The following is a 72,089-nucleotide window of genomic DNA, read 5'->3' as shown; positions in this document are numbered from 1 at the left end:
GAGATTCATTGGGAGAAAATGTAGTCCATCAACAAAGGAGGTGGCTTACAAAACACTCGTTCGACCTATACTTGAGTATTGCTCATCAGTGTGGGATCCGTACCAGATCGGGTTAACGGAGGAGATAGAGAAGATCCAAAGAAGATCGGTGCGTTTCGTCACAGGGTTATTTGGTAACCGTGATAGCGTTACGGAGATATTTAGCAAACTCAAGTGGCAGACTCTGCAAGAGAGGCGCTCTGCATCGCGGTGTAGCTTGCTCGCCAGGTTTCGAGAGGGTGCGTTTCTGGATGAGGTATCGAATATATTGCTTCCCCCTACTTATACCTCCCGAGGAGGTCACGAATGTAAAATTAGAGAGATTCGAGCGCGCACGGAGGCTTTCAGACAGTCGTTCTTCCCGCGAATCATACGCGACTGGAACAAAAAAGGGACGTAATGAGAGTGGCACGTAAAGTGCCCTCCGCCACACACCGTTGGGTGGCTTGCGGAGTATAAATGTAGATGTAGAAGTCCGTATCAGGCGCAAAAGAGCACATTTCTGTGAAGAACGGCTGGATGCTGCACCACGATAAAGCGCGACCGCATATCATGCAAAAATGACCGTGAAGTGCATCCCTCACCCTCACTATAGCCCCACGTGACTTTTTTCTATACCCTAACATGAAGAAACGCCTTCGTGAGAGGCGTTATCAGTCATCAGAAGCAGTGGTGAAGGCTGCAGAGGCGATTTTCAAGGACCTCTCAAAAAATGGTTTCCGGCATGTATTTGAAGACTGGCAGAAACGCTGGGACAAGTGCATCGCATTCATGGGAGACTACTTTGAAAAGGACCATCAAAATTATGAGGATGAGTAAAGGTATGTCGTCACAAAAAAAAGATCATCTTTTGTTGAAGAGCCCTCGTAGTACTGAAGGTCCCTTCTATCATCAGCTGTTGTATTGAGACCATCTCTCTAAAATGTAATGTCAGCTATTTTTTTAAACTTGTGCCGAAATCGCTCCATATGATCCTGTTTTGAGCTGAAAGTTTCAGTTACCTCACTGAGATACGACTCTTATGTCTCTTTGTTTAGTTTGCTGAACATATAAAACATTCTATTTGTTTTGGTTCCCCCGTGTACTTAGGTACATATTATTGCATATTTTAACGTATGTAACTAAATGTCTATAATACTTTCTAGCGCAATTATTGCAGTGACGGTCATCGGGGCTCAGTTCGAAGCAGGACCCATCACTGAAGAGAATTCTACTTCAGTAAATGAGATTACAGGCCGAAGAAGTACCTGAAGACGCTTCAGACCGGTGTGATACCAACATGACTGTCGTCCGCCGTACGGCTCGACAACCAGGAGTGATGGTCTGCGATGCCATTTCGTTTCATAGCAGGAGCCCTTTGGTGTCATCCGCAGCACCCTTAGAGCACAGTGGTACAATGATGATATATTGCCCTTCATGGCAAGCCATCTTGGGCTCATGTTTCAGCAAGATAATGTCACCCTGCTGCTGTTTGTCTTCATGCTTCCCGAACACCATCCTAGCCAGCAAGATCGCTAGATCTCTGCCCAACTGAGAACGTTTGGAGTATTACGGTCAGGGTCCTCCGACTAGCTGAGAATTTTGACGATCTAACACGACAGTTGCACAGAATTTGGCAAGGTATCCTTCAGGACGGCGTCCAACAACTCTGTCAGTCAATTCCAAACCGAATAACTGCTTGCATAAGGGACAGAGGTGGACCAACAGATTATTGACTTGCTCAATTTGTGAAGCTCATTCTCATAAATAAATCGTCCAGATTTCATGGAACTGCAATAATTTCTTTTTCTGTTCACACAAATGACATCCACTGATTTCCGTCCCCTACGGTAGGTCCTTCGTGGTGCGCCGCTTTTTTATGTACAGGGTCGTCCATTGATGGTGACCGGGCCAAATATCTACGAAATAATCGTCAAACGAAAAAACTACAAAAAACGAAACTTGTCTAGCTTGAAGGGGGAAACCAGATGGCGCTATGGTTGGCCCACTAGATGGCGCTGCCATAGGTCAAACGGATATCAACTGCCTTTTTGGATTACATGTTTGGTGCACTTTTTTCGCTTTGTGATAGATGGCGCTGTAATTTTCACAAACATAAGGCTCACAATCTTAGACGAACAGTTGGTAACAGGTAGGTTTTTTAAATTAAAATACAGAACGTAGGTTCGTTTGAACATTTTATTTCGGTTGTTCCAATGTGATACAAGTACCTTTGTGAACTTATCATTTCTGAGAACGTATTACCTGTAAATACGGCATTAATGCAATAAATGCTCAAAATGATATTCGTGAACCTCAATGCATTTAGCAATACGTCTCAACAGCGAGTAGTTCGCCTTCCGTAATCTTCGCACATGCGGTGACAACATGTCAGGCGTTGTCCGTGGATCACGATAGCAAATATTCTTCAACTTTCCCCACAGAAAGAAATCCGTGGATGTCAGATCCCGTGAGCGTGCGGGACATGGTATGGTGCTTCGACGATCAATCCACCCGTCATGAAATATGCTATTCAATACCGCTTCAACCGCACGCGTGCTATGTACCGGACATCCATCATGTTGGAAGTACATCGCTATTCTGTTATGCAGTGAAACATCTTGTAGTAACACCGGTAGAACATTACGTAGGAAATCAGCATACATTGCACAACTTAGATTGCCATCGATAAAATGGGGGCCAATTATCCTTACTCCCATAATGCCGCACCATACATTAACCTGCCAAGGTCGCTGATGTTCCTCTTTTCGCAGCCATCGTGGATTTTCCGTTGCCCAATAGTGCATATTATGCTGGTTTACGTTACCGCTGTTGGTGAATAACGCTTCGTCGCTAAATAAACGCATGGAAAAAATCTGTCATCGTCCCGTAATTTCTCTTGTACCCAGTTGCAAAACTGTACACCACGTTCAAAGTCGTCTCCATTCAATCCCTGGTGCATAGAAATATTGTACCGTTTCAGTCGATGTTGATGTAGCATTCTCAACACCGACGTTTTTGAGATTCCCGATTCTCGCGCAATTTGTCTGCTACTGATGTGCGGATTAGCCGAGACAGCAGCTAAAACACCTACTTGGGCATCATCATTTGTTGCAGGTCGTGGTTGACGCTTCACATGTGACTGAACACTTCCTGTTTCCTTAAGTGACGTAACTATCTGGCGAACGGTCCAGAAACTTGGATGATGTCGTCTAGGATACTGAGCAGCACATATATCACACGCCCGTTGGGCATTTTGATCACAATAGCGATACATCAACACCATATCGACCTATTCCGCAGTTGGTAAACGGTCCAGTTTAACACGGGTAATGTATCACGAAGCGAATATCGTCCGCACTGGGGGAATGTTACGTGATACCACGTACTTACACGTTTGTGACTTTTACAGCACCATCTATCAGAAAGCGAAAAAAGTGGTCTAACTGAAACATTCATACTTCTTTACGCACTATACGAATATGTAATAAAAATAGGAGTTCCTACGCAGTTGATATTCGTTTGACATATGGCAGCGCCATCCAGCGGGCCAACCATAGCGCCATCTGGTTTCCCCCTTCAAGCTAGACGAGTTTCGTTTTTTTGTAATTTTTTCGTATGATACTTATTTCATGAGATATTTGGCCCGGTCACTATCAATGGACCACCCTGTATATAGGAACTGTACATATATCTTAAACTGTAGCTCTTCCGCCCGTTCTCTCTGCCGCCGTCCATCTCCTCCTCCCATACTCTTTGTCAAGTTCCCCCTCCCTCCTCCTCCCTCACCCTATTCACCAACACCCCTTTCCCATCTCACAGTCTGTCCCTCTTTCCTCCTCTCCACGCCCATTCCCTCTCTGGCTTCTGTGTCCTCTTACCTCTCTCTCTGACCTGACCTTGAGCGTTGTTTGTTATAGTAAACGAAACCTTGACTGGAAACTGAGGTCTAAATGACTGACGAAATCGGGTGGGATCATTTGTTTACAGGGTATGAGAGACACCTTCCAGCTGCTGGATCTGTGGAGATAGTAGCTTCAATGAAAGTATTTCACACACTTTTAGCCAGTTACCATGTTTCAGATAATTCAGATTCTGTATTAATATTCTAATTGTAAGCCGATAAGCTGTAAATACAACTTTCCTGTTTTGTGTAAAACCGATGGTGACGAAGAAAACAAAGCAGCACATTGTAGTGCGTAAAATTTTTGTTTCAGAATATATATATATATATATATATATATATATATATATATATATATAACGAGAAAGAATATATATGAGACGATTTCTGTAATGGTTGGAATGTCCTCCTATCGTATTTGAAGCTGATAACGAGGGATAAAAACGACATCGCACTTTTTCACAGCAATGCTAAGCTTCTTTTTGCAATGGATTTTAACAAAAATACTTTACATTGTCTTTTATAAATATATGTATATACCTCCATCTGAATTATTATTAGAGCTTATCAAGATTTTGGGAAACAAAGCTCCCCCTATTATATATTACATACATATTAGTCTATTATATGTCGTAAAAAATATACAGAGTATGCTCGTGCGAATATTCATTGAGTATAGTGTAAAAATTTGAAGTATATCCGAATGTTCATTAGAGTATCATACACAAATCTGACGTAAATCGGTCAAGATCTTTTTGTGTTTTTTTGGAACAATATTTCATATTTCACTCAACATGCTACCTCTAGAACTCGGCTTTAGTTGTGACCAGTTAACTTAACGCTGTCTATTTAAACGCCACCAGTTAAGTTTTGGTATTTTAGCAGGGAGTGAGAGTTTCACGTTCCTACCACTGTGCATACTATTACAGCCCATATTTGTTTCCCAGCGAACGTTGGAATACCCCAGGGAGCCGCAACCTGTTTTCGCTCGCAGTGTGCCATTTACTTCTCAGTCAGAGCGGCGCTCCTGTGGGCTGTTATTTTCGCTGCTCGAGTATCATTATTACTCTCGCCCTAACTCTGGCGCTCGTTGAGGAAATAGTCTTGATACCCAGAACTGAAATCTAGACAACTTATTGCAAACGTTAAAAAATAAGAGGCGATCAAAAAGTTTCCATTCGAAGGCTGCACAGTTCAGAATCCGTGAGCCAACAAGGCAAAATAATCGTGCGATTTGAGGTAATCATTCAACCTACCCACAAGGTTGAAGTTACCCGTTCGGTAAAACACAGTGTCCTGCTGCGTGAAGAACTGCGTAACTGCCTGCTGCACCTCTTCGTTCGACAGGAATCGTTGACCTTTCAAGGACTTTCTTAAGGGACTGAAAGCGTGATATTCGCACGGGTAGACATCAGCACTTCAGGGCGCTGTGGTCGAGTCTCCCACTTGAGTTGTCGTAACTTTTGCGTTACGGCGCTTGCGATAGGGGAATGTGTGTTATTAAGAAGCAGCAGCCCATCGTCGCTCTTTTCCCGGACGTTTCGCCTTAAGACTGCTCTTATATACCCGCATCACGCTCTAGCTTGCATACACGATGCAGCAACGCCCTCAAACGGAAACCTTTCAGTTGCCCTTTATGCACCATCCAGTCACACTGAAACTACCTCTTTAATTATTTTTTATTAACAACTGGCCTACAGAGTTTTCCCTGACAAAGACATCTCAAACTTAACCTATTCATTTATTACCCACAATATACAAGCCAAACGCAATCTGACTGTTATACATTGACAACATGACTTCCAATAATAACACAAAAGAATGGCCCTGAATTGCAAGAAATCCTAACAATAATACAAATCCAAAAAATAAGAAATTAAAGAAATATAAAACTACCTCCAACTCTGTTAATTTCAATCACGAATCCTGATAGTGCAAAACCCCATTATTTTTCATAAGCCACTAACCTCACAGAAAATCTTGATAACACGAACTATAAAAATTACAGCAAGTAACAACAGCGGCCAGCTAAATAAAAAGATTCTAAGTACTATAGACTCCAACTACTAGACGGCGTTTGGTTAGCAAAAAGAAAGATTTTGTTGAATAGCAAAAACTGTATTTAGAAAATTTTATCTCATTCATTTGACATGCAGCTCCAAAACTTATATAGTTGTCAATAATTCCACTGCCCAAACATTATCAACCATACATCCATCCGCACACATTTCCTTGCGTATTTCCTTATAAACACGTCATTTCATCTCACTTTACAATGCATGTCCTACCAACACAGAGTCTCCACTAAAAAAATCATGTCCATACACTTCCCTATCCACTGGCTGACTTCTAGTCCGTCCAACCACAGAATCTCTTGCCGAGGGCACAGAGCTCTGTCAGCGATATTAACACAGTCTATAGCGCTGCCATCATACAAACAAGTTACTTACATATCCCTCCCGCTCCCCACAAAAAATTTTACAAAGTCTTTTGGGCAGTGACAAAGAATAAGCTGTTAAAATTTTTATATTAACCATATCAAATAGAGCAGGTGCACACAAAGGCTAAGTAATTAACTGTTGGTCAATAATGTAAAAATTCTCCTCGCAGTCCCTAAAGACAGTCCTAATAATTCATCAGAAGAGAAGTCTATGCCGGTTTTAAGCACGAAGGCTGAGCAGTATATGAAAATGCACAAGTAAGAAATGCACAACCATGCAGTCTTGAAGAAGTAGTGTTGTCTTCACCCAGTTTTGAAATGGTAACGTAAGATTGGTAATGAGCCACAACAGAGCAGACCCACAGCAGTATCAGTCAAAGTCTTGAAGAATGTTGGTAGAATTGGTAGGTCACCATAGAGCAGACCTGCTGTAGTATCAAGCGAAGTCCTGAAGAATACTGGTGGTATAGGTGGATCACCACAGAGCAGAACCATTGCAGTCCTTGTAGAGATGCCCAGCAGCCATCCTTTGCGACTGTGTGGGTGCACATTCACAACTGAAGAGTCTTGAGGATAATATAGCAAGTCCTTCGGCCACCGCTGTGTAGTCAGTGTTGATGCTTACTTAGTACAAGTCCCTGAGCCACCACTTGTGCCCTCACTATTTTTTTGGAAATGCCCTTACAATCAGCGATGCTTTTAACCAGTTCCTTGCTGAATTATCGACACAGATGCAAACACTAACACAGTCATATAATCTCTGGGATTTGATACATATAGAATCACCAATAGACAAATGTGTGCAGTAAAAATAATCCCTACTATTTACCTAACTTGGAGAACTGGTGTCTATACAATTAAAATTTTATAGCATAAGAATACAATTACAAATTTATATAAAACATCATTATAGTAAAGAATAAGATAATAAAAATAACATTTGTAGTACTACATGCTTTCCAAAAAGAATAGAAATAAACATGAATAAGAGTGTTACAGGAATTACTACATGAGTAAATAAATGAAAAATAAGAATATCATTATAAACATTAACTTGACACATGAACATTAAGAGAAAACACAACTGAGTAAATAATATCTGAACATCTTCTTAAAGTAAGGAACAGGGTAGAAAAACAGAAATTAGATTTAAGGATAACAGTATTCCTAATTATAGCGAATGTAGCCTAGTAGTAGAAGGAAAAAAATTCTACCAACTTTATCTTACAAGGTAAACACAAAGAGATGGGAAGAACACAGAATCAGAAGGGTACACATAAACATTTTGGAATAACGGAAAAGGAAAGGATAAGATCTGTTTTCAAGTGTAAATGCGTCATAGTGTAAGTGTAACATTTGATAGTGCAGTACTTGTGGAGTGCGTTTTATACCTCTGTTTCATTTTTCTCTTTTCAGTAATATCCTTCATGCTTATACTTCCTTTACTTTGAACCAAAACTACTTGATTTCCAACCAGAACTTCATTTAATTCTCGCAGACCTCTCTTACTTCAACATTTGTTTCCTCAAATATCCTACCTAAGCATGCTATCTATATTTATTCTTTCAACCAGTGCTTATACTTCCATTTTTTTCTTACCTCAACATTTGTTTCCAAGAAAATCCTACCTAAGCATCTTGTCATTATACCCTTCTTATACCTGTTCATTTCTTCTTTCGAAATAATTGTTCCTTATTATACAATACTCTTTGGCCAGACTTTTTCCTTATAGCTTATCAATGCATTTCTTCCCAACTCATCAAAACTCATTTTCTTATATACATACCCCCTCTTAAGCTAACTTTAACCTACTGAGCTCAGATACATAAACTAGAGAAGGAGCAATGCAGCAGCGCAAAAAAATTAACAGAAACAATGATAAAAACGCAAATTTCTCAACATTAGCTTCTGTGTTACTTTTCTCAAGGCCAGCCGGTGCACGTGAAAGTGCGTCCTCAGCGATGTTTTCCGTGCTAGGAATGTTGACTATTGTGAAGCGGAATTCTTGCAGAAATAACGCCCAGCGTTTCAACCTGTCACGATTTAACTTTGAAGACATAAGAAATTGCAATACTCAATAATCACTATAAACTTCTACAAGTTTGCCAGAAAGAAAGAAACAATTTGTCAGATGTCCAAGTGATAGCTAAAGCTTCCAATTCAGTGACGGAATCACTTTTCTCAGATTTAGTAGGAATACGGGAGCAACAGCGATGGTTTTCTGAACATAACCCTTTCCATAACTACTTGACATAAATGGGCACCTAGACCTACTTTGGAAGAGTCCACGCTAAGTCAGAAATCCTGAGACAGATCTGGGTGAGCTAAGATTGGCGCGTTAAGTAGCGCTTCTTTCAAAGAATCAAATTCCAATTGTACCTGTTCGTCCCAGTTCCAAATAGCGTTTCTGCCAGTGAGAGAACGAAGTTTTGGAGTTACTAGAATTTGCATACTCAGGAAACGACGGTAGAAATTCACGAGTCCTAGAAACCTGTGAACTTGTCATTTTGTGGATGGAACGGGAATAGCTTTGACTGCTTCCAACTTTTCAGGATGCGGCTGAATGCCCTCAGAAGAAATAATGTGATCCAAAAACCTCACCTTTGTCCTACCGAATTCAGTTTTTTCCAAGTTAACTGTAATTCTAGATTTAGCAAAAACACGTAACAAACTATGTTGTTCCCAAGAGACTTCTGCTATTAAAATATCGTTCACATACGAAGTGATGTATCGTTCTCAAAACTAGGTAATATGGAATGTATCCCACAAATGATTTCTGTCGAAGAAATGTTCAAACCAAAAGCAAGTTTCCGAAATTGATGAGAAACGCCGAAACAAATAAAAGCCGTATATTTTCTACATTCTGGATGAAGGCCGAGTTGCCGAAAGCTCAATCTGAGATCAATAGAAGACAACATGTGTACGCCACTGAAATTTTGAAGAATTTCTTCCAACGTTTGCAGCCTATCTGTTTCAGGAATTATTATGGTATTTATTTGTCTGGAATCTAAGTCAAGCCTGATCGATAAGTTTTTCTTCTGAACAACATGTAATGGATTGTTGTATTAGCTTACCGCTGGTTCAATAATGCCCACGTCAACAATAGACTGTATTTCCGTTGTAACACGCTCCGTATAATGTGCCGGAACTACGTATGGTCTGATGCAAAATTTTCTATGCTCTCTAACACGAAATTAGTACTGTAATCTTTTAATTGTTCCTGTTTTGAGGCTAAAATCTGTGGAATGTGATTGTAAGATATCAAAAATGTCCTGTCCACCTGTCTATCGGTATCATTACAGTTCTCAGTGGTGGGATTTTTTTCTTAATTAAAACGTTAGTATCTAATACGTCGTCAATATCATCCCTGTCAGTACTTGCAAAGTGATCATTAGTGTCAAATTCCAGCGAAAGTTTCAAACCGTGATCTGACGAAAGGTAAAGCCGATTGATTTCCACGTCATGGTTTGAAATACAATCTTCAAATTTCAAAGCTATTGACCTACCTTCTTTCTCTAAACATATTTCACGTCTTGAAAGTTTAAAATTGCCTTATACTCATTCAAAATATCTAAACCTAATATAATCTTCGTCGACAGTAATGGGACAATAAGAAAGTTCATGATAAATCTGTGGCTTTGACAAAAGAATTTAAAATTAGTTTGTTGGCGGACATCTACACGTTTTCCAAAAATAACTCCTTGGAATTTAATTTTACGTAAAGGAAGTGTGGGACAATCATTCTATTTGTTGCACTTATTGAAAGCTGTTTCACTAATTACCGAAATAGGACTGCCATAAATTTTATGTCACTTGGTGTGATGTGAATTGCTGGATATGGTGTATTGTTCTGTCTCATGTCATGTTAGTGGAGTAAAATGTCCCTAATGTCTTCCATTTTCACATAATTGATAGTCATGGTAGTTACGTCGTCAGCCCCATAAGTACGTTTTGTAGCTGCCTGCGGTGCCATTCATTGTCTATTATCTCTTTGCTGTCGGGCGTCGTTGCTGGGATCTGGAGATCTACTTTCTACAATTTCTTCAACTTGTTGAGAAGGCCCTGCCCTATTCTAATCAGGCCAATTCCGATTAAATTCAGGTCTGTTGTCATGACTATAGCGTCTGTCGTCTTGTCGGTAGTTTCAGTAGTTTCTTTCTAGTCGATTAAGTGGTGGAGGATTTCTCCCGGAATCGTAATTATGGGGTGGACTGTTGCGTCTGAAGTCATTTTCTCTTCTTTGATAATAACTCTTCGGATTCCCATATTGTCTATTTCTACAGTTGTCTCTGTCATAGTCATTACCACGGAAATTTGATTTGTCTCTGTAATTATTGTTATTCTGCCGATATTTGTCATACAGGTAGTGTCTGATTTCGTCACGATTTGCGTTATAACGGTAGACTTGTCGTGTACAGTTATTGTTCCTGTCGTCACGAAATTGTGATGGCTGTGACCTGTAGTTGTCGTTGTTTTCCTGTTTACGCATAATGCGATTGTGTGTGTCGATTTCCAGTCCCTGAAAAGCTTCGATGTCATCTTTACAGCGTCCAGCCAAAGTAATATGTCTTAAGTGTTTAGGCAATTTAATTATGCAAATATGAATAAGTTCCGAGGGGCTGTACGGGTTTGACAAATACTGATTCTGGTGTAACTTATCTTAAAAATATTTTACAGTGCTGGAAAATTCATCATCATCATCATCATCATTTAAGACTGATTATGCCTTTCAGCGTTCAGTCTGGAGCGTAGCCCCCCTTATACAGTTCCTCCATGATCCCCTAATCAGTGCTAACATTGGTGCCTCTTCTGATGTTAAACCTATTACTTCAAAAGCATTCTTAACCGAATCCAGGTACCTTCTCCTCGGTCTGCCCCGACTCCTCCTACCCTCTACTGCTGAATCCATGAGTCTCTTGGGTAACCTTGCTTCTCCCATGCGTGTAACATGACCCCACCATCTAAGCCTGTTCGCCCTGACTGCTACATCTATAGAGTTCATTCCCAGTTTTTCTTTGATTTCCTCATTGTGGGCACCCTCCTGCCATTGTACCCATCTACTAGTACCTGCAATCATCCTAGCTACTTTCATATCCATAACCTCAATCTTGTTGATAAGGTAACCTGAATCCACCCAGCTTTCGCTCCCATACAACAAAGTTGGTCGAAAAATTGAACGGTGCACAGATAACTTAGTCTTGGTACTGACTTCCTTCTTGCAGAAGAGAGTAGATCGTAGCTGAGCGCTCACTGCATTAGCTCGCTTCCAGTTCTTTCACTATGTTGCCATCTTGTGAGAATAGGCATCCTAAGTGCTTGAAACCGTCCATCTGTTCTAACTTTGTTCCTCCTATTTGGCACTCAATCCGTTTATATTTCTTTCCCACTGACATTACTTTCGTTTTGGAGATGCTAATCTTCATACCAGAGTCCTTACATTTCTGATCTAGCTCTGAAATATTATTTTGCAAACTTTCAATCGAATCTGCCATCACAACTAAGTCATCCGCATATGCAAGACTGCTTATTTTGTGTTCACATACCTTAATTTCACCCAGCCAGCCTATTGTTTTCAACATATGATCCATAAATATTATGAACAACAGTGGAGACAGGTTGCAGCCTTGTCTTACCACTGAAACTACTCTGACCCATGAACTCAATTTACCGTCAACTCTAACTGCTGCCTGACTATCCATGTAAAGACCTTTAATTGCTTGCAAAAGTTTGCCTCCTATTCCATAATCTTGTAGAACAGACAATAACTTCCTCCTAGGAACCCGGTCATATGCCTTTTCTAGATCTATAAAGCATTGATACAATTCCCTGTTCCACTCATAACACTCAATTCAGACTGTTCGAAATGCTTCATCACCATAATATTGTGTTTTACTCGAGCTTGTGTAGTCCGAGACCAACATGCAGAAAGGAAGGCATGATAAATATCTCTTTCACCGTAACAGTCGTGAATAACCGATCGCATTCTTAGAACTCGTTCACTTTCTTCAGTAGCCACACATAGATCCTAATGTATGCTCTAATGACCAATTAGGAGGAAAACAATGAGAAAACTGATGAAGCCAAGCTTGTGGATGTATGTCATTACGACGATTCTTTAATGTTTTAAATTTACGTGTTGTGATGAAGAGCTTATAGCCGAAGTCATCGTATCGGCGATGCGCATATCGCTCATTGTTAGGCCGTGTCAGCGGATCCATCTCAAGTGTCGGTGCAGAATACCGACTCCTTCCAAGAGCTCCGAAATACCATGTATTATTACCATGTGACTTTTCCGTATTTCTAAATCCATCTTCCCGTATCGGAGCGCGAGTATCCTCTGAAATATGTAACTCTTGTATCACCTTTGCCAACTGATCTGGTGCTTCCCGTATTTCTTTTTTGTGTTGCGTATTAATTTGCTTCTTACTGTTTTTAAATTTCCTAATTTCCTCGTACTCCTCTGTGTCAAATCATCAAATACCTTCGTACATAAATTTGCTAATTGATCGGTAAGTTCAGCTGCTTTTTCCGATAATGTGCTGACTTCCACCGTGTCTTTTTCTGAGGCAAGTTTACTTTCCATTTGTGTCGTAATCGTATCTACTGTGTCCTTTCAGTTTTCCTGACTTTTCACAAGTCGCGCAAGTGTATCTGTGGATGCAACGGAGTCCATTTTAGCCTTCAAGGCGTCGTGATTTTCGTGTACAATGGTCTGCAATTATTGCCGCTTCATGGTTCTGTGATGTGCCTTCATGTCGCAAATCTTCACGTGTTTGTTGAATTTTGTCAGTTGTGTCTAACTTTTGAAGTAGTTGCTGTATTTGTTTCTGATTTTGTTCCATCTTTCGATGCTTTTGATCTGTTTGATAAAATTTTTAATTTATTGCAGTAAGAGTGCATTAGTGACAGAAACGTTCCTTTGTGCTTTTCGTCAGTGGGTCTGCACCAGCAATATTCGTATTTTGAAAAGCATAGAGTGTCTCTTGACGTAACTGAGAAAAGTGTATTGATGCAAAACCTGAATCTACGTTATTTGCAAGATATTATTCTGTTATTTCGCATTCGTGAGGTGAACTGTTACCGACCGATTGATCGTCAACAGTTCGCTGTTCACTGATTGTTTCAATTTCTACCCCTTTATCCACCGTCTGGTCCACGTCCCTATGCACAACTACCAAATTATTGTCTTGAACATTTGTCAGTTCGTTACTAGGTGCCGGCCGTTGTGGCCGAGTGGTTCTAGGCGCTTCAGTCCGGAACCGCGCTGCTGCTACGGTCGCAGGTTCGAATGCTGCCTCGGGCATGGATGTGTGTGATGTCCTTAGGTTAGTTAGGTGTAAGTAGGTCTAGACCTCAGATGTTAAGTCCCATAGTGCTTAGAGCCATTTGAATAATTTTTGTAACTAGGTGGTGCTAACAAACTACGCTCGTCGTCACTGTCATTTCTCAATTCGCTTTGCAGCCTAGCGTTACGCTTTTCACTCGGCATAATTATCACACTCTTTTACACAGTAACACAGAAAAAAACATTTGAAGGGCAAAAAGAAGAAGACACACTAAAATAACACTGAAAATAATAAATATCTAATTAATTGCAACAACGACTGCGACATACGTAGTGCAAACCCTCATGTATGCCACAATTACATTGCTGATGACAATACAGTACAAAAATAAGAAACTACAGCTACAAAGGAAATTCCATACATGCAATTAAGCGCTAGCAGTAAAAAGTAACTAATTTCTAATCATGCGCAAATTATTGAAACTACAAGAAAGTCAGAAAATTACAGTGAAGTGTCCTCAGCTAAGGGTCGACAGGTGAAACTAATTCTTCAATTACTTTTTTATTAAACACTGACCTACAGAACTTCCCCTGACAAAGACAACTCAAACTTAACCTATTCATTTATTATCCACAATATACAACATGACATCCAATAATTAACACAAAATAATGGACCTGAATTGCAAGAAATCCTAACAATAACACAGATACAAAAAATATGAAGTTAAAGAAATATGAAACTACTTCCAACTCTGTTAATTTCCTAAACTCATTTCAAATACGAATCCTGATAGTGCAAACCCCATTCTTTCTCATAAGCCACTAACCTAACAGAAAATCTTCATAACACAAACTATAACAATTACAGCAAGTAGAAACAGCGACCAGCTAAATAAAAAGATTCTAGCTATTATTGACTCTAACTACTAGGCGGCATCTAGTTAGCAAATAGAAAGATTTTATAGAAGAGCAAGCAAAGTATTTAGAAAATTTTACCTTATTCATGTAACATCCAGTTCCAAAAATTATATAGTTGTCCATAATTACACTGTCCAAATAATATCAACCATACGTCCATCCATATACATTTCCTTGCGTATTTTCTTATAAACATATCATTTGATCTTACTTTACAATGCATGTCCTACCAACACAGATTCTCCACCAAGAAAATCATGTCCATACACTTCCCTGTCCACTCGCTGACTAAAAGTCCGTCCAACCGCAGAATCTTTTTCTGAGGGCGCAGAGCTCTGTCAGCGATATTAAAACAGTCTATAGCGCTGCCAACATGCAAACAGGTTTCTTACAACATTAATGTGACCACCGCCTATGAGGACGTCAACGTGCTATACCCACTCACAGAGAGCCGGTGGCAGTACTAGGTGTGGAGGGTATACAAAGCGTGTCTGGGGGGGGGGGGGCTGCGGGGAATAGTGCAGTCGTTGTTGTACTGTGGAAACGGTGCGATTGACATGACGTTCAGAATGGCATGGTTACTGGCATTTCCGAAACACCTCAGTCTGTGAGGAGTGCGCTTTTCGCCCTGGTTCAAGCACACAATGCTTTTCGGTATTGTACTACCCAAAACTGGCGCCATGGCATCTGTGGTGCATCATGGGCCATAGACGACAGGGATACAGAACGGCTGTGGAGATGCATGTAGGCGAATTGACGTGCAACTGTTGAAGAACTGACACCCGAGATATATCAATGCACTACCAACAGTGTCTGCTCAACGGCCGTTCAGTGAACGTTGTTGCGCATTGACTTTTGCTGCAGGCGCCTGGTTCACGCGCCCATAATTACTGCTGTTCATCGGCGATGAAGGCTGGAATTTGCAGACCAATAGCGCCACTGGACGTCCATTGAGCGGAGACAGTTGGCTGTTTCATATGAATCACGTTTTACCCTTATTCGCCGTGATATGTCTGAAAGAAAACATCCTGCAACAATCATCGAAGGATCAAGGTTGGATGGTTGGTTGATCTGGGGGAGGAAACAAAAGAGCGAGGTCGTCAGGCCATCGGATTAGGGAAGGATGGGGAAGGAAGCTGGCCGTATCCTTGAAAAGGAACTATCCTGGCATTAGCCTGATGCCATTTAAGGAAATCATGGAAAATATCAGTCAGGATGGCCAGACGCTTATTTGAACCATTGACCACTTCAGTGCGAGTTCAGTATGCTGCCACTGCTCCATCTCGCTCGGTGGGATCAAAGTCACCGGAGGGAGCATTATGGTCGGGAGAATGTTTTCATGGCATTCCCTGCGTTCTCTCTTCTTTCTGGAAGGCACATCGCGTCAACATAAGCATGCGTCTATCCTTGGGGACCATGTTTACCCTTTCATGCAGTTCGTTTTTCCTCGGCTCTACCAGCAGCACAATGCAACGTGTCGCATAGCTCGCAGTATGCGTCCGTGGTTCGAGGAGCACCAGGAGGAGTTTACCGTAGTCAACTGGCCATCAGACTCTCCGGATTTTAAATAAATCGTGACTCTTTGGGACCACCTCGATCGGGCTGTTCGCATTACGGTTCCTGGACCGAGAAAGCTAACACATTTGGCTACGACACTGCAGTCGACATGACTCCGCCGACCGAAGTGGCCGCGCGGTTCTGGCGCTGCAGTCTGGAACCGCGAGACCGCTACGGTCGCAGGTTCGAATCCTGCCTTGGGCATGGATGTGTGTGATGTCCTTAGGTTAGTTAGGTTTAACTAGTTCTAAGTTCTAGGGGACTAATGACTTCAGCAGTTGAGTCCCATAGTGCTCAGAGCCATTTGAACCATTTTCGAACATGACTCCCGTCGGTACCTCATAGAAACTCATTCTCTCTCTTCCTGCAAATATCACAGTGGACTGAGCTACAAAAGGTGGTATTCATTGTTTTGGAAAATAGTAACTGTAACGTGACAAGGTAGTGTAAATCGATAGTAAGGCTGAATCCCTGTTGCCACATACCGCCATCAACGATTTATCGTGGTAAACCCATATAGCCTCAATTACCCGCACTTACACTACATCGTTAAGACAGTAAATTACGCATCTCTGAAGAAATATTCTTCATGCATTTTCACTACAAATTATTCGGTTACAGCGCCTCATACTTCTGAGCACTGTCCTCATATACCTACGCTGTTTCCCAGACACTTAACATTTTTCTCCACCCTCTCCGTGACGCCGTGATTGCCGCGTCCGTCTCCGCCATGGTCCCACAGCGTTCTTCTTCTCTGTTGGGAGTTTACAGCTAGCTCGTGGTCCTTCTTTGGGTAAGCCTACCCATTAACTGTCTAAGCCCATTCATCTTTTAGTTTAATAATAAATTAACTGACAAACCTTGTTTTGCTCATTATCTTTTCTAAATACAGACGAAAATAAAAAATATTACTCAATGAAGCATCAGACCGATATCTGTCAAACTCAGTGGAGACTTTCATCGAATAACGGGTATTAAATGATTAAACTTTATTCCTGTGCCCTGATCCATATGGGCACAAATACACTCTTATAATCATTGTGGCAAGCACGCAAGCAGCTTCAGATTGTTTTCTTTAGGAATTTCTCGGCATGCCTTTTAAGTTCAAGAAGTTATCTGCCTGGAGGCCGATATGAAAATATGCATCCTCCCATCACATCCCTTGGATGAATAATGAGGAGAATGGACAGGCTACTCAGGTATCCGAACATTCTTCGACGCCATTCCGGAGTGCAGTGCAGTGTGGGGTCTTGCATTGTTCTACTGGAATAATCCGTTTGTACCCTGGTCATTAAGACTATGACAATACGGTTTACCATTATTGACAGACACTGGTGAGCATTCAGATTGTCTTTAACAACTGTCGGGTCAGTCCTGTTGTCATACTGTGATACATTGGCCACAAATGTCTCGTGACACTCAGTGAATTGCCCCAGACGCTAAAAGGTGAAGGGGATCCATGTAGCTGGATATAAGAGGAATGTTTAGAAGATTATGAAGCCATCTCCCCCATTCCTTTCGGAATATATATCTGGAAACAATAGTTTAGTTCTTTCCTTAGCTTTCCCACTTTCAGTCGAAACTGTCCAGGATATGTTTCTGTCCGTGGGTGCATGCGCATGTCTTTGACCAGAGAAGTTCTGTGAAGCTATAGAACGCTCTATTCCATCACTGTAAAAGTAAAGTCTAGCGACGCTCGAACCACTAAACGGGAAAAACGGCTTCGCCATCGGTCAAAGAACACACATTCTTTTGTGACACTTGAGAGGGGACATAGATGCAGCTGGTCCGCACAAATAAACCTTGGTGAAACACAAGGAGCTGGTACGTCTCCCCTCCATAGAATTCTGAGTGTTATTTAACTGTTTAAAGTTTTGCCGATGTATTTCAATCATCGTTTTCATATAGATTGCGATTTAATTACGTAACCTGGGGCGTTTCTTTCGTATATTGAACCACATGACATCAGGTCAGCCTATTCTCCTGTAATACCAGCAGATGTATCGAAATTATTTTCATTAGTTATTTAAAACATCGCGGGAGTGTTTACCTTAGTGATTTCAAGTACATTATGATTTAACGAGGTGAATGTATGTCACTTTTCTTGATGTGTTGAAACATGTGGCAGCAGTTCCACTGGGATATCTTAGGATACGAGTATAGGTTTCATAAGGCTTGTGTGTGCCAGTACGATGTGCTCTCCACCTATACTTTTGTTACTGATGATGTATTTTCTTTCGTCTGAATGAACACACTGGGGTGACAAAAGTCATGGGGTTCGTCCTAATATCGTGTCAGACGCCCTTTTTTCCGGCGTAGGGCAGCACTTCGACATATAATGGTCTCAGCAAGTATTTGGAAGAAATATTGAACCATGCTGCCTCTAAGTTGCCCATAACTGTGGAAGAGTAGCCGGTGTAGGATGTTGTCGCCCTGTGACATGACAGAATTATTTGGGAACATGAAGACCATGTATGGCACCAAATGGTCACCAGGTAGCCAAACATAACTATTTCCAGTCAATGGTCTGTTCAGTTGTACCAGAGGATAGAGTTCATTCCATGGAAACATTGCCCGCCATTACGGAACCACCACCAGCTCGCACAGTGCCATGTTGACAACTTGGGACCAAGGCTTCGCTCTGGCTCATCTGTCCTGCCGATGGTTTTCCGATAGTCTACGATCCAATCGATATGGTAAGGAGCACAGGAGAGACGCTGCAGCAATGGCGTGCTGTTAGCAAAGGCACTCGGGTCGGTCGTCTGCTGCCATAACCCATTAACGCCAGATTTCGCCGCATTTTACTAACAGATACGTTCGTCGTACGTCCGCCATTGGTTTCTGCTGTTATTTCAAGATGTTTTGCTTGTCTGTTAGCACTGACAACTCTATGCAAACGCCTTTCGTGTCCAGGGTCGTTAAGTGAAGCCCGTTAGCCACTGTGTTGTTCGTTTTGAGAGGCAGTGCTCGAACTTTGGTATTCTCGGCACACACTTCACACTATGGATCTCATAATATTGAATTCCCTAATGATTCTGAAGTGGAATTTCCAACGTGTTTACCATGAACTGTCATTCGCGAAGCGGCCGGAGTGGCCGTGCGGTGCCAGGCGCTACAGTCTGGAACCGCGAGACCGCTACGGTCGCAGGTTCGAATCCTACCTCGGGCATGGATGTGTGTGATGTCCTTAGGTTAGTCAGGTTTAAGTAGTTCTAAGTTCTAGGGGACTGAGGACCTCAGTACTTAAGTACTTAGTGCTCAAAGCCATTTTGTCATTCGCGTTCAGTGTGTTCATACACGTCGTGCGGCCATAATCACCTTCTCACTCGAATCATCCGAGTACAACTAACAGCTCCGCCAGTACACTGCCCTTTTATACATGTGTACGCCATGCTACCGCCCTCTCTACATGTACATATCGCTGTCCCATGATTTCTGTCACCTCAGAGTACAATGTCAATGAATTTATGTTTCTCGTACAATCGCAAATACAAATTGTGAGACTTCAGCTCGTCGTACAATAAATGTCATAAAATGTCAATCTTTGAATAAACAACCAGTTCGTCAGGCATGCTTACTACAAGAATTAATTAAAACTGAATTGCTAATTGGCTCGCTTATAAATCTTGCTTCTCACAAAGACAATGTATAAATATTTTAAGTGGCCTCTTGCAATATTCAGTGGCTCTCCACAGGAGATGTGTCACCTCAAAAAATAAGTGATAAGTAAATGATAAAAGTTAGTGACCAGACACCTCCCAAATCCATCTTGCGTTATCTTGCAATCTAGGCACAGCAATATGGAAACTGTGAGATTAAAAGTCTCAGGGTGCTCCATTAACGTTATGGGGCAAAACGGTGTGACAAATATCAACGAAAAAATTGGGATGGGCTAGAGCGAGAATGAGTAGGAATAATAAACTCGATTTCAAAAGTCTTTCGTCAGATGACTTTCAGTTACCTCGTACGCTTGAACAATAGCTGGATGGAGCGTGGCGCGCTTGTGCAAGGTGGCTAAATCATTCATGCCGGAGTACGGATGCCGTAGCGGTGAGCGTGGTGGGTGTGGGTGTGGGCGTGGGTGACAGCTGCTTTCTCGGTCGTTTTCCCACGAGGGACCCGGTGGCCCGCAGCGTTCGGGCCGTAGCAGCGAGCCGAGGTGTGGCAAGCGGCGCGTTACGCCAGAGCGACGGGCGCCGCCTTCACAATAGCCGTGACGCCAGCGCGCGATGCCGCGGGATGCGACGCGACGCGACGCGACGTGGTGGGCGTGGCTCGCCTATAAGCCCCGCGCCAGTGGCCGATTTTTCGTCGCGTCCGCTCGGCTTAGACCGAGTGTGGCCACGGTGCGAGGACAACGCCTCCTCAGCGCTAATTTGGAATTCGCGAGGGAACTGAACGATGAGACAAACAGTAAGCTCACTTCAAATCCGGTACCTGAAAAAGAATGGTCTAAGTACTTTATTGCTCTCTGGACTAGCGACGATGGAAATTCCGTAGCAGTGGATAAAACTCCTATATACACTGCTGGCCATTAAAATTGCTACACCAAGAAGAAATGCAGGTGATAAACGGGTATTCATTGGACAAGTATATTATAATAGAACTGACATGTGATTACATTTTCACGCAATTTGGGTGGATAGATCCTGAGAAATCAGCACCCAGAACAACCACCTCTGGCCGTAATAACGGCCTTGATACGCCTGGGCATTAAGTCAAACAGACCTTGTTTGGCGTGTACAGATACAGCTGCACATGCAGCTTCAACGCGATACCACAGTTCTTCAAGAGTAGTGACTGGCGTGTTGTGACGAGCCAGTTGCTCGGCCACCATTGACCAGACGTTTTCAATTGGTGAGAGATCTGGAGAATGTGCTGGCCAGGGCAGCAGTCGAAGACATTCTGTATCCAGAAAGGCCCGTACAGGACCTGCAACATGCGGTCGTGCATTATCCTGCTGAAATGTAGGGTTTCGCAGGGATCGATTGACGGGTAGAGCCACGGGTCGTAACACATCTGAAATGTAACGTCCACTGTTCAAAGTGCCGTCAATGCGAACAAGAGCTGACCGAGACGTGTAACCAATGGAACCCCATACGATCACGCCTGGTCATACGCCAGTATGGCGATGACGAATACACGCTTCCAATGTGCGTTCACCGTGATGTCGCCAAACACGGATGCGACCATCATGATGCTGTAAACAGAACCAGGATTCATCCGAAAAATGACGTTTTGCCATTCGTGCACCCAGGTTCGTCGTCGAGTACTCCATCGCATGCGGTCCTGTCTGTGATGCAGTGTTAAGGGTAACCGCAGCCGTGGTCTCCGAGCTGATAGTCAATGCTGCTGCAAACGTCGTCGAACTGTTCGTGCAGATGGTTGTTGTCTTGCAAACATCTCCATCCGTTGACTCAGGGATCGAGACGTGGCTGGACGATCCGTTACAGCCATGCGGATAAGATGCCTGTAATCTCGACTGCTAGTGATACGAGCCCGTTCGGATCCAGCACGGCGTATCGTATTCCCCTCCTGAACCCACCGATTCCATATACTGCTAACAGTCACTGGATCTCGACCAACCCGAGCAGCAATGTCGTGATACGATAAACCGCAATCGCGATAGGCTACAAACCGATCTTTATCAAAGTTGGAAACGTGACGGTATGCATTTCTCCTCCTTACACGAGGCATCACAACAACGTTTCACCAGGCAACGCCGGTCAACTTCTGTTTGTGTATGAGTAATCGGTTAGAAACTTCCCTCATGTCAGCACGTTGTAGGTGTCACCACCGGCGCCAACCTTGTGTGAATGCTCTGAAAAGCTAATCATTCGCATATCACAGCATCTTCTTCCTGTCGGTTAAATTTCGCGTCTGTAGCACGTAATCTTCGTGGTGTAGCAATTTTAATGGCCAATAGTGTAGATCCAATAAGGACATATGAGTTGCATACAGCTTACGCAATATCTACATCTACACTGAAGCGCCAAAGAAACTGGTATACATATGCGTATTCAAATACAGAGAAATATAAACAGGCAGAACACTGCGCTGCAGTCGGCAACGCCTATATAAGACAACAAGCGTCTGGCTCAATTTTTAGATAGGTTACTGCTGCTACGATGGCAGGTTACCAAGATTTAAGTCTGTTTGGAACGTGGTGTTATAGTCGACACACGAGCGATGGGACACATCATCTCCTAGGTAACGATGATGTGGGGATTTTCCCATATGAGCATTTCACGAGTGTACCGTGAATATAAGGAATCCGGTAAAACATCAAATCTCCGACATCGCTGCAGCCGGAAAAAGATCCTGCAAGAACGGGACCAACGACGACTGAAGCGAATCCTTCAACGTGACAGCAACCGTTCCGCAAACTGCTGCAGATTTCAGTACTGGGTCATCAACAAGTGTCAGCGTGCGAACCATACAACGAAACGTCATCTATATGGTCCTTCGGAGCCGAAGGCGTACTCGTGTAGCTTTGATGATTACATGACACAAAGCTTTACGCCACGCCTGGACCAGTCAACACCGACATTGGACAGTCGATGACAGGAAACATGTTGCCTGGTAGAACGAGACTGGCTCAAATGGCTCTGAGCACTATGAGACTTAACATCTGTGGTCATCATTCCCCTAGAACTTAGAACTACTTAAACCTAACTAACCTAATGACATCACACACATCGATGCCCGAGACAGGATTCGAACCTGCTAGCGTAGCAGTCGCGCGGTTCCGAACAGAAAAGCCTAGAACTGCTCGGCCACCGCGGCCGGCTAGAACGAGTCTCGTTTCCAATTGTATCTAGCGGATGGACGTATACGGGTATGGAGACAACGTCATGAATCCATGTACCCTGCGTGTCAGAAGCTGCCTGTTGCAGTTGATGGAGGCTCTGTAGTGGTGTGGGGTGTGTGCAGTTGGATGATACGGGACCCTGATAAGTCTGTATACGACTCTGTCAGTACGTACATAAGCAACCTGTCTGATCACCGGCATCCTTTCATGTCGATTGTGAATTCCGACGACTTGGGGAATTCCAGCAGGACAATGTGACATCCTACACGTCCATAACTGCTACAGAGTGGCTCCCCGGAACACTGTCCTGAGTTTGAACACTTCCGCTGGCCACCATACTATACAGACATAAATATTATTGAGCATATCTGGGATGCTTTGTAACGTGCTGTTTAGAAGAGATCTCCACCCGTTCGTACTCCTACAGGTTTATGGACACCCCTGAAGAATTCATGGTGTCAATTCCCTCTAGCAGTGCCTCATAAACTAGTCGAGTCCATGCCTCGTCGTAGTTCAGCACTTCTGCGTGCTCACGGGGGCCCTACATGATATTAGACAGATGTACCAGTTTCTATGGATCTCCAGTGTATATTACTTTACATCTGCAGTATACACGGTGATTCAACTACCCCTTCCACTATCGTTTTCTGCAGCTCACAGTGTTGTAGCTGGCATTCATGCACCACATGCGAGATTTTCAGATTCTCTCGTTCGCTAATCCCGAATTGTTAGATCTACAGAAAAAAAAATCAAGAGGAATTTTTGTAGGAAATCTGGCGTAGCTAAATTTTGTTTTCGCTAGATGCCGTTGTTTTCGAGTTATTCAAGAAAAACCCACAAACATGACCTTCAGACGAACCTCCACCCTCATACTCATCCCTCTGGTTTGTTTTTCAAGGCACTCCTTCCTACCACTATACAACTATTTGCGATCTCACGAATTATTTCGCACATTCAACCGGTTTTGTTTTTTATTGACTGGCATTATAATGCAGCCAGCTTCGCCGAGCATTTACAAATTGTAAAATTGATGTTTGTGTAAGTTTTACCGAACAACTTCGAAAATTTTTACAGCATATAATAAAAAACTAAATCTTCAATAAGGATAGATGCTAAAGAAGTGAATTTACCTCTGTGTTACAGCCGAGAATCGAACTTGGGTCTTCTGCTTACTAGGCAAATGGGCTAATCACTACAGCACCCCTTGCACTGTGTTTACGACAGCCACGTGAACTACTGTAGTCGAATGTTCACCCTACCCCAAGCTACGGTAGTCCATGCAGCTGGGCCAGCCATACTCCTGCGGTGGTACAGTGCAGGGGGGCGCAGAAAGCTATGCGCAGAAAGCAACGTGTTTTCTCAGTTGTGCGCATGACGTCACGGTGGAAGCAGCTGTGCCAAACAGTACACAGTTCGAATTGTGTGTGATTGTTTTTCTTGTGTTGTTTCGTGTTTGAAGGAGTATTTTGATTGAGTTCTTTCTTCTGAGGTACTCAGTCAACAGCGGAAACATTCGGAATTCGGGAGTGTTAACGGTTTTTGCTGTAATTGATATTTGATTCGGAACTGAAATACTTAGCGATAGTGGACAACGGAATCAACATTGTGTTCGCCAGCTCTATTGTTTATGGTTCATCCTGTGAAATTCTTGTTGGAGAATCTACAAGTGAGTGAGAAAATTAATTTTTATAATGCCAGGCTGTGCTGTAACGGGCTGTTTTTCCTACAACTGGAGCACAAAGGGAACTGACGTAATGTATCACAGTTTCCCGCGTAATGAAACATTACAAAAACTATGGTTGTCGAAATGTTGTAGGAAAGACAGTGTAAATGTTGCGCATGCAAGAATATGTTCTCGCCATTTCGCAGAAACAGATTACTTAAGGGATTTACAGTCTGAATTGCTTAATTTGTCCCGAAAAAGAATCCTCGAGCCAGATGCAGTTCCTTCGCGCAATTTGCCGTGCAGTAGTGCGACTGTCAATGTGTTACCCGCAACAGAAGACAGAACCAAACGGTATAAGAAACGAGAACTACATAAGAAATCTCTGGAAACTCTGGAAAAGCTGTCACCAAGTAAGAAACATCATAATAAGAGCACATGTACATATGACAGTTTTTTTTTCAGACACAGATAAAGTTACTTTGATGAATACTATAACGGCTTTAGAAAGAAGGAATGCTGTTCTTACAAACAAGTGTGTGCAACTTCGAGCTCTTAAGTAAATTCATTTCAATTCGATTAAATGAATAGTTTCTGATTTATTTGAGCCGAGGTTTCGAATTTCAAGTGTGTGTCAGTGTGGTTGTGATCTGACATTTTACCGATGTGTGAGGCATAAGCTGCGAAAGAATATAACTCATCAGTTTTAACTGTAATATTTTAGCAGCAGAAAAGCAGTTTAGACATCTCATTTCTGGTATAAACAAAATCTTCCGCCAAAAATTGACGTAAACGCGCATGCCGTGTCGTCTGCTTGTGAGCGCTTGCTTCCACGCTGACGTCACTAGGATAGCCAATGGCAGAGCAGAGCACTTACTGCCCAACCTTATTATTTAGTAACCTTGGTACAGTGGTTAGCATATCTGCGCCATAAGCAGGAGACTTCGTGTAGGTCCCAGCCGTGGCGCAAATTTTAATTCAATTCTTCAGCTTCTGTCCTTATCAAGGTTAGGTATGAGGCTTGGAAAATGCAGTTTCATTAGATCATCAATTACGTCATTGTATTTGTCTCGCCTTTTTACTCCGAAACTAGCGTGCTTACAAGGGTTAAGTTCGGATCGAATTGTCAACGTAACTAACTCTAGCGTAACATTTACAGGAGTCCTTTTTCGTTCATTTCCCACAAGATCACATTTAAATCAATAATGTTAACGAAGAAGCCGACCATGCTGGTGGTGTAATAGCCCAGTCAGGAGAGACCAGTAAGGTCGAACATCGGTAATAGCTCGTGCAATCGGAGATTCGTGTTCAGCGATAGGAGGAAATGCCACCAACAACATACTAGAACTACTGACCGGTGAGAGATGTTTGTGGGATGGACATGCTTTTGAATGTCGTTTCTGTCTAATGGGGGTGGTTGCGAGAGTACTTTTGTGGATTTCACCGAGGTCTGACGGAAACTGAGGAGATGAAAAACTTTGTCTTCTGATTCAGACTCAGGTCTGGAGAGGATTCTGCCCTTGACTTTCGTTATGAGTGGGTTGCACTTTGGACACTTGTCTTGAGCGTCACTTCAGACTATCACTTGTCTTGACTGTGGATCACGTAGTGAAGAGTCAGCTGTAAAGACAGTTTAGACCTCAGTCATCTTGGACAACTCACTCTGTTGAAGGCAGTCTTATTCGTGAAAGGTCTGTCACCTCGATGTTTGATCTCCTCCTGCGTACTGCTGTATAAGTGAGTGAAATTAGTCCATAGTACGACAGGCGTACGGGAATATCTCGCTGGAATCTACTGAGATTTCAGGTGTCCATTAGAGATTAATTGCGATCCGTCTAAGAGATCGCCTGCCGCGACTTTGCATGTTTCGTGCCCACGATAGCGAATTACAGTCGCTGCACATCGCAGCTCTACAGACGCTTGAAGCACGAACCTCATCTGAGGAAGCGCCACAGGTCGAGAAAAGGGGAAAGTATTGCTGCTTTGCCTTGTTAGAGCGAACGGATCACAGTCTCGCCACTTGGTCTCAGCTGCACCAACTTGCTGCGTGGAATAAACCCCAAAAATTGGTTCAAATGGCTCTAAGCACTATGGGACTTAACATCTGAGGTCATGAACTACTTAAACCTAACTAACCTAAGGACATCACACACATCCATGCCCGAGGCAGGATTCGAACCTGCGACCGTAACAGCAGCGCGGTTACGGACTGAAGCGCCTAGAACCGCTCGGCCACAGCGGCCGGCGAATAAACCCACGAAAGTCTGTTCAATGTTAGAAAGTTTCAGATTGCGTTATCCATGTGTTGAGCCAGAGTAAATGGTTCAATCAGACAAATCTTAGTCCTTGACAACTAGCCGCCATTCAGGCGAGTGTTAACTGTTTGTGGTATATTTGTAATGCCACCAGTTCATGTTTGTTCGTCATCACACTTAACATGTACGGGGTGTTCAAAAAGTATCTCCACGCTGCCGTATGATTGTTAGCCGCACGTGCCGTATGATTGTTCGCCTGTCTCGGTTACTTCCCTTCAAGTGGACTCTCCCAGCATTCCACTGTTTCGTTTATCTCAGCTAGCGTCAGTAGTATCGTTGGTGTGTGTCGTAACGTGTTGACGTGAACGTTTAAGTTTGGCTCCTTTGTTCGTTTGTTTCGTTTTTGTCACTGTTAAAATCCTAACCATTGAAGAACGTGTGCTTTTAGTCGAACAACTGTTGGAAGCTGGCGATAAATACACAGTTTAAGTTTGCCAAACATTTAATCCAGTTTTCCCGAAGCCAACACTCCGACATCGCGATACTGTGCGAGATTTGATTAACTAATTTCCAAGTACGGGTTCAGTGACAGATGCACCGAGAAGTGGTCGTCCTAGCGTGTTGTCTGAGGACAAACTACTCGATATTTCCGATAAAATTTCCATGATTTTAAAGAAGTCAGTAAGGAAACGTGCCCAGGAAATCGATGTTAGTGTCGGAACGGCCCACACAGCTGTAAGGAAAAAATTAGAACTTTTCCCATAAAAAGTGACAGGCGAGCAAGAACTGAAAAATACTGATCATGGCAAGAGACTGCATTATTGTCAACGGTTCAAAAATTTCTTTCTACAAAATGGAAGGGATATTCTTAATGAAACGTTTTCAACTGATGAGGCGTGGTTTCATTTATCCGGGTAAATGAACTCGCAAAATTTTCGTATGTAGAGAACTGCAAATCCATTGTATATTGATGAGGAACCACTTCATTCTGTGAAGATAGGAGTTTGGATTGCAATTTCTAGACGCACAACGATACTGCAGTGACATTCTGTACCCATTCATAGGAGAACTTGTGTTACGTGAAATACCGAACGGTTATTTTGAACAAGATGGTGCAACCACGTATACAGCACGCGTTTCAATATCACTGCTTGCTGATGTTTTCGTTGATCGCATAATTTCGCAGTGACTTTGGCCACCACTATCGCCCGACCATGGAGACTATGGAGACGTGTGCTGCAGAAAAGGGAGAAAATTTGTTCGCAGGAAATATCGAACCACTAGACCACAAAAATTTCGTGTCCATTCAACATTTCCAAGTGGACAAAGACAATAATAACACATTTCATTCAAAACGACGGAGAGCCCAGTACGATAAAGTGCTACCAGAATGGTGGCAACTGAAATACAAACTGGAATTTGTTTGTCGATTTTTAGAGGGATCGATAGCGGAACATATGCGCAGCGTTGAAGAGAGCTGTCGCTCATATAAACAGTTCATGGACACGTTCTTTAACACGTATTGGTCATAAGACAAGCAAGAGAAAATCAAGCAGGATTTTATGCTGAGCAAAGATCTAGAAGCTTCAGGATTCCGTAGTCTTATGAAGTTCTTTTAGTTGCTAATTAAGAATAATCGGTTTTTGGACCAGCCGTACAGTCCCAAGGAAATTATGAGGCACTGTTTTATCAAATTACCTCTGCACTATCAAACAACTCCTCATCGGAAGGTGCAACGATTCCACTGAATCCTTCAAGAGAACGCTTCGCAAACTAGACAGTGCCATAAAGACACAAAACGAAAGAGGTAGGAACGAAAACAATGACCACAGTTGGCAAGGCTCGTCTGGGAGGTACAGCAACAGACGAAACGGGAAAAACGATCGGGAAAACAACAACACGAACTATAGAGGGTTTAAAAGCCATCTTGAGAAAACAGAAGCAGACGAGGCAGTTAACACGATAATTAAAACGAACGGCAAAAAGGAAATTGGAGAGAACAACGAAATCCAAACCAGTTCCAGCGGGATACTGGAGTACCACAGCAGCAAAGAAAAAACTGGGAGAACAGCACTCGATGCCACCAAGAAAATCAATAAGATCAAATTAGACCACATAACCCGTCACTGGGGAAACTAAACAGAATTCCAAACAGAAACTGGTTCTCATCTGATGCAGTCGCAGCTCAAAACAAGGCCGCAAGAACAATCTGAACGAGCAACATCAACATGCTAGAATGAAAAGATAATGTAATAATCGTGTGGCATTATTGGCCGGGAGGCCCCATCTGGGGAAGTTCGACATCCGGGTTGCAAGTGTTATTTCAGGTGATGCCACGTTGGCGACTTGCCTTCGGTGATAATGAGAGCAAAGCAACACCCAGTATATGTGCGGAGAAAACTTCCACCCCGGCTGGGAATCGAACCGGGTTCCGTAGCATGGTTGGCAATCACGCTACCACTCAGCTAAGCAAGCTGACTAACGTGCTACCATATGAAGACACAAGAGAGCTTATGAGTGAGGGAAAAAAGGCATGGCACGACCGGACCTACATCCTATTATTCACATCACTGTAAGCAACATCAATCTGATCGGAATTGTGGACAGTGGAAGCAACGTTACGGCGATCTCGGAATCTGCGTACAGGAGATGCATTGTAGATCACACATCGCTAGCATTCACGCTGCAGGAAACGAAAAGCACTAGCGCAGTAAGAGGAAAACACACGGAGGTGCGCATACAAACCAAGTTGATGTTCAGCTGCCAAGGCACACCTTGAAAGCGAACTTTAGAGCCTTAGCTTCCCTGGCAATTGAAATAATATTAGGCATGGATTTCCTGAACCAACATCAGGTCTTACTGAATGTGGGACGAGGACAGCTCACACTGCCAAACAATGTAGTCATGAAAATTACTTTTGCTGATCACGCAATACTTGAGCAAATTCCTGCCGAATGCCTGAATCTAAATTACACCACAAAACGAGAGAAAGATAGAAGTCAACAGTGGCGTGATGCGCGCTGTCACGCCTCACAAGATGAACAGATTCCTAGGGAGACAAGCGTACGACTGATAACATGTTAGGGAAGCTAGAAAATATTACAATGAATGACAAGCAAGACCTGGAAGAAATTTTACTTGAAAACGTTTTCTACCGAAAACGGGAGCTATCTGTGATTCTGAATATGCATTCCAAGTGCGCGAGCATCCAGAATTCTTCGTGCCATCTTCCCAGATCCCCCTCGTCTACCGTCACAAGGTTTACTTAGAGATCAGGAGGACGTTAGAGGATGATATCATTGAACTAGTAACCTCCGCGAACAACAACCCCTTGACAGTAGCTGAAAAGTCCGACGGCCCGATTCGTTTGGTGCTGGATTCACGCCAGATTAATACCATCTTAGAACCAGAAGTTCCCGAGAAGTTGGAAGAACTCCTTCAAACCTTCCATGGCGGAACAGTATTCTCGTCCCTCGACTTTCGGTCCAGTTTCTGGCAAATTACTCTCCACCCAGACTGTAGGAAATACACTGCATTCACCTCCTTCGGTAGATGTTAGTAATTTGAACGGCTGCTATTCGGGTTACAGGTGTCCTCAGCTGCCTTCATTAGGGTACTGAATGGTAACTTAAAGTATTCCGAGAAACAAAGACTCACTACTTATACAGATGATCTCTTAACTGCGGAACAGACTTTGAAAGGGTACAATGTGATCTTAAGGGAAATTCTACAGACCTTCAAGGAATGTGGCGTAATTTCGAACATCACGAAGTCACGTACTGGGACCTCACGAGTAAAATTTCTCGACTATGTCATCACTGCGGAAGGAATCTCAGCAAACCCAGACAAGATCGAAAGGATAGCAAAATTTGAAACGTCAACAACTAAGAAACAACTCTCCAACTTTCTCGATGTCGCAAATTCCCACAAGAGTTTCATTGACGTGAAGAAACTAACTACACCGTGAATGTGCCAGCTCACCGGGAAGAAGGCGCTGTGGGACTCTTACGATGTAGCAGAAAAAGAATTTCAGAACCTCAAAACCGCGCTGGTTAATGCATCGATTTTGTCGCACCCGAGCATGGTGGAGAAATTTCGCATGGCAACTGACAGCTCATACTCTGATCTGGGTGCATTCACTTTCCTGAATAACAGCAAGGGGAGACATGGCGCATGAGACCCTCGCGTTAGGAAGCCGTGTTCTCAGTGAATGCGAGAGAAACTACTCCATACCCGAGTTGGAAGCTTTGGGAGATTGGTTTGGCTTCGAAAACATTCGATTATTCCTGTATGAGAGGAAAACAAAAGCCTTCCCCGATTACTAAGTCTTCGAGTTGCTACTCACGGCGCAGTTCCGTAGTAAGATTCACGAGATGAGCAATCGTGCTACAGGCCTATGAAGGTATTATTAAAAAGGAGAACATCATCCCAGATCTACTGTCACGTTCATCTGTGGGATTGGAAAGAAGTAGTACAAACCCGCAGGAGTCAGAAGGACGCGAGAGCCTGTATCATATTACGAGGTGCATCCAAGTTCTAAGGCCACCGATTTTTTTTCTCCAGACTGGAAAGAGCTAAAAACATGCGCATTGTTTTAAAATGAAGCCACGTTCGTTGTCAATACGTCCCAGAGATGGCAGCACCGTATGTCAGATGGAATTTTACCACCAGCGGCGAGAATGAGAACTGTTTTAAATACTTAAAATGGCGACGTTTTCTTTACTTGAACAGCGGGCAATCATTCGTTTTCTGAATTTGCGTGGTGTGAAACCAATTGAAATTCATCGACAGTTGAAGGAGACATGTGGTGATGGAGTTATGGGTGTGTCGAAAGTGCGTTCATGGGTGCGACAGTTTAATGAAGGCAGAACATCATGTGACAACAAACCGAAACAACCTCGGGCTCGCACAAGCCGGTCTGACGACATGATCGAGAAAGTGGAGAGAATTGTTTTGGGGGATCGCCGAATGACTGTTGAACGGATTGCCTCCAGAGTTGGCATTTCTGTGGGTTCTGTGCACACAATCCTGCATGACGACCTGAAAATGCGAAAAGTGTCATCCAGGTGGGTGCCACGAGTGCTGACGGACGACCACATGGCTGCCCGTGTGGCATGTTGCCGAGCAATGTTGACGTGCAACAACAGCATGAATGGGACTTTCTTTTCGTCGGTTGCGACAATGGATGAGACTTGGATGCCATTTTTCAATCCAGAAACAAAGCGCCAGTCAGCTCAATGGAAGCACACAGATTCACCGCCACCAAAAAAATTTCGGGTAACTGCCAGTGCTGAAAAAATGATGGTGTCCATGTTTTGGGACAGCGAGGGCGTAATCCTTACCCATTGCGTTCCAAAGGGCACTACGGTAACAGGTGCATCCTACGAAAATGTTTTTAAGAACAAATTCCTTCCTGCACTGCAACAAAAACGTCCGGGAAGGGCTGCGCTTGTGCTGTTTCACCAAGACAACGCACCCGCACATCGAGCTAACGTTACGCAACAGTTTCTTCGTGATATCAACTTTGAAGTGATTCCTCATGCTCCCTACTCACCTGACCTGGTTCCTAGTGACTTTTGGCTTTTTCCAACAATGAAAGACACTCTCCGTGGCCGCACATTCACCAGCCGTGCTGCTATTGCCTCAGCGATTTTCCAGTGGTCAAAACAGACTCCTAAAGAAGCCTTCGCCGCTGCCATGGAATCATGGCGTCAGCGTTGTGAAAAATGTGTACGTCTGCAGGGCGATTACGTCGAGAAGTAACGCCAGTTTCATCGATTTCGGGTGAGAAGTTAATTAGAAAAAAAAATCGGAGGCCTTAGAACTTGAATGCACCTCGTAAAAAGGTGGCGTTTGAGAATTACGTCACCACGAGCCTAAAGGACATCAGCTGGGAACAAGACAAAGACCAGCTCTGCTTGCTCTGAAGAAAAGGTTAAAAGACAAGACGGAAACTAACCTCAGGCAGCTATACCTATTGCAGGAGGGAATCTTGTTGTTTTGCAGTGAAGGGGAACGAGCACCCTGGCGAGTTTGCATTCCAAATGAGCTTGTGACCGAGGTTATCTGGCACACTCACTTTAGCTATGCACATTTTGGAGCCAGGAAATGATACCTGAAGTGATGCACACTGTGTCACTTTAAAGAAATGGACACACGGATGCAGAAGTTTTTGGTGGGGTGTAAAGCCTGTCAGAAATCAAAGCGTGGTATGGTGACAATGCAGTAACCGCCGCGTCTCATGATTCCATCCAAACTAAAACACCTCGGCGCAATCGATTTAATGGGCCCTCTTTTGCTCACAGGTAGAGGATATAGTTCCATCCTGTGTACGGAGTCTTCTGCAAAGATTTCCTCACCGCGGCCGGAGAGGGCACCGCAGTTACGGTCAGAGAGATGGAAAGCTATGTTAAGTAAATAAAGGATTAAACTGATATGTGCATCCATTCGGCATCCCAGATCGTTCCCGGCAGAGAGGATAATGAAAAGCCAGGGAACATTTTGCCGCATATACTGCGTGAAACGACGCACCACCTGAGATGTGTTCCTACATGACTTCGAGTACGTAATGAGCGAGTTGCCACATAGAGTCGCTAAGGCAGCACCAGTGACCGTTCTGAATAACTGGTAACCCAGAGATCTAATCCGTGAAGTCGTAGACTTCCCCGCGAGAAGCCGAGTGCAACACAAGTAAATTGTTGGCCTGGCACTCAACAGGCTGCATGAGGCGGGAGTGAAACGGAAATATATCTGGGATATAAAGACACATGTCAGAGGTTCAAATGGTTCAAATGGCTCTGAGCACTATGGGACTTAACATCTGAGGTCATCAGTCCCCTAGAACTTAGAACCACTGAAACCTAACTAACCTAAGGACATCACACACATCCATGCCCGAGGCAGGATTCGAACCTACGACCATAGCAGTCGCGCGGTTCCGTACTGAAGCGCCTAGAACCGCTCGGCCACCGCGGCCGACACACGTGTCAGAGATTTCCGCATTGGTCAAAAGTGTTGGTCGATAGTTTCCGTCTGTCTCACAAGCAGAAACAGCTGTGCCACAGATTCTAACCGGTCTACAGTGGACCTGTCCCAATCCACAGGTTCGCTCAAATGAATACCCTTGAAATCAAAGAAATCTCTTGATATTCACCATATCTGCCATGTGAAGCAGTTTATAGACTAGATGTTTATAGTAGATCAGTTAGGTTAGAATCAATTTGTACACAGAGCTTCAATGGATTATCAAATTCTAGGTGATATTCTGTAGCGCCGTCTACATTATTGGGTTACTGAATTTCTGAAGTCGATGTATTTGTAATTGTCATTTATCAGCTTGCGGTATAACTCCTTCACGAACGTGATCAGATCAGTAGCGTGGTTGTTACATCAGTGTATCAACGTGCTCACTGCCAGGTTAGAACAGAAATTCGACGTAAGTGACGACTCTTCATGATATTAACTGACTCCTTTCTGTGCCATGATAACTTCTGCATGTTGACTAAACTGAGCCAAGGGTCCAGTCTGCATTTACCTTTATGAGAAACAGCCATTATGTTTTTGGACCGCACTGTTGTCCATTATCGCGCTCCAAGGAGTATAAGAATGTTAATCAAGAGACGACAGCTTTATGAACATTCAGCTGCATGATTTTCGTAGTAGCGTTTTCAATAATATCACTACGGTCTGTCATAGTATTTCTATCACTTTTTCCGCGGTATCTCACGCACTGCCCAAGAGGTGAAAGTATGTTGCTTTCCGCAGTTTAGCGATGACGAAATTGCCGCCATCCCACAGCGCATGTTTGTCTCGATTTTCGGGTGTGCATTAGCTAACCACACATTAGGTGCGTGGAGACGCTAAGTCTGCTGGGATTCTGGGCCACCGCCAGTCATGCGATGAAACATTTCTCGAGGTCTTTGTAGTCTGCTGGCGCGTAGAGAGCGCCGTAGGCAAAGCACACTATGAGGGATGAGCACATACGGTGGTGTGGCATACCTCAGGTTCATGAAAGGAGGGAAGCAGTATGAAGGGGGCTATTGCTAAGGATGAGGACCTACCTACATCAGAGAACTAATATACCTCTTTCTATTTTATTACAACGCCGGTTCAACAAGAGGAAACTGTAGGCGCTTTTATAACATGTAGACAACAATCAAGCAGGAAGTAATAACATCTGTACGTTTCAGATGTGTGAATGCAGAGGCAGGAGTCATCAGACAGAGCATCGACGAATGGGCACATGTTTTCAGACCACTTCGGTATTGGTTGACAGCAATCTGGAAGTACCAAGAACAAGAGGATTATCCGTAGTGCAGTGATAATCTAAGAGGGCTTAGAGATAAAGTTGACAGGTCTTGGGTAAAGAAATACGTTAGTACTAAGTGTTGTGTGGAAAGCCCATGTTGGGTGAAGGGTGGCTTTAGTGCCAGCTAGTCATAACGGTAATGCATGATGGGAAATGGTAATAATACAACTCTCACACACAGCTCAAGGACACTTCATACCATATTCTGAAGACAAGTAAGGATGTCATATTTAATCTGTATGATGACACATACATCTGCTTTTCATTTTTGTTATTCCAGTCACTCAAGTAATTATATATATGCTGTCAATGTATTTATTCAAAGACATCCTTTTTGGGTTGTTATTTTATTAATAAGGAAGAGTGTTTGTAGAATGATGTAAAACATTGGCACTGAGGCGTACTACAAGGACTGTGCAGAGCTGGCAAACCCACTACCGATGCACACTGTGGGGCATCACGAGGTAAAACCCTGTGCCTGGGAACAACGACTATCATCAGCACCAAGAGAATTCCCAGATAGCTGGGGATCTGTAAACAGCTCAGCGAAAGTGAAAAAGGAGGGGGAGCTATGGCATGCACCTTGGTTGACATAAACCTGCCAACCCCAGGTGGCTGTTAATGTAGGTGACCCTCCAGACAAGGGTCGCATGCCATTGATGCCACGTCACTTCCTAGACAGCCTGGTGCATCGAATGGGCACTGAGTAAATGACAGCGAATGGCAACTGCCCGCTGGGTGGTTATGAACGAGACTGCCAGACTGGAGGCACATGACACACTTTCAAAAAACCTACGGATGAGCGGGCGCTATAACAATGCCCATAGGGATTCCCCAGGCAGGCAGATCCCCTCTACACATGGCATGGAGAACCAAATGTTAACAATCTGGAAGACTTAATCCTTCAGTCATGTACGAGAACACTGGTGAGCACTGTTGATGCTGGAGACATCACAAGCTACCCACTGGCTCTGTGAGAGAGAGGAAATCCGCGATAGGAGAAAGGTTGCACACCAAACGCATTCTCACGAACTAATGCAGTGGGAGACTGCACTCTTTCTTGCACACCAAATGTAGTCTCAGCAACTAATGCAATGGGAGACTGTAGGCTTTCAGGTACTGGATCAAGAGACGTGACAGGAGCAGAGATGTCACTACCTGAGCTGGAGTAGCTGGCTGCCTGGCAACCACATCGGGATCTCATTTCCTCCCACCAGATGTCATGTCCGTGATGCTCGACGCCGCACCACACAGCTAATTGCTGCCAGGTCGAGATGATGCCAACAGCCAAGCTGCCTCACTGATGCTGCCGTAGAGCGGATGGGGAACCAGAGCCATCCGCTGCTCCTCCTACATCAGACCCTGAGCGAAGGGCGATCCTCACTGTCGCATTACGCTGTTGCATCTTCATACTTCAGCCAGTCCTGAGGCCAATTGTGTGTGTGTTTAGCGCCACGTTCTATCTGTGGGTCTTTGTAAATGTAACATGCCCCCCAATGGCCCTTATGGAGGGAGCAATAAATTCATGTTTCAGATTTCAAGTAATCCAGTAAATCTTTTGTGAAGTTAATTTTCTTATAGCTAATCTAGGGTACATAATTTGTCAAGTGCTTATGTTAACTTAATGAGAGTGATTTTCAAAGATCTTGGAGGTAGAGGAAACAATGTTACACCACCCTAGGAAATAAGAACAACAGATGACACACTTTAGTTTTCGCTCGGATTTTGAGAATGTGTTTCTTAATTTATCATTTTTGTCCGTTTATGTATCAAGAATGACTGAAAGCTTGAGTATGATTGAGTAGAAGTAAAACACTGAACCAAAGAATGGTGCAAAATCCACGGATTAGTGACATCAGTCGTCTTTGACATCAGAAATTGTATGAGTGAGTAAAAAATACTGCTACAAAGCCTTTTAACTGCATAGTAATTGTGTAAATGAAAATCGGTGTGTAGCAGCGATACTTGGCTCTATATGAATCATACTACACTAAGTACTGTTCACTTATATGTCTTACGTCTAAATGAAAATCGGTGTGTAGCAGCGACCCTTGGGCCTATATGAATCATACTACACTAAGCACTGTTCACCTATATGTCTTACAGGAATGCGGCTTTTTGTGAGTGAGTTACCCCTGTGGTGAAAGAGACCATATTAGGATTTTTTCTTTTTATGTGTAGTCCTGGTTGGCAAAGTCGCCCCCAAAACTCATGTCATCGTTGTAAGGTCTCAGTACTATCTGATGGCTTCCTCTGTTCCATGTCACACTATGTCATTTTGAAGTTAGACACTACACATGTGGAAATCAACCATGGTGGGAGGGGTTGCGGGGGGGGGGGGGGCAGGGAGAGAGAACGAGCGACTCTTCTTTCACTATTCTTCATATTCAAGGAGATTTACATCTAAGACATCATTTTTGTGAGATGACAGTAAGTTATCAGCATGAGCAGGCATTGATCGGAGCGTGCAAATTGTTGATTCATGCTGGATCTTCGTGGTGGCTCTCCTTCGAATAGAATTTTCTCTAGTTGAGAACGAGCAGGCAGTTTGATCATCCAACAGTAAATGTTGCAGTGGATGTAAAGGGAACCCACATGCAGCCACTAGAGAAAGGAACATCTCGGAACTCTTACCGGGGACAGAAAGCTGGGTCCAAGAGTTTGTCATACCAGTGTGCAGACTGCATTTGGTTAAAGAGGTGGAAAAATTGTAAAACTGTCTACCTGGACTTACCTGTATGGTGCCTTTTACCACAGCAGGGGCAGGGGTGCAAGAGAAATCTAAGTCACCTGGTAAACGTTATTAACACCCTTTGTCAACAGGAATGGCCGCCATACGAACTCACAAATTTCCATGGTCACAGTGGACTGGATACTGTTGAGGTAGCTGCAAGGTGGTGTTGTCCCTCTGCCTGCAGAGTTTTGAGAAGCCTCAGCCTTTCAAAACAATTTTAGAAGGAATGCAACATTTATGAGGGCTCTGAAATAATATGTGTTTGGACACAAAAGCTCTTCTCTTAGTTCAGCTAAGACCCCTGCTCAGGCACACAGTAATCTTTTGACCATCTGGATAATGATCTCCATGATAAATGTGTTGTTCACTTTAGATCTATACAGAAACTGAAATCATGCTGCCTAATGTGGTCAAGGGAAAAAAGTCAGGAGCACAGTATCTCCTCCTTTCTGTGCAGGAATCTGTGAGTCAGGGATTGGCTGCTTCTCATAAAAAGAGAAGAACATTGTTAACTTTGGTTAGGATTGGCCAAGGATTAGAGCACATGTGTTAGAGGAGAAACATGGAGCTTGTGGAGTCTTGCAATTGGCATGAAACCCTTTTGGGGTCGTTGCAGGAGTACTTTTCTCGAGTTTACCGAGTTTTGATGGAAAGTGAGGAGAGGAAAAATTTGGTATTCTGGTTCAGACTCAAGTCTGGAGAGGATTCTGGTCTTGATTTTTGGTGTGATTGGGTTTGCCCTTGGGACACCTTTCACCTGTCCTGAGCATGACTTTGCACTGGTTCTGGTCTTGACTGGGGAGCCTTCGGTGAGGACTTTGCTGTAGTGACAGTTTAGACCTGTCATCTCGGACAAGTGGCTGCGCCGAGGGCAATCTGATGCGTCTGTCATCTACACGCTTAATCCCCTTATACTCACTGTTTTATGAGTGAGTCAAATTGGTCAGTGGTATGACCAATGAATGGGAGAGTCACGGCCTGGAATTTGCGGAGATTTCAGGGCTCCATTAGAGAATAATTGCGATCCATCTAAAAGATCACCAGCTGCGACTTCGCATATTTCGTGCCCGCAATAGCGAATTACAGGCGCCGCACATTGCAGCTCTGCAGTCGCTTGTACCATAACCATCACTTGAGACAGCGCCACGCGTCAAGAAAAGGGGTATTGTATTGCTTATTAGAGCAAACGGATGACCGTCTCGCCACTTTGTCTCATATGCACAAATGTACTGTTTACAATAAATCTATCAAAGTCTATTCAAATTGCGTTACCCAAGTCTTGAGTAAATAGTGCAGTCAGACTATGTTTGTTGTTGATAGCTTGCATTAGAGTTTATCACATCTATGAGAATTAAATGAACTTGATTGCTGAAATAATATTAATGAAAAACCATCCAGCCTCTACCCAGGGGAATGTTAACTGTTTGTGGCATATTTATACTGCTACTAAATGGTTCAAATGGCTCTGAGCACTATAGGACTTAACTTCTGAGGTCATCAGTCCCCTAGAACTTAGAACTACTTAAACCTAACTAACCTAAGGACATCACACACATCCATGCCCGAGGCAGGATTCGAACCTGCGACCGTAGCGGTCGCGCGGTTCCAGACTGTAGTGCCTAGAACCGCTCGGCTACTACGGCCGGCTATACTGCTACTAGTTCATGTTTATTTGTCATCAAGCTTAACATGTATTTTTTGTCCTATTTTAGTCAGTAAACAGGTGCGTACTGTATACGAAATGGAGAAAGATCAGAGAGACAAGAAAGATGATGGATGTAATAGCTACGAGAACTATAGAGGAATAAGTCTGCTTGACACGGTGTACAAATTTTATAGAAGAATAATGAACAAGAGGTTAAAGGTTATAACTGAAAGTTTTCTAGGCGAAGAACAAATGAGATTTCGGAGTGGCAGATCGACAACAGGTGCAGTATTTATAATAAAACAAATACTCGGAAAACATAGATAATATAATAGGAAAACCCATTTAGCGGTCACCGATTTTATTAAGACACTCAGTAATGTTGATGGAAAGAAACTGTGGAGATTTATGAGGAGAAGAGGATATCCACAACACCCAATAAAGGTTTTAAAAAGTCTGAACAAACATACGACTGTAATGCCAGATATAAACAGCACTCTAAAACAGCCAGTAGACAGAAGCAATGAAGTAAGACGAGGGTGCAGCATTTCACTCACATTTTTTATGAGTAACATTTATTTGGAGAACGGAATTCGGAAATGGAAGGAGATTTTTAAGGGGGCCATTACTATTAACAGCGATTCCCGCTTGAATTTTGTTTTATTTGCAGATGACGCTACACTGTTGGTGGAAATGACGGTGACCTACAAAGGGCAATATCTTTATTAGATAAGTTGTGACGTCACATACAAGTGTGACGAAGACCTAGAGAAGAAATTAGCATAGTTTGGGAATACGTGTGGAATGATAAACAGATGTCTGAAAAATAAAAGGGGAAAGAAACAAGACTGAAATTATATAAGATAATGGCAATGCTACCTTAAGGAAGTGAATCGTGGCTTATACGGAAACGTCAAGTAAACCGCGGAAAGAAGCAGAGATGGGGTGCCTAAGTTCAGCAAAGGGATGCACAAGAGCCAACAAATTTCGAAATTAGAAAGTTAGGGAAGAAGTGAATATGCTTAACATGCCCAGTAAAGTACAGAAAATACGATCTGCATATAACGGAAAATTGTGCAGCACATTTCTCACTCATTTGAATGTTGTTTCTTTGTGAGAAGATCGTGTCTTGCCTCGTAAGGAGGAGAAACGCCTCCCAGAATGTGTGGTAACTGGACGACTGCAGGATCACGCTCTATGGAGTCTGCGGTCTGTCGTTCCAAGACGTTGCTGTTAGCGTTGGTCGGGATGCCTCGATTGTCATGAGAATATGGAGTCGATGGGTTCAGAAGGATGTTACTGAACGACATACTGGGCGTCAGTGGCCCTGCACGGCTCTCTCAAGAGGGCAGATATGTTGTTCGAATGGCTGGGCAGGATTGTACAGTACGTCACGTATCTTGAATTAGAAACTGGGTTGTTTTGAGTGAGACAAGTATTCACAATAGTGCAGCGACATGTGGGGTACCAGAACTGTCAGCTCTACGGCCACTGGTGCTGCTTCCCATGCCCATCTTAAGTGTCTCTGTGACGTTACCTTCTAACATGATAACTCAAGGCCACATATTGCCCTTGTATCCTAACTCGATTCAGGTGTCCGACTATAGCACCGGACGGCACGCTCTCCATGACTCTCACCCAGTGAAAATATTTGTTCGTGTGTTGATGAGAGACTGTCTTACCACCACTCACCAGCCACTTTGATTGATAAACTCTGACATATAGTTGAAGTAAAATGCAATGACGTACCCGTATTTGCCGTTCAAGTTCATTTACTCTCGATGCCCAATCTGCTTACAGACGTCATTTCAGCCAAGAGAGTTGTCAACTGTGGGTACTACATTTAGCACACTGTACGCCCATAAATAACCTATGAATTTAATGATATGTTCTTTTTACTGTATTGTAAATGTACACTAACTAAAATTTCATTATTTGACATCCTTCTTGGAGTTACAGTTTTAATACCTACAGCGGCGTCGTGCAAACAGTATGTGCCAAACAATGTTGGTACCTCGCAGGGCAACCACATGAAGAAATAGTCGCTGCAAGCCGCGTCGACGAATGAGCCACTCCGGTGGACCCACGCCATGGCATGGAATGTTTCGCTACGCCAACGCACAGGACCGCTCTGCCACAATCTGCCGTCATCGAATTAGACGATACCAGTGTCTTGTAGTTCTCAACCAATTCCGCTTGAAAAATATTCGTATTTTTTTATTTTTTTTTTTTAACGCCGTGGAATATTCCCACTTCAGCCCCTAGTTTCATGCAGTTCCAGTACTAGCGGTGCTATAAGAAGTCTTCAAAATGGCGTCTGTAACGGAGCAGCGTCCCGACAGAGAGCTGTCACTGAGTTTCTTTTCGTGAGCCGTCTGAATGGATTATTCTGTTTTATGTCGTTTCTCTTGGTGCGACGATCAACTGGTAAGTTTACTGTGCTACCCTCAGGAAATTGAAGGAATGGTTTAAGCGTGTTCGGCGCCACAAAAATACAAACGAACGTCTCTGTCTCCACGAGGAGATCAGTCTGCGCACCCGAGACGAGATGACGAAACTTCACTGAACTATTCAAAATTCAAATGGCTCTGAGCACAATGGGACTTAACATCTGAGGTAATCAGTCAGCTAGACTTAGAACTACTTAAACCTATCTAACCTAAGAACATCACACACATCCATGCCCAAGGCAGGATTCGAACCTGCGACCGTAGCAGCCGCGTGGTTCCGGACTGAAGCGCTAGAACCGCTCGGTCACAGCGGCCGGCTCACTGAACTGTTCTTCCTCATCAACCCTACAGCCCGGATCTCGCGCTTTCCGACTTATCTTTGGTCCAATGAAAAATACTCTCCTCTAGAAGCAGTACGTTGATGATGAGAAGGCTATTGCTGCTGCAACACGTTGGCTCCGACGTCGACTAGTGGAGTAGTATCATGCGGGCGTTACGTTAATGTTCAGAGACAGTTGTGAATACTCATGACATTCCTATTGAAATGGGTTGTACAAAGTTAAGTGATTTACCTTATTTGTGTTGTAATAAAGGGAACTTATGTTTTGTGTGTTATAGTGTCCAGTTGGTCGCATCCTCACCGTTTTGTCGACGAGTGTATTTTCATCCATCACAAAACCTAGCACGTACATTTGAAGAAGAGAGAAATGGTTTCCTGAAAAAAAGACTCTTATCAACTATTGACATGAAGTTGAGGTTATTATGTCTGGGACATAATGTTTTGCGAAAACAATAAATAGAATAAGTTACAACCAGAGAAAAGAAACGAGCATAACTTGACATGTGTGCTACTAAACAGTGTCAAAACATTTCAGTAACCAGGAACAGTATTTTGGCACTAGAAGCATCAGTAGTGAGGGAAGCTATGTAGTGGTATTTACTGCGTAGAAATTATAAAACGAATTATGCAGGATGTTTTCAGCAGTCGTGTGAGAAACCTCCTCAAAATAAACAGTAATTTTGTAAGAAATTTCATACTGTTTATCTTCTTCTAATTGATAAAGTAGCTATAAAAATAAATAAGTTCACAAGAATTTAATGTTGAAGGACAATTACAGTTTTCTTTTTCACTGTTTTGAAATTTTTAAATTTTATTGTGTGAAATTGAGGGCGTATTCATTGGGGTCAAGTTGTAAGGTTCCCGCTCTGTTAATCTTACGTTTAAAGAAAGGTCCTTACAAAAATAACAAAATTTAACCATGTATCTACTTCCTATTTTTATGAAGTAAATCCCGTCAAACAGGGTTCGCTGTTTTTGTAATTCGGCTATTTTTTTAAATTCTAAATCATGGTCAAATGTTCTTCCTGCTGTCAGTCGTTTTTAAAGATTGTCGTCTGCACCATCTCACAGTGAATTGTTTTAACTGTTCGCATATCGTATGTACAGAGACGAAGATTGAGCACCAGCCTTGATCTTGACTCTACGAGTGTGGAAAACTATCTAAAAGCCATATTAAGGTTTCTGATGTACCAGACCATCAGTAATTAATCCTCTACACCAACTGGGGATAGGTCGGGTTCATACCCCAAAGTCGCAAATAAACTCTGCGCGATTCAGCTATATGAGAAATTTTTTCCAGTTATTTTGTTACCGTTCCAGACCAGCACATAAGGTATTTAGTCTCTCATTGTTACGGAACGCCAGTCGGGAACGATAGAGAAGAGACAGATGTGAGAAGAGATCAGCCAGTTACACGCTGACCGGGCTTCCTCCAAGAGCGACAATGCCAACAGCACAGGCTCCTATGTGGAGAGGACATAAGCACCGCGACCGACTGGTGAGAGCTTAGTTGAATAGCAGCTTGAAGATTAGCGGCTTGGATAGCAGGTCAACGTTAGGCACTTCGATAGTAGCTCAGGCAAGACTTTTGTCAGTTAGAGATGAGCAGTCACTACAAAGGCTGATTATTTTGTATGTCGCACTTTGCTTGCGACACATCATTGTAACTGCCAACGTTAAGTATTGTAATTTTATTTTTGTAATTAAACTCATTAATATGCTTTGTCTGATTGTTTGTCTCGCAAACCGAGTATGCAGGCTCTCTAGACACTACAAGATTGGCGACGAGGATGGGCTGAAACATTGGCAACGAGGTGAATGAATACCATAGCGACAACATAGAGCCTGCCTGCCACAGTTTTGTTTGTTGTGGGCTTTTTATTTTATTGGCGCCTTAATTTTTTTTTTTTTTTTTTTTTGTAGGTGTGTGTTCACATGTTTTAACGGGGTCTCTCATAGTGTTTCTTCAATTCAATGTTTTCAGGTGGGCGTTGAGAAATTTTCTTTGCTTGAGTGCTTATTTTTATTGCTTGCATTGTCTATTTATTGCATTTGCCTACTCCAAAATGAGCAACCCACATCTCCCACCTCCTGTTCAGGCGCCTCAGCTACAAACGATAGATGCAACACACCTAACACAGATGTTTCATTTACAGTTGCAACCATTCTCAATACGGTACAGCAGTTATTAAAAAACCAAGCGTCCAACGCAGCGCAACTTGCAACAACTGTATCTCAAAGTGCCATATCATCTTTTCGCCAGTTTAACGAAAAAGAAGAGGAATGGCTCGAGTGGTTGCAACAGTATGAAGCCCACATAATTGCTCACATCGTATCAGGTGCTGTGAAACTACATTACTTTTTGTCAACAATAGGAAGTGCAGTCTTCCGCCTAATTCAGAAATTGTTCCCTAACACCACTCTGAATGAATTTTCCTATGATCAGGTTGTAGATTCGCTAAATTACTATTATGACCAACAAGTGAATGTGGTGTCAGCTAGGCGCCAATTATTTCATTGCAAGAAACAGTCAGAACAAATTTATCGCGATTGGGTAACAGATTTGCAGAGTATGATGGGGAATTGCAAATTCAGATGTGCTTGTGGTGCTTTATATTCAGATGTTATGTTGTGTGATGTGATCATGTACAGCATAACTGATGTCAAACTTATAGAACAAATTATGAAACAGTCAGATCCATCTTTTCATCATGTAGTGCAAAATCTAGATCAGTATGATTCAGGTGCTGTAGTGGCCAATAAATCTGAGGAGCCACCAATTTCTCTGGATGAGCGGTCCCTTGCCCACGACTGGCCCAGTAGTCAGCAACAGCACACACATGCCAAGCAGTGTAAACAGTTCTCTAAACAGGCAGCTACATCAATGAACAGAAGTAAGTCATGCCCTCGGTGATAATCATAGCACAAACGCTAAGATTGCCCATCCAGACAAGAACAGTATTACGTTTGTGGCACGAAAGGTCATGTACAATCCATATGTTTGCAACAGAAACAACCTAAAAATTCTGCCCACCCACAAAAATCTAGTCACAAGGCCCAAGCCATCAGTGAAGTGTACTCAAAGCCTGCTGCAGGCATTAGCAAATCTATCAAGCAAACAGTTTCTTCAGTGCTACGCCAGTCCAACAAACGGTTTGTTCATTTGCATATTAGTTGAATACGTGTGAATTTCAGTTGGACATGGGTGCCTCTGTTACATTGCTGAACTGTAACACATATGAACCGTTAGGATCCCCACGCCTGTCTAAAACTAGCTCGCACCTAACGACTTATACTGACCAAGATATTCCCGTTCTTGGAAAATGTACTTTGCCTGCCACATGCGAACTGTGACTTTCACTGACCTACAATCACACGATTGTGAGAACATATTTGGCCTTGATTCGTTTGATTTGTTTGGCTTTAACATTCAGGACAATGTGTTGTCAGTGACTGTATTCAGTGCCAAAGACAGTTGCTGAAAGAATTCCCTGAACTCTTTTCTGAAGTTTTACGCAAGACTAACAATTTTGTTGCGCATACTAGTACGAAAGACAATGGTCAGCCATAATTTTGCCGGGCCAGAACTGTTCCCATTGCATTAGGGGACAACTTGACTGCTGAACTGAAAGAATAGCGGAGCTATTGCACCATTCAAGCTAGTCAACGGGCAAGTCCACTGGTTTTGCTACCCAATCCTTCAGGTCGCATTCACCTCTGTGTTGACTTTATGTCTACCGTCAACCCACAGACTGTTTGATACTTATCCATTGCCACTCCCGGAGGATCTCATGGACAGATTAGGCGCTGGTCGCAATTTTCAAAACTTGATTTGCGCGGTGTCTTCAAAGACCACTACACGAAAAATCTCAAACGGTGTTTGTTGTGAACACTTGTTTGGGCTTCTTTAAATAGTTGCGTTTGCCTTGTGATAGTGCTTCCGCAACCGCCATTTTCCAACGTTATTTGGAACAGCTGACTGCTCAAGTACCGAACTGTTCAAACTATTTGGACGATATTGTAGTAGCAGGTCGTACATCTGAAGAACACATTGCAAATTTGCGTGCCGTGTTTTTGTGTTATCTGATGCAGAACTACAGTGTAGACTGGACAAGTGTGATTTTTTAAAACCTGATTTGCCGTATCTTTGTGACGTAAAAAACAGTGAAGGTGTAGATACTCTTCACTCACATTTTGTATCCATATCTGACCTGCTAGTTCCTCGCAATGTCGCAGAATTGCAGTCAGTTGCAGGGAAAATGGACTATTATATTCGGTTCATACCGAAGCTACTTTGCACTGCTTGCGCTGCAAGAACGTCCCATACGTTTGGACATATGAGCGCCAAGAAGCTTTTCAAAAACTTAAAGATGCTTGCGCAGTAATCGATGCTATAATTCTGACAACCAGCTGTGTTGTAAGTTGGCTCTTCCCCTAACGGAATCCGTGTATTGCTTTCGCACAGATTTGGTCATAAAGACAAGCCTACTGCTTTCGCATCAAAAGTGTTGTCCAAAGTTAAGAGTAACTGTTCACAAATAGAGAAAGAGGTATTGGCTATTGTGCATGGTATCATCAAATTCACCCCTATTTGTGCGGCAGAAAATTCTACTAAGTAAAGGATCACAAGCCATTGCAGTCCTTGTTTTATCAGATGAAGCCGGTTCCTGTACGAACTGCCCAAAATCTACAAAGATGGACCTTGTTGTCTCAGTGCCCGTAAGAGATTGTGTATCGTCCGACAACTTAACATGGTAATGCGGACGCACTTTCACGTTTTCCTGTTGACCCTGATACAGACTTTGAAGTTTCTGCTGCATCTGGTTGTCACATCGATGCTCAGGATTCTGAACTTCTTCACCCCTTTCCTCTGAACTATAGGAATATTGCACAGACCACGGAAGCTGATTCAGATTTGAACGTTTTGCTGCAATGCACTCGCACATCTAGGCCTCGCTCACTGCATAGCATAAACAGCCCTGTGGTGCACCAATACTTTGCACGTCGGCATAGTCTCGCTATACAGCAATGTGTGTGATTCTCGTTCAAAATGACAGTGAACAGTCACGTGTGTTGATCCCCAAAGCTTTGCGAAGAGAAGTGTTGCAGTTACGCCACCAAGGGCACGTACGAAACAATTAGCGTAGAATAGATGACGTCACAGTGTCACGGATGTGTGCTAAATCAGTCCGCTGCACCACAAAAATTCTATGCTTGGCTTAAGTCCCAATCACCATGGCAACGTGTGCAAATAGACTTTGCGGGACCTTTTTGGAGCACCCGTTGTTTGATTGTGGTAGACTCTTATAGCAAGTTTCCTTTTGCTGTACCAGTGAACTCCACAGCGTCACGTAGCACAGTTCGGGTATTGTCATCGATTTTTTGCCTCGAAAGTTTGCCTGAAGCAATAGTGTCAGACAAGCCCTCAATTCACACCACATGAATTTAAAACATTCTGTGATCGCAGTGGCATACAGTATGTATGTATGTATGTATGTACTAAAGTGGGGACCTAGTAACGATGGTGAGGCTTCATCCCGCCGTAGCCACACCGCCACCACCCCACACCAAATCCTGGGTTATACTGCGGTTCAGCACCCCAGTGGACCCCCAGGGAACGTCTCATATCAGACGAGTATAACCCCAAATGTTTGCGTGGTAGAGTGATTACAGTCTATGCGTACGTGGGAACAGTGTTTGCGCAGAAATCGCCGACACAGTGTAGCTGAGGCGGAATATGGGGAACTAGCCAGCATTCGCCGAGGTAGAGGAAAACCGCCTTAAAAACCATCCGCAGGCTGGCCGGCACAACAGACCTTGACACTAATCTGCCAGGCGGATTCGTGCCAGGGACCAGCACACCTTCCCGCTCGGGAAACAGCGCGTTAGACCGCTCGGTTAGCCGGGCAGGTTACAACATCTAAGTAGTACACCGTTCCATCCACAGTCAATCGGCTAAGCGGAACGTTTTGTCACAACCTTCAATCAGCAGATTGCCAGACATCGCACCATACACACCAGGGATCAAGCATTGCAACTGTTTCTCGCCTCCTATTTTTCGCATCCAAGAGATGGACCATGGCTTGCTTCACGACCGCCGCCATCGAACACCACCTCACCTGCTCCACCGTCCTTAGCATTCGCCGCCGAAAGAAGGCCGCAAGCATCGCTTCGCGCCGTATGATATTGTGTTTTACATGGTTTGAAGCGGCAGCAGACGGCGGTCGCGACTTAAGATCCTCCGTCAATTGGCGCATGCATGTATCTCAAGACCAGACGGATTGCAGCGCCAACATCACAGTGGAATTCGCCACTGTGATGGGCACAGTGATCCTTTTGTATATCTTCCCACAGATTCCCGGATCCCGAGGACACTGCGGCCACAGCAGCTGCCAGAGGGTGGGACGACCCCATGGAGACGGAGCCTTCGCTTCCTCCGCCTCCTCTCGACCTACCGATGGGGCTGGACCCGCCCTCATCGAAGCGGCCAAAACCTTCTACATCACAGTATGGGCCTCAGGAGGTGGATGTGTACTCTTCTGCGGGTTTTTGGGGGACGTTTCCACCATATCGAAGATCGGACGGTGGAGTACGGCCGGAAGTCTGACGCCTCTTGCAGTCACAGCTTTCTGTCCATCAGAGCGTTCACGCTTCTGTTCCCCTCCCGTTGTCTTGTTCCACATATGACGACGGTCCGTCGCTTTGGGGGAGAACAATGTCATGGTGTAAAGTCAAGCGCTGGCACACCAGTCGGGTTGATAGGGAAGAGACAGCTGTGAAAAGAGACCAGCCAATCGCATGCTGATCGGACGTACCTCCAGGACGACAACGCAACACCAGCGGCCCCTATACGGAAAGCACATAAGCGCCGCGACTGACTGGTGATAGACTAGTCAAATAGCAGCTTCAAGATTGGCTACTTCGGCAGCAGTGTCAACGTTAGGCACTTTGATAGTAGTTCAGGAAAGACTTTTGTCAGTTAGAGATCAGCAGTCACTGCAAAGTCTGATTATTTCGTGTGTCGCCGTTTGCTTGCGACACATCAATCTAATTTCCAAAGTACTGTAATTTTCTTTTTGTAAAAAATCTCACTTGTCTGATTGTTTGCTCAGCGAAATGAGTAAGCAGTCTTCCTAGACACTACATTAATGATAATGTCAATGTCCATGACTTACGATTAAGACCAATTTCGATTTACCACATCGCAGAATTTATAGCGACAATATTTTATTTTGGCATTCACACTGAACAGTACCAGTCTGTGGTTGTGTTAGCATGAAAGCCTCAATATCAACCTTCGATCTATAATAAGTAACGTACCGATACAATGATGAGCCACAACATTTCACCTGCTTGATACATAGTCAGACCGTCTTTGTAACGAAATAAATCAATGATTGTCCGTATCAGGGATCCGACAGATTGCTGGTTCGTTTGTGAAGGTATGTTGCATTACATGTCTACGTACAGGCCATGCAGTTCGGATAAATGACTAGCCGCCGATTTTCGTATTCGGTAATGGCGCCTAATAGTGACCCAGTTGGGTACCATACGATTTACATTAGGCGAATTTGGTAGCCGAGACACCACCGTGAGTTCACTATCATGCTCCTCAAACCACAGTAGCACGATTCTGGCTCCTAGACACGGACAGTTATACTCTGAAAGATGACATCGCCGTCGAGGAAGAACAAAGTATGAAGCGATGCAGGTCATTCGAAGCTGTCAGTGTGTGTTCGATTAGTACCATAGGTCCCACGCAAGCGCAGGAGAATGTCTTCCACAGCAAATACTGTTCCCACCAGACTGCGTCCATCACGCGCTAAACGTTTCGAGCCGCCGTTCACCTCATCGAGGGGCGTTGGTGGAGACGACCATCGACATAGCGTAGTGAAAATGTGATTCACCCGAAGAGCCGACACGTTTTTCTTTGAACGGCGGTCGCATACCGAGGGTCCCGTGCTCACTGCAATCGTAAGTTACGATGTCGTTGGGTCAACATCTGAACAAGTAGGGCTGGTCTGGTGCGGAGTCTCATGTTCAACAATGTATGATGAGAGGTCTGCTCCGAAACACCTTTGCGTGCACCAGCATTGTGCTCTTTCGGTAGAGATGCCACAGATGACCATCTATCATATTCCACGGACCAGACAAGCCTCGGGACCTCACTTTCTGTGAATAGTCGTGGACGTCCTAGCTTTTAGCGCCTAGTGGTAGTTTCACTGTCCTTCTACTTCTTTCCGTAGATGCTCTCAACAGTAGCACGTAAACATCCCACAAGCTGCGTAAGAATAATCTGGCCTTTGTCAAAGTCGCTTATCTCAACGCATTTCCCCATTTTTAGCCCATATCTTCGCTAGGGTGATCCCAGTACGAGTCTTCTCTGTTTACAGGTATTCCATATCAACGACCTCAGTAGTCATTAAATATGGTGAGAGAGGAGAATGGGGCGTCCCGCGGAACTCACGGACTTCGAACGTGGTCAGGTGACTGGGTGTCACTGTGTCATACGTCTGTGCACCAGATTTCCACACTCCTAAGCACCCCTAAGTCCACTGTTTCCCATGTGATAGTGAAGTGGACACGTACAGCACAAAAGCGTACACGCCGACCACGTCTATTGACTGACAGAGACCGCCGACAATTGAAGAGGGTCGTAATGTGTAATAGGTAGGCATCTATCCAGACTATCACACAGGAATTCCATACTGCATCAGGATCCACTGCAAATACTATGACAGTTAGGCAGGAGTGAGAAAACTTGGACTTCATGGCTGACCGGCTGCTCATAAGCCACACATAACGCTAGTAAATGCCAAACGAAGCCTCGCTTGGTGTAAGGAGCGTAAACATTGGACGATTGAACAGTTGAAAAACGTTGTGTGGAGTGGCGAATCATGGTGCACAATGTGGCGATCGATGGCAGGGTGTGGGAATGGCGAATGCCCGGTGAACGTCACCTGATAGCGTGTGTAGTGCCAACAGTAAAATTCGGAGGTGGTGGTTTAAGGTGTGGTCGTGCTTTTCATGGAGGGAGCTTGCTACCCTTGTTGTTTTGCGTGACACTGTCACAGCACAGGCCTTCGTTGGTGTTTTAAGCACCTTCTGGCTTCCCACTGTTGAAGAAAAATTCGAGGATGGCAATTGCAACTTTCAACACGATGAAACACCTGTTGATAATGGCCTGTGGGCGGAGTGGTTAGACGTCAATAACATCCCTCTAATGGACAAGCCTGCACAGAGTCCTGACCCGAGTCCTATAGAATACCTTTGAGATCTTTTGGAACGCCGACTTCGTGCCCAGCCTTGCCGACTGGCATCGATACGTCTCCTCAGTGCAGCACTCCGTGAAGAATGGGCTGCCATTCCCCAAGAAACCTTCCAGCACCTGACTGAACGTATGCCTGCGTGAGTGGAAGCTGTCGTCAAGCCTAAGAGTGGGCCAACGCCATACTGAATTCCAGCATTACCGATGGAGGGCGCCACGAACTTGTAAGTCATTTTCAGCCAGGTGCCCGGATACTTTTAATCACATAGTGTAGATTTGTTACCGCGTCACGTGCCCCCAATGCCACCAGGCGGCATCCAACGTCGCGATGGGCAGTTTTCACAATGTTTTGGCTTATCAACGTATAAAACTAGCGGTGTCCGAACAATTGAAACAGAACGTCTGTTTCAGAATCTGAGTATCAATATCCGTTCACGTGCAACGTACTTTCATTGCATCCACGAAGAATTTCCCCTCTCGAATGACTGTCAGCAAGCAACTCCATTTCTAATTAAAATGAGATAGGCCAGTATTTTTAAAATAGAAGTATCGGATAGAATGAATAGTTATAAAAATGGAAACAAATACGTAAATACTTAACCTTCGGGTCAACAGACGTGAGGAAATAAGAATAACAAGTAAAGTAAATATACTCAACACACTGTTCTTAAAATGTAGTGTCCATTTTAATACTTTCAGCAAAAATTCATTGCAGAAATTTTATAAAGAAAATGGAAGTAATACAAAAATCTGTACTTTACAGAGCTACAGCAAACTTCATTTAGACGTTCTTTACGTCCAAACATGTATTTAAAGAAAGGATGGAACTTCGCTTAGGTACTGGCTTTCCGCTTGATCCGACAATCTCTGACGAGACAAAACGTTATAACCACCTGCTTAATAACGTGTCCGTCCAACTTTGGTACGGGACTGCAGCGATTCAGGGTATCATGGGTTTGGAAAATACACGATATCTTTCCAGACGCCACACACTTATGCGCATATGACGCTATTGCGGTGATTTGTGGGTGCGAAACGGGCACCTTATAGCGTCAAAGATTTGTTCCGTCGGGTTCAGATCATACGGATTTGGTGGCCAAGATATCAGCATGAGCTCAGTGCCATGTTCCTCAAACCAATGTAGCACAATTCTGGCATTGTTACACGTTCCTTCAACCTACTGGAAGACGGCATCGCATACATGGAAGACATCAAGCCTGAAGGATTACAAGTGATCCACAATAAAATTCATGTACCCCACAGCTACCATTGTACCTTTAAATACTACCAAAATTCTTACGGAAGAAAGGATGTGTGTCTCCCATAACACAATAGTGCCCCAAGCATCACGCGACCACGATGCGGTGCATGTTTCGAGAAAGAATTTATCTGGATGGTGCCGTATCTGGACACGACCGTCGACCTGGTGTCACTGGGACAAAATGGGAACACGTGGTTTTCGTCTGTTGGTATACTTTGGTCTGTCGTCAGATCGGCCACAGAGCGCCGTCTCTCCCTCTTTACGTAGCTGCCAATCCTCCGACCTCCACGTTCTGTGATGATACGGAGACGTTCGACACCTTGACGTCTGCTCGTGTTTTCATAGCCTTTATGAATTTCTCATTTCAGTCCGTGTTGCCCCTAGAATTTTTCCCACTCGTCTTCGCTCCGCCTACACACTGTCCTCACCACATTACGTGGATGCAACACCACCAAGAAGCATTCGCTTCACAGTGGACAGACCCTTAATATTCAGTCTCAATACCTCAGACCAGCAGTTCATAGTTTAGAAGTGCCAACAATGCGACTTTGGACTGGTGTTTGATTCTCGTTTCACATCATGTAACAAATGAAGTGTCGGGAGTCAGTAAATGGCAGGAATGCATCTACATTGTCATCACCTCCGCTATCGTTAAGTAGCTGTACACTGGTGCCACATGTGTCGAGAATTCCTGTGCCGCAGTGTTAAGGCTAGTATCAGTTATGTCCAATGGTCACAAGCAAATGCAGTAATGCAAAATGAACTCACAGAAAAAATGAATCTGTAGCTAACAGACACCCTCTGTTGCGAATCAAACATATTGTAACCGTATGGCGGGTTGCTGCAACGTCTCTTGCATCAAACATGAGCACTGTACTTGTATGGAGCCTATCCGGCAACGTGGCGCTCGTCTTCTCTAGCAGTGAGCTAAGTACCCGACACCATTAATTTCCTCAAGCAAGGCGATCTGACGTTTTCAGTCTCAAATGTGTGTCAGATCTCTACTTTCATTCAATTAGTACCCCCCAGCTTTTGGAATTAGGGGATAGTACTTCAAAGTCTGGAAATCGTAGGAGACGTGAATTTTAATGTTGGTTTCGTCTAATGTCTGACAGACGCAACAGACCTGGGAACGTGGCATTTCCAACATTCGAAGAAGCGGATTACTTTTAAACACCAAAACATAGCGTGACGAAGAAAATGCAGAGAACAATAAATCAAAACCAACACCGGTAACAGGATTAGTTCGTGGGAGTCAGTTTCAGCTACTCATACTTCTACATAATAAAATACGTACTATAATGTTTTATTCATCGATTCTGCATGTCGCGCCATTCGCATAGGATTGGTTTCATCAGCACTCGAACGAGTGACGGAAAAAAGAAACATATGCTGCAACAGAAAGATAATGATAGGAACGAATTTAAGAGAGGATTGAAGGAATATATGCTGTTCAAACAACTTACGGGAATGCAACCGGATGACGTCTTTGACAGCCACCCAAGTTTCGGTAGGTGAATTTTTGTCTTAAATATGACTGAGTATCATCACCAATTGTTTTACATTTCATATCAACTCTACCACGAATAAAGACACAAATATTATCATCATGAGAAAGATTACAAGACCTTGTGTCTTGAATATGTCTGAGTATCATCACCAACTGTTTTACATTTCATATCAACTCTACCACGAATAAAGACACAAATATTATCATCATGAGAAAGTTTACAAGACCTACGGGTTCTCACACACAATGGTTTATCAATTTAAAAAAATTTGTCGATGTTTCACCAACACCACGAACTTGAGACATGGTTACCATGAACGTCCGATAACCGAGAACATCACGAGGAGGTATCTGCTCCAAGCTCTACCACATGGTAGAGCGATCAAAGCCTTCAACCGGCATCATTCGCGTAATTTGTTTGAAAATTTTGTGCGCCAGGAGCAACTGAAGTTTCACAATACGCAGCAGTTTCCTAATTCAAAAAAGCAACCACAAACAGAATGTAACAAAAATATAAGCATCAGATATCATGAATCTACTACAAAAGTGTTGAAGATGTGAGGAACACACAAACTATGAGAAAGAAGTTCCACACAAATTTTCTTCGAATCCAGAATATATCTGTAAGATAGAAACCAAGTGTGATAAACCACCAGCAAAAGGTATATGTGATGCTATTAGTGATTACATGTAGACAATCTGTAGAAAGTGAGCGACACTCCCTTTGCAAAACTGGCGTCCGTATGGAGAGCCGTGGTAAAGATGACAGCAGAGCAACAAAATTCCTTCCCAGAGCCCAAAAAACATTATCTTTGTCTATCAAGTTTTACTGGTATTTAAACAAAATTTCCTTATGATCACCATGACCTGTTTCAAAGTCTATCTTTCGTCTCACACAGGTGTTTATTTCTGAAATACACAACGTTCTGTGTAACATAATAACTAAAGACGGCACATGCTTGTCTATAGAGGCAGAAAAAAAAGGCATTTACTTGAAAGGAATATATTGTAGCGTCACACTGGAATAACAAAAACCAAATACTCCTGGTAACTGATTTTTCTAAGTACCATAATGAAGATATACAAGGGAATTTCATACGGTTTCTCGAAAATCTCCGAGACATACTAAGTAAAAATAACAAATTATAAACTGTTGTTTTGTAAATTATGTTGCAACAGGTAGGCACTAATCAAATCCGCAGATTGAGGGAAGACTTGTCATTACATTTCCATGGAAGTTCAATCGATGTGCGGCGTTTACAGCAATATTATGGGGATGTATAATCATGCTGGAAGATAAAATGCTCTGCAAACGGTAATGACTGCACCGTTCAAGCAACATAATCATCTAAAATTGTTCAGTAACTTTACCCCGAACACTGAATTTCAGTGTGACCATAGTGTTAATTAAAAAACCCAACAGCAATGTCCAAAACAATATAGAGCTCTCAACTAGCTTTACAATTAGAAACACATCGTTTGGGTAAAATGATTCCTCTGCCGTCCTCCACTCGTAAACTAGTGGTATGGTAGAGAACAGTGTGTCGCCGGAGTGGCCGCGCGGTTTGAGGCACCATATCACGGTTAGCGTGATCGCTCCTGTCCGAGGTTCGAGTCCTCCCTCGGGCATGGGTGTGTGTTGTTCTTAGCATAAGTTAGTTTAAGTAGTGTGTAAGTCTAGAGACCGATGACCTCAGCAGTTTGGTCCCTTAGGAATTCACACACACATTACAGAACAGTGTAAAAGTAAATACAGCTTACAATATTACTTATTTACATTCGCTTCAAACTTGAGACGTTGTCGTCTTGATCAATCAAAAATACTTCTCTCGCTTCAACATACAAAATAGCAGCCGCTAGCAGTTCCGTCATGTATCTCTTGTTAAAACAGATCTCACGACTGTGTTCTCGATCATATCAAGCTCAGCAGTCGCTTGTGTTGAATAACTCTTCTTATTCTTTAACATCCTCTTCTCGGTAAGCAGCTTTTCTTATCCTTCACTACTGTAACAGAATAGACGCAGTGCTGTATCTACAGCAACAGATCCTGACAATCAGCGACCTGTGCTGACAAAAGCAGCCATCGCCTAGCAGCTGCCTCTGCACAGCGCGAGTCAAAGGTCTGGGACACTGACCAACCTTCAGGAAGATTCTGGGGTTCGACCTACTATCGTATGGCATCTGCCGGACTAACATCACCCACTGGTCCCTCCCTGTCTGAGGCGCTTCCATGTGTAAGCTTTCTATGTAATACATCTGAGTGAAATACTGGATGCTCTTTTTCAAAAGGTTTCTCCTCACCTAACTTATCCTTTACACAGTATATAGTATTCAGCTGCTGAGCAAACCTGACTGTTAATTGGCCCCATGGTGCGCATTAAACAAAATTTAAATCTTACTGTAATGCCGAATTTGAAATAACGAAAATGAATGTAATCAAATGCCAAAAGAAAATAATTATGTCCTCAGTGAAAACTATTTACTAACACTCGATATGGAAGTATATTTTCCAAGTTATGTAGCTAATAGGGCAAAGTTTGTATGGCTCCACTTTGCATTGTTGCCGCATTGATTCACAATGGCGGATCGAAGATGGCTGCCATAGATGTGGCAACATCGCACTGACGTCATGGGGGGAAATTCAAATTTTGACAGGAAAAATAGGTCAATTGGGCTACCTAACTCCAGCTCCCTCCCATCCCTACCTCCACCTCTCCTCTTCCCCCTCCCCCTTCGACAACCCCTCCCTCCCCTCCCATCTGAAAACTGGCGGGGAAAGGACTGTGTCATTCCTGGGCTGCCAGATAGGACACATGTAAGTCTTTATTTGGTATGCAGAGTGGTATATTGTTTATTTAAACAATTTGAACTCTAATTGATCGAGCACTAGACAATACTCCATCCAGTGTCTTCACCTTGAGGTCCGGAGGCCAACTGGTCTAGTTCTCCTAGTTCCCAATACCACCACCAGAGGGCGCTGTTGTCTCTCCCCCTTTCCCCTCCCACAATGTAATCCAGGATGGTAGCCCAGAAAAAATGTGCGGCAACTAATAGGAAAGCTGAATCCAGTCACGTGATAGGCTTCAGCCAATAGTGTGTCAGTATCTGGTGACGTCATCAGAGGAGATATTAGACAGGCTCAGCAGCTCGACGACCACAGTCTGTCAGCCAGGAGCAGGAGAAGAACCATGAAAGGTCAGCAGCAGCATTCAAGATCCAACTCAGCCATGCAGAACGGGAAGAAGCGGAAAAGTAAGTATTCCATATCACATCTTTGTCTGCAGTTAGCATTATTATTGGTTACTTTCATGTCTTGGTCTGTATGTAACGCCTCCTCCTTCTTGTTCAGCACTGGCCTTTGACATGTTGAGACCTGCAGGGTGAGCACCCCTGTCTCGACCTCTGCCACATCTAGACTCACAGTAACGTCAGCCACAATCTTGTTGAGATCTGCATCGACCTCTGGATATGCAGCAGCAACAATCGCCAGCGTGTCTGAACCAGTAGTGACCATGTGGATTCCTGTAACGCACATTGCTGGCTTACAACAAGGAGCTATTATTGTCTGCCCCACTCATCGATTTGGCCTACTGTTAATTCTGCAGGTAGTCCTAAGCAACAGCAAGATGGGTGTCAATATCAGTCACCGACATATGACCCATCCCACCAGAATATCCTTGTGGCAGTGCAGTAGCAGAGTACAGTTGCTGTGGGTAAGGAAGTACCAAGTGTGCCCATGTTTTTCAGTTCTACATACAATTTAATTCCTAGTGGAACGAAACATATAAATGTGGATATGGAAGCGTAACATGACTGGGGCTTACATGTGAGGATAAAGCACTCCGTCTTCACGCCACGAGTGGCCTATCGGGACCATCCGACCGCCGTGTCATCCTCGGAGGAGGATGCAGATAGGAAGGGCGTGGGGTCAGCACACCGCTCTCCCGGTCGTATGATGGTATTCTTGACCGAATCCGCTACTGTTCGGTCGAGTAGCTCCTCAATTGGCATCACGAGGCTGAGTGCACCCCGAAAATTGGCAACAGCGAATGGTGGCCTGGATGGTCACCCATCCAAGCGCCGACCACGTCCGACAGCGCTTAACGTCGGTGATCTCACTGGAACCGGTGTCTCCACTGCGACAAGGCCGTTGCCTTACATGTGAGAATAGAAACTCAAAATGCTTGGGTGTTAAAGCGCTTGTCTCTAGGTTCAACTGGGAAAATATGTCGTGCAGAGCGCTGCATCAACCAGTAGATGACCACAGTGTATTATCTAACTCGTAACCCCCCGCCCCCAGACATTCGCTTCACTACTGTGACATTACCAATTACAACAGTGTATGATGACTCTGCACTATGTAGGAAACTGGGTGATATCTACAGCATGCCCCAGTTATGAACTTACACAATGTCGATACTGCATGATGCCTTGCATTGGAGAGACTGAGTCGTTGGTTGCGAAGCGCAGAATCTTAATACAAAAAAAATGGCTCTGAGCTCTATGTGACTTAACTTCTGAGGTCATCAGTCACCTAGAACTTAGAACTAATTAAACCTAACTTACCTCAGGACATCACACACATCCATGCCCGAGGCAGGATTCGAACCTGCGACAGTAGCGGTCGCTCGGCTCCAGACTGTAGCGCCTAGAACCGCACGGACACTCTGGCCGGCAATCTTAATACAATGATGTTGTAAACGTTCTGTGTGTGCACAGTGTACATGTTGATGATTTGGAGCAGTACCTTTGTTTTTGCATTAATGCAGAGCCAAAAGAGAAACAGGTTAAATGTGTGTGAAGAACTAATGTACTGTGAAGTTCCCATTGCTTTGAAGGAGATATACACAGAATCCATAGCATATGAGAAACATTTATTTGGGAAATACTATACAGGTGCAAAGAAAATAAAGAAAGAGTCTGACGATTTTTTTAAAATACTACATCCGATGTACGATATTTACGTATTAACGCGTATGTATGTAATCTCAAACTCTGTGTTTTATTTCATACCTATATCATTATAGTCCAAATGTTATACTTATAATTAATGTCATTGTTTTCAATGCAGCAGTTACGCAGCCGCAGAAAACTGCCTCAGGCACCTACTCAGCAGTCTGACTAGAAATCTTCATGCAATTAAATTCTGCTCAAAACAGAAGACAGTATGTGTTTAGTATTATCTTCCCAGTTCACTGTAAATTTATCTGCTTACTGAACACAACACCTGATGTCGTACTGTTTCCTCGCAAGAATTCAAAGTGTAACCTCCTTTGAAAAAAAAGTAAATTAGCCCTTGTTCAGCATATTGTTTTATGTCTGCTATACAGAGATTCTCCAAAGCCAATTGAAATCAACTAAAGAAAAAATAAATCTGCTCTAAATTTTTCTTTGCTTGTCAGAAACAATCTGTTGCTTCGTGTGGCATTATGTGCAGTATACACACGGCAAAATGTTTTAAACTCTACTAAGTGTGATGGACGAGGATTTTACTCTAAAGAAAACTGTCCTTGAAAAATTAAATGGTTATTGTCAAAAAAGACTGTACAACGTAAGAAAACTGTAACAATTACGGAATTCTCTTGTTCTAAAAATTACAGACATTTCAACTAATTGTTTAATTTGAGACATAATGAAAACAAAGAGATTAAATTAACACAGTTCATGAATACTATTAATTATGTAGAACAAAGGTTTCCTTCAAATGATACTTCTGACAAACATTTCATTCTTGTACACACATGGCTTACTTTGAAATATTCTTCTAAAAACCTTCTCTAGAATTACAATCAATAAAACAGTTTTATAAACAAGTTTTTATCTCCACAACCAAGTATTCCAGATAACTTCTCCCTCATTCACCAATATCAGATCTTCTTCTCTGAAATGAAACTCCTTACTAATATGCCTCAAATAAGAACGTGCCAGCGCTGCACAACAGACTGGCGAGCGAGCACATAACAGATTACGTTAAACACTGAGTCAAGGACCATATACACTATACATGCAGTGAGCTCATGCATCTTTACTCCAGGACAGTAAAGGAGAATTACGAGTTACAGTGGCAGAAAATATATGAAAACCTTACACATATGACACAGAAGCACGGCATCTTCCATGTGCTAAGTACCCGGGAGCTGTATTTAAACCCCCAAGGCCGGCCAGTCATCATTCTGGATGGTTGGAGAATGCTGTCAAAGTCAGACTGAGTCGGACGCAGCTGAATAGATCGTTGATACGGGAAGGCAATGTTACGTCGCTCCCTGTGCGTCAGTCACCGCTCTGACAATGTTCTGCTGATGCAGTCATTATTAGCACAGATTGATGGTGCTGTACCAGATGACGTCAGACTTATGATGCAGCTGCAGCCACTGCTGTCAGAGTCTGAGAGCTACCCACTGCTACTCTCCAGCCAGCGGTCTAGATCTTGACTCTGGGCAACGCCATTGCCTGCCAGGATCTGGGACACCAGGCGGCAGAACTGTGTCCAGTGCTTCAACCACCACTGCTGAGTCTTTGTCCACTGAGTCAGCACCTGCAGAAACAGCATTTGCCATACGGTTCCCCGGCCTTCCCACTGTGCGTGAGTTCGCAGGTCACACGTTTAGCCTGTACTGTGACTGCCACACTGAGTGGGACTAGTACATGGTAACGCTAAGCCAAGCTCTGAATGAGAGTGCACACATATAGATGTTCAGGTGTTCAGATCGGGTGGAACAATAGGGAACTGTTACTTTCACCCCGACAATGTCTCTGCAACCACCAATAACGTGCTTCCTGCCTCCCTCGCCATCATACAAAACTAGGAAGTCCTAATTGGGAGTCGAGCACCTCTTGACAATCACCGAGATGGCTCCCACCACCCAGAAGCTGTCATCGCACCCACTACACACTACACTGCTATGATAAGCATATAAAGCTATCACATACCTCTGTACTAAAAGCAGCGTCTGCTTGTTACAGGTAATTTGTATCAAGTTGTTAGTCATTTCTCTATATGTTGGATTTACAATGAGTTAGATTGTACCCCTCTGGTCTAACAACCTAGCTGTCCTTGCGCGAACCAAGTCCACAATTAACTCCTAACCCGTAAACATTCATTTTTCTCTGCATCATCCCACAACACAGCTTACATGACGCACGTTCCTCATTTGGCATATCTATAAATGAGTCTCTTTTTACGAAGATACGCTCTAGACCAAAAGCAAACAAAGGAAGACGCACCACGAAGAAATTATCACACTGGGACGGAAATCGTTGGATGTGAAGTACATGTAGAAACCAGCAAATGATTACGATTTCGGAAAAAAAGGAAAAAAAGGATGATTTATCAACAGAAAGAGCTTTACAAACTGAGCAAGTCAATAACGCTGTGGTGCTCCGAAACAGCTGTGATTGAAACAGAATTGTGCGCTTTCGGCAGGGATGTCACAGACCAACTTCACGGAACAGACGACCCTCCAAACCCCACGTTCTATGAAGAGTCGTGGACATCCAACCATTTAACGCCTAGTGATAATTTTACTGTTCTTCTGCCTCTTTCCGTAGATGCTCACGACAGTAGCCATTTTGGTGGTACTCGTTCACAGATTCTGTGTAGTAATAATCTGCTCTTTGTCAATGTATTTCCCCATTTGCAGCCCATATCTTTACTGGGGTCATATCCCCATCCGTTTCTGCTCTGCTTACATACTTTTGTTCCAGCTTCACGTGCCCGCAGTGTGGGCAGTGATCGCAAAGCTTTGGCTTATCAGTGTATATATTACATTATTTATGTTTTCTGCAGCTGTAAGATCGATCATGTTAAACACATTTCACTTCTCTTTTGATGGGTATGTAAAACCGACAGAAACTTCATGATTTGTTCCTACTCACACAAATTAGGCCTTGAGTCAATCTTCAGAATCTAAATGTATTTTAAGACGAATAAACGACGCATCTTGAAGACATTATCTGAATGGTCCTCAAATCGGAAGATGTCATGTACGTATACAGACAAACTAATGTTATCATTTAAGAAAAACTACATGACTTACTCAAGCGAGAGTGCTTCACAAATTGAGCAAGTCAATAACGCCATGGTCCAACTCTGGCTCTTATGATAGCAGTTATCCTGCTTCGCATTGATTGACAGTTGTTGGATGTCCTCCTGAGGGATATCGTGCCAAATTCAGTCCAATTTTGATACGTTAAATCTTCAAAGTCCGAAGATGGTTGGAAGGTCCTCCCGATAGTGTTCCAATCGTTCCTAATTGAGAAGAGATACAGCAATCTTGCTGCCAAAGGCTGCCAGTAGGACGTCTTACCATAGGGGGAGGGGGGGGCGGCCATTATTTTGCTGAATCGTATGCCGAAGATGGCTTGCCTTGAAGGCCAAGGCCGGCTGCGGTGGCTGAGCGGTTCTACGCGCTTCAGTCCGGAACCGCGCTGTTACTAAGGCCGCAGGTTCGAATCTTGCCTCGGGCATGGATGTGTGTTATGTCCTTAGGTTAGTTAGGTTTAAGTAGTTCTAAGTCTAGGGGACTGCTGACCTCAGATGTTAAGTCCCATAGTGCTTATAGCCATTTGAACATTTTTTTTAAGGGCAGCCAGACGGGACGTAGACTGTCGTCAGCGTACCACTTTTTTGTAAGGGTGCCAAGAATGACAAGCAAAGGTGCCCTGCTATGAAAAAAATGGGGTTTAGGGCGTCTCCAAACACGTATTAGACCTGGAATCTCGTTGAGCGAAGTATAATCGTCTTAAGTGATGACTTCTGTTTCGAACTGAACCCCGATGACCAGCTAAGACGTGTTTGTGGATGCCCTAGACAGCTGTACAATACTTGCCTGACTATTGCCCGCCTTACGGTCCGACAACCAGCAATGATAGTCTGGTGTGCCACATCTTTTCATTATACATTGTTGAACATGAAGCTCCCCTGCGGATCATCTCTACGTGGTCACATGTTGACCCAACGACATCATCAATTACCATTGCACTGGGATTCGACCGTCGATTAATGGAAATGTGTCGGCTCTTTGGGTGATTCACATTTTTCCTACACTGGGTCGATGGTCGTTTCCACAGTCGCCGTCATCGAGGTGAAAGGCAGCTCGAAACGCGCAGCGAACCACGGACGCATTCTGGTGGGAATTGTATTATGCTGTGGCAGACATTCTCCTGCGCTTGCGTGAGACCTGTGTTAGTAATCGAAGACACGCTAACAGCTGCGAATAATCTGTATACCTTCATGTTTGATGTCTTGCCCGACGTCGATGTCATCTTTCAACAGTATGGTTGTCCGTGTCTCGGAGGCAGGACCATGACACAGTGGTTTGAGGAGCATTGTAGCGAACTCACGTTGTTGTCTCGGTGACCAAAAGTTTACCAGATGTAAATCCTATCAAAATCATCTGGGTCGCTATTGGGCGCCATCATCGCATACGCAAATCAGCGGCTCGTTATTTACGTGAATTACATGGCCTGTGCGTAGACGTCTCACGCCACATATCTCCACAAACCTGGTATCCCTGATATGGTGTATCAGTGATTTATTTCGTTCCAAAGGTGGATAAACAAGCCATATAAGCCATAATATCGAGGCTCATCAGTGTATGCACAGGCTGAACCAGAACTCCCCGAACAAAATATTCAGGATACCGTCTGAGTATTTGGCTAAAAACGGTCCACTGTCTTAGGCGGTTCGTTACAGATTTATTGCATTTAGTCTGACATCTTACTTTATTTAACTTTTACCTTTGTTGCACTGAAGGATGTTCGGTTCGCATCTCCTCTGTGGGTTCACTGAATGCAATGGAAGGGCGGTTTAACTACGACATGCTAAGCTGTTCCCGCAGCGACGGCAACAGCGTCACAGTGCCTTTGCATGTAAGGGTTGATGGATTACTCTTGGTTAGGTGTTGTACGTTCTGGTGCTTTCATATTGAATGCATCTTCGCTGTTGTGAAGGTATTTTCACAGAATCAAGAGCAACTGCTGTAACAAACCGAATAAATCGTAATTAATAAATCAATAAATCGTAATTACTCTGTAACGAACCCCCTGAGACCTTGGGTCCCTTGTATGAAAATACTCAGAACGTATTCCTGAAAAACTTTTGGAAGTTTACCGCTGGAGTTATCGCTCACGCTGTATATCAAATTTTCCGTGTGAATTCATCTGTTTGACAGGTTGAGAGTAAGAATGAATTCCTCTGTAGAAACCAAGACGCATCCAAAAACAACGACCGCAAGAAACCCTGCTCGCTCTGTTCGTCCACGAGACCCAGAGAGCAGTAGAGAGAGGCGCCCAAGTAGATGCCGTGTTCTTTGACTTCCGGAAGGCCTCCGATAGAGTTCTGCATAGCAGCATGCGAATAAATTACGGGCGTATGGAATATTAGACCGAGGCTGTGTGACTGGCTTGAAGAGTTTCTAACAAACAAAACACAGATGTCATTCTGAAGTGAGTGAAGTCTTCAGACGTCGAAGTAAATTCGGACGTGGCCCAGCGGAAAGTTATAGCACCGTTACTTTCCAAAATATGTCTAACTGACTTTGCAGACAACGCTGGAACTGTGTGACTTTTCGCTGATGACGCTGTTATGTACAGAGAAGTCGCGACGCTAGAAAATTGCAGCGAAATGCAAGAGGACCTGTGGAGGATCTACGCTTGGTGCAAGGACTAGTAAGTGACCCTTAATAAAAAGGTAATATAATGTACTGCAAATACATAGACAAAATAACCTTTTACTGTATGATCACAAAATGGAAGAACTGTCTCTGGAAGTAGCTGCTTCCATAAAATACCTATGCATACAGAGCGACTCGAAGTATATATAAAATTTGCCGTGAGGAATGCAGATGCCTGGCTGAGACTCATTGTAAGAAATGTGGTCCGTCAAGGAAGTATCTTATAAAACACGCATTCGACCAGTATTTGAATATTGCTTGCCAGTATGGGATCTACACCAGATAGGCCAGACAGGGGAACTAGAAAATATCCATAGAACAGCAGCACATTTCGTTACAACGTCATTTAAAAGCACGAGGAGATGCTCAACCAGGTCCAGTGGCAGCTGCTCAGAGAACGTACGTTCCTAGGAACGTCAGCCGATATGTTGCTTCCTCCTACATGTATCTCGCAAAAATAACATAAAAATAAAATCACTGAGTTTCAAGCGCACAGGGAGGCTTACCGGCAATCGCTCTTCCCGTTAACTATACACGACTGTAAAAGGAAAGTGAGGAAATGATACTGGTACACAATCCACCCTCTGCCACACTCCGTAAGATCTCTTGCGGGGTATAGATGTAGATACAGATGTAGAATTAGCCTCAGACTGCAAAGAATCATAATGTAATTATATTTCGATTTGGGCTGTTTGAAGAAGTATTATACATAATTTAGTGTTCTAATTGATTTTTTCATGATACGAAGGCGTTCAGTAGTTCTTGACCGATTCCGGTTGCAAAAATTCTCGCTTCAGCCCCTATAGTTTCACGAATTTCCGACAGGTGGCGGCACTATACGCAGCCTTCAAAATGGCCTCTGAAACGGAGTTGCATTTCTAGCAGCAGGCTGTCATTTTCTTTTGATGGAAAATTAGAGCATCGCAGGTATTCATTGGTGCTTGCAGAATGTCTACGAAGACCTGGTAGTGAACAAAAGCATGGTGAGTCGTTGGGTGAGGTATCTGTGATCTTCGCCGTAAGGTGGCACAAACCTGTCCGATCTTACACACGCTGGTCGGCTGCATACTGCTGTGACTAGTGCAATGTTGTAACATGCGGACACTCGCATTCAAGGTGATCGATGGATGCTGTAAAACGTGTATATTTCTGTTATTTATTGTCAAATCACAATTTATGAAAGATGTTTATATTTTATTAATAGGATTAAGTAGGAATAATTAATATTTATCATGTTGGAAATAATTGTGGTAGCAGAGAATGTGTGCACCAGAAAGCATTGTTGGCAGAAGAAACGGCACTTTAGCGTTCGTAGGAAGTCAGTAGTAAGCGAGAAGTGAAGCGAATCGGTAGCAGGTCTGAAGCGAGAGGTTGAGAGGAGCGGTGTGCCTGCCAGCCACTGGGTATGATTTACAAGAGATTATAAACGGATGTACAGAGACATCAGCTAACTATTATCACAAGAGGAACTAATATTATTGAATAAATTTTTTTGAGAAACTCAAGTCTACTGAAGGTATGTTTGCACATTGTTGGTTGTAATATTATTGTAAAAAGTAAGTCACATTTGAACGTTTGTAAAATCATTTCATAGTTGCACACTGTTCCATCATTGTCTTCTGACTTGGAACAATTATTTTTCTATGGCATAAATTGGATAATTTGTTATTAAATTATATACATTTATATCCACATCGCCTTGCAGTAGTGTAACTCATTTAAAATCCAGAAAACAATTTTAAGCCTCCAAATCATTAATTGATGGATCTAAATTTCACATTTCTTGTAGAAAGACTTCCTTTCTCCCATTCTTCAGATGAAGTGTGCATGGCTTAAGACATTCAAATAATGAGTCATAAGAGAACTGATTGTTTTTTTTTTCGATTTGTCTGAAATAAAAAAAATTTGAAGTAAGGTTTATCATATTCTGCTGAGTTATAAATATTTGTATAACTCAAAATTATTCTTACCATTCAAAGTAGCAACTTCTACAGTTTGTGGCCTTTAAAAAGACAATTACATTTTTGGATTTTTCAAAATGTTTCCTCATTCTGCAAGCTTATAACTAGGTTGTTACTTATCTATAGCTACACGAATTTCCATTGATTCTACAAGAATTCAATGTTCTTCTAGAAGAGTAGCTTCTATTTCAGTTCCAGCATCGTTTTGATGAGCCCTTCCAATCATCTCCAGCTCTTGAAGTTCAATTTATTAAATACATAGAGACTGCCTTCTCAATTGACCTTTTTATAATCTCTGAGAAATCTACCAAGCGTTCCAGGTGGACAAAGCATCTCATTTTTCTTGCTCTTTATTTTTCCATTGTTGAGCCTTTGATCTTCCATGCTTACTATATCAGCAAGAGACGTAGTAAAATGCAATAAAGCTGATGATGAAATAAAAGTATGTTCAATCCTAGATAAAACATTATTTCCTTTCTTTATGGATATAAAATCAAGTAACTTTGCTATGTGATTATCAATAAATTTTTTATTGGATTTTCATCATATGTTGGGCAATCTGACCCATTAGCCTTAACAATCCTATCCTGATTTACAACCTATTATCATTATGGATGACATCTTGGGTTGTCGGGAGTTCTGCCGGATATCAGCGTCGTACTAGAACCGCAGCAGACAGAAAACGGAGCAGCAACGCTCCAGCAGGTCACTGGGAATGGACACAGACCACAGAGGAAGCGCCTGCAGCTGTTGGTGGAGGGGGAAGGCCATAGGCATAAATACTGGACCAGGTCCACTCAAGGACCAGTCTCAGCTCGCACCTGATGAAGGTCACGAGCGACGTGACCGAAATATCATGCTAGTATGACGCTGATATCCGGCAGAACACCCAAGAACCTAAGATGTCATTAGATCGCCAGGAAAGCCTGAAGAGTTACATCATTATGGATGTTCAGCTCAGTGTCCTTGTTTGGAAAGTTTCTGTTACATGTACTTTTCTCATTCACAGGTAATGGGTAAAACTGATAGCTTTCGGTACTGTTCATTTAGTAAGGATGAAATGTTAATGAGCCATTTCTAAACAACTGTCACTGAACCACCACTGAAAGTATTAAATTAGCATTTTCTTCTCTTACAGTTATTTCTTAGTCCTCAGTTTCGATGTACACTGGAGTAAATACAGGACAGTGAAATTGTGGTCTACAAAATTTAGCATTGAACCAATAATATTAGTTTCTCAATGAATGTGATCATTCTCTGCAATAGATTAAAATTCCTGTTGATTAATTAGAATGCAATAATTTTAGGAACATTGTTAGCAACAGCATTTTCATTAGCAGGTATTGTTTGGCCATTACTTCCAAGCACACTTCGAATGCTATCATTTATAACCACATACAATTTAATATCACTTTCAGTAATAACTCTAGTCAAAATTTCCATCTGCCCTACTATAAATATTTGGCTTTATTCTAAGGTTTCCAAAATATACTGAGCAACATAATTTATATTGTCTCTTCATCACAATACTATTTATTATTAGTCAGTGTAACATTAGGATTTAAAATTTTGGGTAAAAACCTACCAGGCAACATTACTATAGCTGTCTTGTAGAGTTACAGTCAATCTTTTTTTGTGAACACATGACTTACCACTCAATCAAAATAGGTGACTCATTTAATACAAATAAAAATTTTATTAAGTAAATGAACATTGATTGTGAACCAAAAATATGAATTCCTAAGAATAAATAAAAAAAATAAACCTGCCAAGCTGTTGCCAAATTCAATTTGATATGCAGTAATAGGGCCAAGCAGATGTGGAAAAACTATATTAATGACTGACAATTATATTTTATCTCTGAGATATTTGAAATTGAACAAACTTAATCACCTGTATGTTTACACTAAAGTTTTAGAGCAAACAAAACACCTAGAGTTGATAAATATTTGTAAAAAGTGGAAGATAAAAATAATGGAGAGATTGCTACTTTTATGAAAAATAATAAGTCAGTCATACCACTGGATCAGCATCAAGCTAATGCACTTGTATTTTTCGATAGTTTCTTTCTCCAAAATCAGGATGTGGTCAGAGAATATTTTACTAGAGACAGACACAAAGGAATAGATTGTTTTTATTTAGCTCAGACACATTCAAAAATACTAAAAAAATTTTTAATTTTTAAACACATTTAGAAATGATATAAACTTAAATCATATTTACTATGATTTTAAAGTATACTGTAGTCAATGCTGGAATGGTGACTGGTTAGAAATTTTTAAGATAGACATGGTACAAAACTTAATGAATTACATAGAATGCATACAATCCAGAAGTTATTAAAAAGCTAAATGAATAGAAAGAAACTGAAGAATTGAAAGAACATTTCAAGATTTGGAAACAACAACCAACAAAATTAGCGACAAAAGCAGTAAGACCAATGATACATGGAAGCTTGATGAAAATGAGTTGGGACTATAAAATAATTCTTCATCATATTTATAGTCTATATATATGAATAAATTATTCATTGATACAGTTTGCTACTTAGTGGCAAAACTAAGGCAAAAGAAATTGAAATTTAACTGAATAATAATAAGTTATATTTATATTGATAAATTTTAAGTGATGTTCAAAAAAGAAAGAGATAAAATATTGTGGAAAATTACTAGTAACACTAGGCATACCTGTTATCAAAAATTATTGACTGTCCAACAAAACATAAGGAAAGGTTTGGTCTAACAAAGCAAGGAAAGCATTTTGCTACCAAATCTTCTGGCAACATTACCATATTTAGTTACTTCTGGTTCATTAGATGGTGGAGCAGCTCCTGCACCAAATGCTGTAATAAACAGGAAGTAAGTGAAAGAACAAAGCAGATAATATTCATCATTTGAGGGGAAAGGAACTGTAATAATAAAAGTCTTAAAGAAATAATCAAAGAATATAATGAATCTTTATCAAATTTTTATCTAGAAAAATTAGCTCAACAACTAAAAATTAAATGCTTTATTGCTTTTTATATATTCGATGTATGACCTAATAAATGGATATAAATTTGAATCTTGACTAGTTCATTAGATGCTTTTGATAATGTTGGCATTCAGTGGTTGTGTAATTATAAAAACAATAATAAGAAATTTGTGTTTGATTCATTTGGAGGAAATATCCCTAAAGAATTGGTTAAACGTCATGGTTCATCTGAGTTGCTCCTTAAAGTACTATAAATACAAAATTTTGATTAAGTAATACATGGTCATTTGTTTTTATTTCTTTTAAAATTGTTGTCAGATAATAACGAGCTTAGTGAAATATTGAATCTAGTAAATAGTTTGTGAAATACATCACAGCTTTTAACCTGCTTCAGCAGCCACATTTTTAATGAGGAAACATATGGAGAATTAGAAACAAAACTCAAATTTTTAATTGCTGATTAATAAAAAAGAATTAGAATCCATGGGCTCAAATACAATTAAACTTTTTTATAAAGAATTACTTAATGCTCTTATATTAACTAAAGTTAATATTAATGTTAATAATAAAACATTTAATAAAAAAACATTAATAATAAAACTTCAAAATGTAAATTATCCAATGAAAAAGAGGTGTAGTGAACAAAATATATTTAGAAAATAAATTCAATAATCTTGTTACCAAAGCTGAATATACAATTACTTTAATATAATTTAATAACTACATTACTGAAAATTATATAGCAAAATGTTTAAAAATCTTTACCACAAACTATGAATATACCAAGATTATTTTCAGGAGTTAAGAAGAGAAAGGCTCTATGAGGCTGCCTTGGAGGATTATCACACAAAACATAACTTATACATCCACAACCATTAATCATGTGGTAAATAGGTTTAATATACTAGAGATTAAGGCATACAATACACAGGTGTTAGAGTTTACATTTATGATAGGAAATGAAAAAAAAATTTTTTTGATTATGTTTTTACTATTAAAAATACGTTGCAGTTGGAGAAAATATAGATAAAGACCTACCAATTAATGATTTTGCTAGATAAAAATAGTCCATAAATCAGATTATCTAACTGTAAGATTAAAACACACAGTGAAACCTGCTTCTATAGCTGTAAAAACATTTTATTTGGTGAAAATTAATCTATGTGAATAGACCACATCTGCTGCATGAAATACAGGAAGTTTACTGAAAAACACTATCCTCAAAGAGTAATAATTAACTATGGAGGATAGAGAATTAAAGGCCTTTGCCCAATGTGAAGGACTAAAAAGAGTGAATTTGTTAAAGTTATTGGTGCTCTGACATGGAACAATAATATTTGTGAAGAAATCATGAATGAGTTATATAAACCAATGAGAAAATATTTTAAAAGAATAAATGTCGTTTCCCTTAGTGTAGATGATTTATGGCATGCTGATCTAGTAGAAACGGATTCAGGCAATTTGAAAGTAATTTCATTACTAAGTAAAGGTTACAAATATTTATTAAATGTTATTGACATTTGTTTCAGTTAGTCCCGTTAGAGATAAAACAAATAAAAATGTAGTTGATAATTTGAGAAGAGATGCAGAGAGAACACCTAGAAATTTTCAGACCTATATTGGTAAAGAATTCTACAAAAAAGAACTACAAAAACTTTTCGAGAGATATAATTTTTATCGTCATTCAACTTTTCTGAATTACAAGTATTTTTGCTTGAAAGATTTAATAGCATCTTAAAAGAAAAACATAGGAAGAGTATTGCTCATCAAAGGAAATTGTAAATAGGTTGTCTTACTTATCAGTTATGAAAGAAGTTGATGAACAGAACAATACAGCAGATTCAACAATAAAAATGAAGCCCATAGAAGATAATGACTAATATTGTAAGCCAACTGTCATAGTATCTAATCATAAAACAAATTTTAAATTGAAGATGCATTTACAACTAGGAGGAGAACAGAAGGAATTTTTTTTATTAAGAACTACATAAAGCAAATTATCCTCAGTGTATCTTGTTAAGAAAGTTTTGAGTCAAAAAGGAGAAAAGTATATTTTAAGCACTTGGATTTAATAATTTGCCTAGTAGTTCGTTAAATCAAAAAATAATTATT

This window comes from Schistocerca cancellata, chromosome 1, assembly GCF_023864275.1.
Source record: "Schistocerca cancellata isolate TAMUIC-IGC-003103 chromosome 1, iqSchCanc2.1, whole genome shotgun sequence".
NCBI classification, from domain to species: domain Eukaryota; kingdom Metazoa; phylum Arthropoda; class Insecta; order Orthoptera; family Acrididae; genus Schistocerca; species Schistocerca cancellata.
Note: the sequence above shows the minus strand (reverse complement) of the source record.